This window comes from Condylostylus longicornis, unplaced genomic scaffold (genome assembly GCF_029603195.1).
Source record: "Condylostylus longicornis isolate FDR11 unplaced genomic scaffold, ASM2960319v2 ptg000043l, whole genome shotgun sequence".
NCBI classification, from domain to species: Eukaryota; Metazoa; Arthropoda; class Insecta; order Diptera; family Dolichopodidae; genus Condylostylus; species Condylostylus longicornis.
The window spans coordinates 1,537,680-1,609,768 of NW_026578012.1; the positions used below are offsets into that span (position 1 = coordinate 1,537,680).

The following is a 72,089-nucleotide window of genomic DNA, read 5'->3' on the forward strand; positions in this document are numbered from 1 at the left end:
CGTAATTAGGGCTATAAAAAGTTTCAAAGTGCACAACGCATTGTCAATAATAATTTCCAAAGTATGTTCTTAAACATTATTAAGGTTCTACGTATTGTCAATTAAAATAGTCTATATTGATGACCGCTGCCATTTTTAACGAATCTTAATTTCTGCCCGATAGCGTCATGTTTTCGAACATTAACCACATTTAGCAATGTTATCAAAGCCATGATTAGAACCAATTTATGGTTTGAAGTTTCACTAGATTGTCATATATTTAGTTAATATATGCGATAGCAGCACAGTATTTGCGTATATGCAAATTGCAAATTTTATTTCGAAAATACTTTCACAACACTTAAAAATTTCTCTTTCTCTTGTTTTTATTTTTTATGTCTCATAATAAATGGTAGCGTCTATTATTTATAAAACAATCATAATAATTGTAATCCGATTAATTTCACATTAATTTCCGAATCGTTAAAATCTGAAAAGATTTTTTTATCATTACAAAGTCAATCAAATAATAAATTTTATCTAAATTAAGTAATATCCTGCTTCTGCACAAAAACAAATAAATGAATTTTATTTTTTTTTCAGAGGGATAATTTTTTGACATAAAATTTTTATTTTTTTTATTGCATATTGCGAGCTTAGCTAAATTTAATTTTTTTTATTTTTATCTCTTGAATTTTATGCAACTTAGCAACTTACATGAGCACATATGAGCACAGTTGAGCACAGTTATATTTTAACTGTCACTCAAGCAATTATGTAGATTGAGATTTTTTTTAATCTCTTCCTTATTTTCTATAAAAAAGAAAAAAAGAACAAAAATAAATATTTGTTTGCTCAAGTTAAAAATGATAAAAAATGAACTTAAAAAATATAAAAAAATTAATTTATTAAATTTTGTTTATCAACATGAAATTCTGTAAGGTTTTTGCAAAATTTACTCTAAAAAATATTCTCCATATAGTCTTATATTAGAAAATTTATATAAATTGCCATTATTTATAAATTATAACATTATATAAAGTAAATAAAATAAAATATTATTGTAAATTTCATTTTTATTTAATGATAGTTATTGCACCATAAAATGTAAATTTGTATAAATAGTCATTAAATTCCAATTTTTTCAAAGAATATTTTTAAAATATTTTGAGAAAAAAAATATGCTGTTGTTCTCTATCTATTTGTCCGTCTGCTCTTTGGTGTGTTGAGAATAATGATTGGAAACTCAATAATTTCCTTAAAAAAATTTTAACCCGGTAAGGTTTAATAAACATAAATTATCATAACTTGTTGCACTCAATCTGAACCAGTAACTTGTATTTATATTTTCTTTGCTGGAAATTCATCTTGCTATAAGTTCCAAACTTTGAACAAAAAATTTAGTTAATGTGATTAAAAACGCAATAATATAAAAAAATTAATAATGGCCGAGAATTTCCATTTTTATGTTAATAAAAATTAATTTTTTTGCTTGCTGACATTTCAAAAAATCAAATACCATGCGTACATAAATGGAATCGGTTCAAATTACCTAATTATATTTTTGAAACAAGTTTCTTTTGAATTTTTGCACCGTTTTCCTCTCATATTATCGAACAATTCTTTTTATTCTGACAGTAGAGAACTTTTGGTTATTACAAGAGTTTCAAAAAGGCACTATTGTCTGAAATAAGTAGTTCACGCAATAAAAGGTATTGACATTGATATTGGTAATATTATGATAAAAAAATTTAAATTATTGTAGACACAAACTAATTTCTTCACATAAATGATTTGTGTCCATAATAAAACTTTTACGATAAATATTACTATCACTTAGTGATTCGATGCTCAGCATAAACCCCAATATTTTAAAATAAGACCTCTGTCACTTTCACATAAAATAAAATGTACTTTTCTTACCTCGTACTATTTGTAACCGATTTTTTTTTATATTAATTATACAATGTACCCGTACCTAAACTAGTAGTTTCCATTCATTTTACTTACATATAAATAAACAAGGATTAGAAATACAAAAAAAAAAATTATACCGACATAAGAAATAATTTCAAGTATTTCTTATATAAGAAAATTATTTTAAAACTACAATAATTCTTAAATTTTTTACTAGGTATACAAGTACATATGTATATGTGTATAAGTATATGTCTGTATGTAATATGTTGTTATAAAAATTTAGTTAGAAAAATGTGGAAAAATGTTAATAATTTTAAATTTGTCTTTTAACTTTTATTTTTTTCTTTTTTACTTCGTGAATAACATACAAAAAAAAAAAAAACAAATTAAATGGTTATCATAAATAAAATAAAATTGAATATTTGAGCACAAATTAAATAACATGATATCTTTGCTCTACTTTTTGTCATTTTAGTTTTCTTACAATACATACATATACATTTGTAGGTACATGCAATGTGTGTGTTTAAAAGTTTTGTTACAAGTAATTGAAGAAATTTAAAAAATTACAATGATTCATAATAATTGTATGTAATAAACATGTACATATGTATACATGGATTCATGTATGTAAAAAAATTTGGCGTAAATTTTCAGAAAATACTTTAACCAAGTTTCAGTGACTAAATTGAAATAATCTAAAATTTTAATGATAATTTCATATAATTGAAAATACTAAATCCTAGTGTAGTTTTTGGTAAAAATAAAGTTATTGAATGCAATGATTTTGCATTTTCCAAGATAGTAGAACAATAGTTTCCACTTAAGAGATTATTATTTTTATAAAAAATTTATGGCAATTTGCTGCTAATTAATTGTGAAAAATTTGATTTTTGTTCAGGTTTATATAATTCCAAATCAACTATCTTTTAGAAACTTTTTCAATAAAAACCTGTTAGAGTAGCCCCTAGAAGTACGCAAATTTATAAAAAAAAATAGTACCTACACTTATTGTATTAAGATACCAGTGCGTTCCCTTTAGAGCAATACAAAATAATGCTCTCAATTATTCTGAACTTGGAAGTAGTTTATAAATGTAAAGCAACCTATAAATCTAAATATTGCATATTTGCAAATTATATAGACAGAAGACGGACTACCTATGCAGTTTGAAAAGAAAATTAATATAAATAAGAAAATTGTGTCTGATCGAGCGTGCAAATTAAAATAACATTATTTATAAATTTTAGACAAAAAATCTTTACAATTTCAAAGTGTGAAATTAAACACACCTACATACCAAATTCCGATTTCTTTCCAGTGTAATGAAAAATTGAAATTTGATTAATTTTGATTTTTTTTTTTTTCTAAATTTTATATTATTATTTATAATTGAAAGGTGATATTTTTTAACAATTTTACATTAAATTATGTCAATAATTTGAAAATTTGATAATTATTATCTCGAAAATTATATCTTTTGTATAAAAAATGGTGTTGAAAATTATTAAAACTCAATTTCGTTTTTTTCTTTTTTTTTAAATTTAACATTGGTCTTAAGTACTTTGTATGTTTTTTTATTCATTGATTTTTATTTTTCTGTCACACAAATATCCCAGATAATTGTTAACCAATATCTTTTTTATAGCGATACAAAATATTTTCAAATGATTATCGATTAATTGTTATAAATGGTGACAACTTTTTTTTTGAAGGCATTTTATTATTTTCTTACCTTATGCCTTATTTTTGTGCCCAAGGTTGTATATGGTTTAAAAAAACAGTAGATTTGTTATTAAAGAAAAAAATTTTTTCTTACAAAATTTCAATAAATGACTGGGTTAGGCAAAGGTATACATCTCAAAGTAAAAATGTTGAAAATGGCCCTTTTTAAAAATATCGTATGATGATTATATGTTTTATGCAAATGACCATCATTTGCAAAGTTGACACTGACATTTCATGACTCTAATCACTTTTAATTGACTTTTAAATTTAAACACACTTGCAAAAAATCATTTGATATTTTTAAATTAAAATGTGATTTTAATTTAGACTCGTTGTGCGATCCAAAAATTACCTTTACTAAATCACGTAAATTAATATTTTTATATAAGTATCTATATAAAGAAAGAATCAACACTTACTCAGTTTAATCTGCATCAGATTCGCTATTTTCGCTTAAATTTCGATCTTTTTCCACTCCGCTTGTTTTCACAATTACATACTTTTTTAAAAATGCATAAATATAACACTTATATTTGAAATTTGGACATATTTGGCATTTTTAAAATAGCTGCCAATATCAATTGTAAACTAAAGCTATAGCGTTTGTCTAACTTGCAGGGTAAGGCCTTAAAATGATCACAAATATCACTTTATCATTATGTGACATTTTTAAAAAGCGCCAATGTCGATTTTCTTCTGAAATTCCACTCGGACCCGTAATCTTTCAAATTCTACAAAAAACACATTTAAGTTATAAGTGCCCCCTATAAGTTATACAAATTATAATGTACGAAATTTATACTATGCTTACCATTTTGAACAGGATCAATTATTTCAAAATAAAGGTACTTTTAAGGCAAGTTATTAAACTATCTTGATTCGATTATAAAAAAATAATTTTATTTCACACAATGTCACAACTATTACTTAAAAATTAAATTTTACAATTACTTAAATTCGAATTGATAGTTTAATTATAATATTCTATTCTTATTAACACCAATTTTAGACTAAATCATATCTTAAAATCTAACAGTATTTATAGTAATTAAAATTAAGTTCATTTCCGGCCTCGTGCAAAATTATAGACGTTTCGTCAGCATTTTTGATGGGAACGATAATTTCGTAATTTCTTCATGTTTAAACATGTTCGATTGCAGACGCTGTGTCAGCAATTTTCATGTGAACAGAAATTAGTATCGTACTGAAGATGTAATTTGATACCACTTGAATATGTAACTAAAGACGGTGATAACTCCTCCCCCTTCAAAGATCTGCGTCCCGTAGATCAAGCTGGAATTTTGGTGCTTCTATGACTGAAATTTGCGGAATCTCTATAGTAGGAACCACTGTTGGAGTGCGTTTTCTCACAACCTTGCTGATGTTTTTCTTGATGACCCAAATGATGATGACTGCAATGATGACGAGTCCTATAGTAATATCGGATGCTATAGAGAGTTGGCTCCTTGGTATTAGCTTCTGAAGTTGTTTTGTGTTGCTGATATGAAGATCGTGAATGTAGTCGAGGCTTAGCTTGATATCTCCTTCTTTTAAATTTTCTTGAAGAACAGGTGGTAAAACTTGCGACGTGGTGGCAGATTCGCTTGTAAATTTCTGACCTTTTATGTGAACGGTTTCGTTGGTATGCTGTATCATAAAGCTTCCAGTTAAGTGTTTGCTCGTGTTGCCACTTGTTAGCTCCCCATTGAAATTATTGAGAAAGATGATATTTTCACTTATGGTTTCTATGATTTCTTCCTTATTGTATTGAAGGCTGCAACTGGCGTTTATTCCCTTTAGCAGTTGATACATACAGTGTCCTTCGTCCAGTTTTCGAATTTTACTTCTTTCGCATATGGTGATGTTTCTTAAATTCTCGCATTTTGTCGATATGCCATATACGTCATCTTTCACGAGAAGTTCCTGATATTCGAGGTAGACTTGTTGGGAGTTTCGGATTGTTGATCTCGCTATAATGTGGTCATAGTACTGGTTGCCTGTCTTCGGTATTGATAATATGTAGAGAATTTCTCGTCCATTGGTTACTACCTAGATCGGTGAGTTGTAAGGGCTTTTCGAAGGGCGGATAATTCCATCCTCTAGCAGCTTTTTGATTTGTTCCTCTACTTCCTTCCTCATATTGGCTGGGTATGGATATGACTTGGTGTATATGGGATCATCAGTAGTAGTTTTAATTTCTGCTTTCACTTGTGTGTCTATTATTTCCCTGTCGTTTATTGGGCCAAATATTTTCTCGTATTTCCTTATTATTCCCATAATTTTTTCTTGGATTGCCTTCGGTAAATGGTCTGCCCCGATTTCGATGGTGTTGACTTGAGCTGATGCCTTTGCCTTTAACGGAATTTTTATATCTGGCTTGATCCTTAAGGTGTTGTTCTTTCTGTCTATAATGGCTTCGAGCTTCTTAAGCGTGTCGTCTCCAATTATACCATCAAAGGTCTTCAATCCTGGCAAAACAAAAAATTCAATGAAGGTGTTGTTTCCCAGACTCTGAAAAAATCTTCCTCCGATCTTCTTGGTGATTGTTATATCTCCTCCAGCTGAACGTATCTTGAATGGTTTTGTTGTTGGTTTGGCATTTGTCGCGATCTCTTCTCTTACAAAATTTTTATTAGCTCCTGTGTCGACTAGAAATTTTAGGAGCTGGTTGTTTTTTGTCTTGAATTCTAAGTAAGGAACGCTTGAAAGGCGTCCGTCATAAAATTTACTTCTTGAACCTCATCATCTGCATATGCTGGTTCTTCGTCATATTCGCTGCATTCTTCTGGGTGGTCATCTACGTCGTCTTCAAGTGTTTCCATATTGAATAGCCTTTGGTGCTTATTGCTAGGCATGTTGCCTACTGATGGTGGCCTCTTGTATATTCCCCTGTAGTTGTCTGGCCGGTTCATATAATTAACCTGACGTGTTTGTATGGATCGGTCAACGTCCATCTTCTCTAACGGTTTTGGCGGTCTAGGTGGAGGTTGCGATTCTCTCTGATGTTGAATGTTGTAAGCCAAGTTCCGTTGTTCCACTGTTAATGGCTGTTCTGGTTGATACGACCTTGGGTTCCCAGCACTTGGTTGTTGTCGTTTCATGGACATTTTGTTGAATGGTACAGTGATTCTGTTGTTATCATTCCTGTTGTGTATAGCGAAGTTTCGGCAACTATAGTTCTGGAGCTCTAGACACGTTGAATATGCTTCTGGCAGAGTTGACGGTTTCTGAAGCATCAAGTACCTGGACAATTCCCCATTGAGCCCTCGGATAAATACGTCCAGTGCTCTGTTTCTTTGTGATTCTATCAATACGTCTATAGTTTCTTTTGTATAATTCTCGGTCTTGATCTTATTGATTATGAGGGAGAATTGATGGTTGACTCTGGCGTAGAATTCATCTATGGTTGATCTTCCCTGCGTCAGCGTGCTCATTTGGTGCTCCAATGTGCGTATGTCCCGTTTGTCGGCATAATGCAGGGACAAACACTGCTTGATTGCGGCCCATTCTTCGTCGAACAGGTTGTACGATATTAGAGCTGCATCTGCTCTACCTCTAATTTTTCCTCTAATAGCTTGTAATATTGCTCTGTATATGGGTTTGTTTCTGACAACTTCGTAATCTCGTAGAATTGATTCTACGCTGTGCACCCATGATACATACTGCACTGCATCGCCATCAAAGGTTTGTAAATCTTTGACACAGTCCGGAAGTCTCGATATTTGTTTCAGGTCGTCTTCACTTTTCGGTGCTGCCAAATTTGTTACCTGCGGTTGTGGTGTATTGAACTGAGCCTCTAGTTTTGCTAGGCGAATTTCAAACCGTTTGCTTTGTTCAATTTGAGCATTGATAGCTCCATTTAATTTTTTGAGCTCTTCCATTATTTGTTCCATTTTTAACTTTTTATTAAGGTAATTTCACTAATTAAATTATTCTATTACGCGGTTTTAAACTTTTAAATTATATTTTTCTTTCAAATTTTGTCGATTAATTTCAAATTTTTTGTTAAATTTAAGTTTTTAGTTGGTTAATCTTATTAATTTTTCACTGGTTTTATTTAAATTTCTGATTACTTTTGTTTTATTTTTTAATTAAATATTTCTTGGTAATATAAAATTTAATTGGTTAATCTTATTAATTTTTTACTGGTTTCATTTAAATTTTCAATTACTTTTGTTTTATTTTTTGTATTAAATATTTATTGGTTAAATTTTAATTTTTCAATTTATTATCGGTTAATTGATTAATTTTTCAAATTTTCAATTTAATTTTCATTTATCACTTCAATTTTTTTTAAATCTTAATTTTTTTAAAATTAACGAAGCTTCTATATTTTTAAAGCTTATTCAGTGAGATGCAGTTAGTTTCCCTCAGTTAAGTTTTTAAGATTAAGTGTAATGAAAAACTACTTACAGGAAAAAAACGTAATTCATCTGTTTGAGTCTTGGTGAGTAATGCGAATAGCGGTTGAGTTGTGTTTGTCCTTTTTAGACGTGAACTTTTATTCTCGTAAACGTCCTACTGCGGCACAATCTTCAACACTTTTTTGTAAGTACGGTTTGCTTCAGTTCCTTTTTCTTTTTATTTCACTTCGGATTTCCACAATACGCGCACTATAGTTGGGTACACTTTTATCGCGATATGCTTATTTTTCTTCTTTTCTTTTAAAATTTAACGAAGAGTTTTGCGATTTCACGATTCAAGTCACGTTGGGCGCCAGTTATTAAACTATCTTGATTCGATTATAAAAAAATAATTTTATTTCACACAATGTCACAACTATTACTTAAAAATTAAATTTTACAATTACTTAAATTCGAATTGATAGTTTAATTATAATATTCTATTCTTATTAACACCAATTTTAGGCTAAATCATATCTTAAAATCTAACAGTATTTATAGTAATTAAAATTAAGTTCATTTCCGGCCTCGTGCAAAATTATAGACGTTTCGTCAGCATTTTTGATGGGAACGATAATTTCGTAATTTCTTCATGTTTAAACATGTTCGATTGCAGACGCTGTGTCAGCAATTTTCATGTGAACAGAAATTAGTATCGTACTGAAGATGTAATTTGATACCACTTGAATATGTAACTAAAGACGGTGATAACTGGCATATTTGAAGAGCAGCGAAGAAAGTGAAATACTAAAATTAATATGTATAAAAACAAATAGTAGAATACGTGACAGTTTCTTTTGTCAGTGAGTATTTCTGGAAAATTCTCAATTTTATATTTGCAATTGTAAACCCAGCTTAGTTCATTTCAATTCATTGTAAAAATGAACGCCTCCTAAAAAATAAATTTCGTGATTATAACATTAGAAATTCTAAAACTGATATTCAAAGTTTAAATTACTATAAGTATATTAAATTATTGTCACACCATTATATTATTGCATATATACCATTATATTACTTCAAATTATTAAAAGATTAGGGATCCAATTTGCATCCATCAAATTAAAAACTCAAATAAGTATAGTTGAATGTTACGAGTAGTCGAATTTAACAACATTATCATATGAATGAAATGTTGATAAATATTTTATTTTTTTTTAATTATTTATACAAAAAATTCCAAAAATCTCTTGTCGAAATGCCAATATTTTGAATATTCAATTTTAATTTTACTTAATTTTTTTAAATTTTCATTACTTTTTCTTTACCCTTTCGGTTTCCTGCAACTTTATATTTGATACCAGAGAACCAGTTAATATTATAACATTATAAAATGTAATAATATTTTATTATTTAATACGTACAAGAATAACCAAAACTCATCCTTCCACATAACAATGTGTATAACAAATGTTTATAAAACAAAGCAACACACAAGAAAGAAAGGCATAACTTCTTGAGCAAAATTTAAAGAAAATTTTCATATACAAAAGAAGAAAACAAAAAATTTTTAACTTTGAAAAGTAACATTATTTCGTAATGGCAGTCGTCCAAATTCAATAAACTACTTATAAGCTCGTGTAAAAGTTGAGGTTAAAAATGATGTTTTTTTTTTCAGTTGAAAGCTATGTGTACTTGCATTCCTTTTAGAGATATAGATAACTATATGCAGGTATAGTTATCTAAGTCCATAAAGCGTTTATTTGCTTACAACAATAAAAATTATGTAAATTATACAACTATACATTTTAACTAACATCAACATCATTGTTACCACGTACTTATAAACATTAACAACTAAAAAAAAAACAATCGTTGATAAAACAAAAAATAAATAGTGATCTTTACTACTCGCACTACCCACTTGCAAAAAAAATTTTATTTTTACAATATGTTTTTTTTTATGAATTAACCATAATTAGAAAATTTCATATTATATGTATAATATAATTATGCAAACTTGTGGCGACTATTAAAACTACTTTGAAAACTACTAGTGGCGACTTTAAAAAACATCTTTTTGACATTTTCTCTTTCATTCAACTTAATGAAAAATAATTGACTTGTATGCAGTGAAAATTATTGTTATGCAAAAATTCATATATAAAAAAAAACTTACCGAAATATTGTTGAATAGTTGTGAAAGCAAACTTAAAGGGTAATGATTTTCATGAATTAGTTTAAACTGTTGAAAATTAAAAAGTATAAAAAAGCAGAAATTTGAATGTAAATAAAGTAAAATTGTCGAAAATCCTATTCACTTGAAATTAAAGCCAGAAACAACTCAAATGGAACGTCTAAAATAATAAACCTCAAATGTTACTGCAATTTTATATTGGCCCGTCATATTAGGTAGTCTTCGAAGAATTTAAGCATGTTACCCACGAGCCGTCTCCAAAAGCTCCTCTAACCTATGCTATTATAGTATTCCCTTAAAAACGTGTTTTTCTTAGAATCAGATTGGCCTGCGATAACACGCAAGGCCTGCGTTGTACGTCCACCGCCATCCCGATATGAATATTCGGTAACATCGATCGAACATCGACCATTCATTTCATTTTTCATTAGTGAGATCCTTTCTGCTTAATATAATACCAGTAAACCTTTCGTGTCTCGTATATCATTCTATAAGTTTGACGTATTAAAAACTGATATACTCTCATATAATACATTCAAATAATACAAAAATAGCGAAAAACCAGAAAACATAAACGAAAATATAGGAAAAAAAATTAAATTGGCACTTTTAATTTTTATTCAAAAAAAAAAAAAAAATTATGCATTTGAAAGAAATTTTTTATTTCTATTGAGGAACTCTTGATTTTTTTTTTTAATTCAAAACGTGGTGATGATCAAGACAATTTTTTTTTTTGCGCCTTTTTCAAAATTAATTCATTTCTATTTTTACACTATACATGCACATATACAATATTATTACAAAATTCACCTTGTAAACTACAACACAAGTTCAACGTCATTTTTTTTTATCTACCATTTTTACCACATTTTTATACCATATTATCAGAAGTCTACGCATAAAAAAATTGAATTTATTTTGTAATTTAAAATTGATTTTATGATTTGAATTCACAACATGCAATTTTCAAATGAATATTTTACATTATAAAATAAAATTCCGTACCTAATACAATAATTATTAAGAAAGGAAAATTTTCCGATCTGTCATCATTAAAATATTGTGAATTTTGTATGCTAAACGTGTGCATCATTTCCATTTTGTGTCATTGCTTTTCTTTCTTTTTCTTCTGAATCGATTAATTTTATGCATTTTTGATTTTGTTTTTACTATATAAGTATATAATAATGAACGGTGCACACCCTACTGTTTGAATATGTTAATTTCTTTCAATTTATAATAATGTAATAATGCCAATCTTTGGCATAATATACGGTATTCCGTATAGGCAGCTGTAATTATATCTTGGATACTTAATTTCAACTTATTAATATTAAACAATATTATTTAGGAGTTCAAAGAAGGAAATCTCATTTAATACCGAAATTTAATTTTGAATTGATTTTGAAATGAATAATTTAAGCAATACTTATAGCGATCATAGACCATGTTTAGAGTTTACCCTATGATCAATTTACTAAAGGCGATCCATTAATGCAATGCAATTAATTTATTATTCAAGGATTTTTTTCGACTATCAATTCGACAACATCGAAATTTCTTTATATAATTGTTAATTTCAATTTAATTTGTCAATTAAGTTGTGCATCTATATATTTGACATTAGAATAACATAATCAAAACATCTAAATTCCGAATTCTAAACACATTAAGTTAAAATTAATAAAAAATTTATTTGTTATTTTCTTTAAGCATATTATTTGTATATAGATACGATAAAATCTTGACGTTTTGCATTACACGTTTTGTACATGTTCTAAAATGGCGATACACCAATTAAAAACATTATTTTAAATAAACACGCAACTCTTTAATTTCATAACAAACACATTATAAGTAAATGTCATAATAGAATTGCCAACTGCTATTTATAACAATCGAGTAGTAGTGTGTAGATTAATTTTAATTTTTGAATTGAAAATTTTAATTTAAATGCTAGCAACTTCGGCTAACAAAAAGTATATTAATTTTCTTATTTAATACATGCTACAAAAATAAAATATGTGGCAATATGTACGTCATTCTAGAGGTCATCGGTGTCATCAAAATCTATATATTCTATTCTAGTTTAAATAAAATGATCTATATACGAGTAGCAATTTTTTCTTCAAATTAATAAATAATTTGAAATGTAACTCTTAGTTTAAATACTTTTAAATTATAAAATATCCAATTAATTTATTAATAAATTTACTCTATGTTATATAGCAACATATATGTATGTATGTATATATAATTGCAAATATTGAATTGAATTCAAATAAAAATAATTAACAAGACACTTAAAGTGACTAGAACAAAAAATGAAAACGAAAATAAATAAAAACTCTAATTTTATATCAATAAATTACAATCAGAATTTGTATTTTGTCACATTAATCATGATAAATGGCGATTGTTTTACCATACGTATTTTATGAATAATATTTTTAATTATTGTCACCATATGTTGTTAAACAAAAAAACGCAAAAAAAAAAAGATACAAATATCCTTAATTAAAAACTGTAAAAAAATAAGAACATAAAATATCTAGCTGAGTTGAAAAACACGATAAATAACTTCATGATTTTATGATCGTTAGTTTCTTTTTTGTTATTTATAGAATATCGTAAATAAAATTTGTCATTTAATCAATTTTGATATTACAAAATTCAATTTAAGTTTAAATTTTGTTTCATATTTTGTAAGATTTTCAAAACAGGCTACATTTTAAAAATTGAACCTAATTACTAAATATAAAGGGGCTACCGAAATTGCCATACGATAAGAAAATCGGAATTTGTATTCTACCCAAATATTTTTATAATAGCAATAAATGTGAATTGTCTTACGGCTTGTTATAATTTCGGTATGTCAAACATCAATACGGTTACTCATCAATACCGAATATCGCATATTACTTCCATTTAGATTTAGTACTCTGCTTTTTAGTAATTTTATTTTCCAATAGATGGCTTAACATTTTTATATGTAAAATAAATGTCAAATATTCAATATTTGAGGTTATTTTTATAGTTAAATATAACAGGATTTTCATGAAAAACAACGTTTATCTTTTGTATTAACAATTTACTCGCAAATATTTTGAATGAGTTCGAAGTGTGATATTCGTTTAAATAGGACGCAAGAATAGAAAAAGTAAAATCAAAACGTAACCTTTTGAAGTCAAGTTTTACATGGTATGTATTGAAAAAATTGCTAATATGATATAAGCCTACTTCAACCCTGCAAGGAGCACAGGGCTGGTGCGTAATATCGTAGATAACCATGCTCTTGTTGCTCAGGTTAAAACTAAATTAAATTCAAGTGTTTTTTTAAATATAAATAAGAATTCAATCTGCCCTATATTTGCCAATTGAAATTCATATTTATAACAGTTCCCTTTAAGGTAAATTGTATGTTTTCTGGTTGAACTAGCCATTTCTCTAATTTACAAATCATTTAAAGCTATTGAAAAACTGCAATTATCATATTAAATTATGTGTGCAAATTTCAGTTCATAATTCAACCGTCTCTTGAATTTCTAGCCCCTACAAATTAAAAATAACAATGAAAATTTAAAACAAATTATTTTATATCTTACAAGATCAACGAATAACTAAAATTACCTTGAAATCATTATTTATTTAACGCGCTCTTAAGTTAAAAAACTCTAACATAATAATTTTAAGATCATTTCCACGGAACACAGTCATTATTTTAGTACTCATATATACATACATATAAGTAAATATTCATTATATAATATAAATTAAAATAAAATTATTATTTGCATTTTCTACTACCGTTCACCTGCTCTGGTACACTATCATGGAATCATTGAATTTTAAAAAACCCAGTATAAAATCCATACACACTACAAAGGGGTGACAATACAAATCTATAAGTGCCCATAGTATTGCATAATTTATTTCTTCATACTTGCCATTCGGATTGCATAACAAAAAACTGAAACATAATTTTTCTATTTTAAAATCTAATAAACTTGTTAGAACAAATCAAACGTGTAACAATAAACATTTAGAGGTTCACAATATAGAGGTTTTTTTTTTATGGTAACCAAAGCTCGAACAATAACTTTTCTTATTAAAAATTTAATAACGACTCTTTTTTAGCTCAGTTTTATTTTTTTTATGTCCGTTTAATTGTTCTAAATCAACAAAACGTGATGTTTAATAGCCCGACAAAATCAGTAGGTTTTTTGTTACTTTTTTTTTGTTATTAATTTAAGGAATTAAAAAAAAAAATTAAAAAAATATAAAAATATTTTTTGTTACTGGTTTTTTTGCTTTAGCATGGCTATAAAATATTTAATTTGTTGATTATAAGTTTTAGATAATTAATTTTTTTTTTATTTTTAATTGTACTTTAAACATTTCAATTGAATATTTCCTATTCTTACTATTTAATAGTAGTGATAATAGTAGTTAGTAGTTAAGTAGTTGCATTCAATTTAAATAGAACAAAATGAAAATTTAAAAATAGAAAAAAAAATTTTTTTTGCTATCTGGGAAAAAATAAAATTTTAAAGGACAAACATAATTTTCGTGAAAATTAACTCTTTAAAAATAAAGGTTGTGATGAAATTGAAATAAAATAAATAATTTAATTTTTTACATTGTATGCAGACTCAGCCTCTAAAAATTTTGCTAGTCTTTCTCAATATTTTCTTCTCAAATTGACAAAATTTTAGGCAGGTTTATTAAAAATGTAGTTTTTAAGTTTAAAATTTGAAGTCACTCAGTCGAAAAGGTGACTTTGTTTAATAATACATATTTTATTAAGCGTTCCCTGAAAGTATGCAATATGCATTTTTGTTATTGTTAATTTCCTGACAATAGAAAATACAATTTATTAATCGATCAAGTCAACAGCTTGTACAAGTAAAACATTTTCTTCTAATAATTTGAGCGTAAACGGTACGTACAAAATTTTGTTGCATACATTTGGGGGTCACATTAGAAAAAATGTTTTACTTCTAAAAAAAAGTTTTACTGGAATAAATTTATTAAATTCAATGTACAAGTCAATTAAAAAGTGTTGTTTCATAATTTTATGAGAAGGACTTCAAGTTTTTTGACTCTCTTTAAACTCTTCGGAATTTGAGGATAACCGGGAGAGATAGGTTATAGATTTTGCTGTTCTAGCAAATAAAAATATTTGAAGTAACATCTTAGTTTATAAAATTTCGGTCTTTTATCTTTAACAAATTTGTTAAACAAACGTACCGTGAAACAGTTGTACGGCCGGTAAGAATTAAGATAATAAAACAATTAAATTTGAAATATTTGAAACTTTATTCATCCTGTAAATATGCAATTTTGAAATTCTCATATTTAATTATAAAATACTATTTTTCTGACCATCGAAAATAGAACGAACGTATTCTATTTTCTTTATTCCATTTTCTAACTATAGAAAATAGAATAAAGAAGCTCTTTTAAGTACTAGTATAGGCATATGGTTGGGAAGAACAAATTATTTAAATAATTTTCGAAGGCATAAGAATTACTATAAATTCACATTACATTACTTAACAAAATCTGTAATACTCGTATTATTGAGTTAACAACTATATTAAATAATATATGAATGTGAATTTATAAATATGTATATATATACAAATATCCATTACATAATTATAAATCAATACAAAAAATTAACTCTCACGAAATCCTTGAAATTATTTTTGTTTTAGTAATTTTTTTTTTCTGTTATACACGTTTTAGCATATTATAATATTTTTGTTTAAAACGATTAAAATGCTTATTCATATATAATGATAAAATATCTTTTGTGTTGGTCGACAATATTTTTGTATATAATGTTCCTTGATTTATTTCTAAATTCATCATGCAATATTACAGATACCATTTTATATATGTATGTACTAAAAAAGTAGTTGGCATTACAAAGAAAATTAATAGCAAATTTTCTAACTGCAAACAATAACTGCTTAAAATCCGTTTCTAAAAATTGTTCCCTTTCAATTAATTCTATTCGTTCGTATATATGCAAACCTACCTAAAATTTTCCATTTATTCAATTTATATAACAAATTCTTTTCAAATTAATATCTTAATACCCTTGGTTTATCTATACTTGCATATCTAAATAACTATTAGAATAAAATACCAAAATTGATTTAAATTACAATTTATTAAAACTAAATTCATAATTTTTTTTGTGTCAGATTTATTTTTTCAATTCTTTTAAGATTATTATTATACAAATTTTATTTTTAACATTGAAATTTTAATATTATGGAAAGGGTTTTATTTTTATTATTATTTTTGGAACAATAATTATTGCTTTATAATTTTTATCAATTCTATTTTATAAAGAGAGAGAAAAAAAAAACAAATTTAAAAAGTAAAAGTAAAAATGATTTATATTTGAATAGAATTAGATTAAAAATTTTATATACAAGGGATTATTTCTTTAAAAGAAAAAAAAAAATATAACAGAAATATAAAAATAATGGCATATTTTTCAAATCTAAAATTAAAATTTTAAATTATTTGGTCATTGTTTCTTTTATAAAGCCTACATTCATTTGATATTGGCAGAATATATTTGAATAATAATGTTTTTTTTTTTTGTACCCTACTTATTGTGAATTGTTGAATTTATCTAATCATTCATTCTATACACATTGTTATTATTACGATAAATTTAAAGATAAATAAAATATGCGAATATTGCCAATATTTTGGTAATGGTATATATACATGATTAATACTCGTATCGACTCGTATTTACAGTTAATATTCATATAGATAGGTAGAAGACAATAACTGTATTAAAGGAATTTTAATTCAAATTCAAATGAAATAAAAAGCAATCTTAAATTTTTGAAATTTGCAATGCTATGCATTCCAAAATTAAATATATGACACACAAAATTAAAAAATGCCTAAGTTTTAAGCACTAACTTAATGACCTCTTTCAAATATATTCCATTTCAAGATCCTACTTTCTCTTAAAACTATAGGTTATAATGGCTATAGAAAAAAATTTGAATAAGCAGAAATATCGCAATTTTTTCTTAAAATCCTAATTGTATAACAGAAAACGTTGAGCTTTGCACTTTTGTTTATATACCTAGTAATATAATATTGCACTGTATATTACCAGGTATACTAGTAGGTAATATATTAAGTATATTAGTAAGTATATAATATTGCACTGTATAACACATATATATAATATTGCACGATCGATCTGTATATGTTACTATAAAGCTTTAACTCTTCTTTTGACCTTTTGAAATCTAATAGCATACGTAGTGTAAGAGATATAAATATTTTGATGGCAATAAATTTGTTCTTAATTCTGAAAAATGCGAAATTCAAAACTAAAAGCAGCAATTCGCAAAAAAAACGTACAATTCATACGCGATTGCTTACAAAAATTATTTACGACGTACTCTGTGCTCATCATGACACAATATAACACTTACTAATTTCTGTAATATTTTGAAAATTTTAATTTCTTTATAACAATTTCAAACTATTACTAATATTTTTAATTAATTTAAAAATTATTTGTAATTTAAATAAACATTTTTCTGGATTATTATCCTCAAATCGAAAAATGTTATACATATAATAATTAAATCTTACTATATAATAACAATAAAGTAATTGCAATAAACGAAAAATTAAAATATCCCAATACACAATTTGAACTAAAATATGCATGAAATTTATATCTTAAGGCAAATGATAAGCATTCTAAAATGCGCAGGATTAAAGACAAATTACTAAAAACACATTTTAATTTTTTTTTTAATTCAAAATTTATGTAGTAGAGTACCTACACAAAAATTTGTACATATAAATCTAAATTATAATATATCTGTACATTATATACAGTTTATATACATATATATATATATATATATGTACCATTTCGATTCTTAGTACATAATAATGCCAAACAATTCTTTACAATATGGTAATATTTTGTATTTTTTCATGTCTTATGACTTTTCTTGCGGCTAATCAAATCAAAAAACAAAAAATTTTACAATTTTTTTTTTTTTATGGTTATTATATAATTATATAAGTATAACTAATATTAGTATTAATATATATATGTATAATAGATTAAATAATACCTAGATTATTATTGTTATTATATTTGAAATTTTAACAACATTTAATATTTAAGAAGTCACGTTTAAACCATTATTAAAAATTCCACCAAAAATAAAATTAATGTATAATATGAAAATTTAATAAGACTCAGTGGTTGGTCGCTGGTCGATAATTCTTTTAATGGGCCACGATTAAATATATAAAAATATTTTGTTTTTTTATAATTTTTTTTTTTTTTTTTTGTTGTGGTAAAAATTTTTTGGCTAAAAAATATGATGAGGTCAAAAATTATTCGCTCTATTTACCATTACAAATATCACGCATATTTTATTGAAATTGTTACCATATTATGCTTCTAAATGCATATAAAATTTATTTATATAATTATGTATGTTGTGCATGTTATATACAAATTTTATTTTCATGTTAATTTTAGGATTTAGGATTTATTTTTCAATTTTATTTTTGTGGTAAAATAAGAAAATTCTTTACAAAATAGTTAAAGATAAATTTCAAAAAAGTAAAATTTATTTATGTTATGTAATAACAAATTAAAGTTTAATTTGAATTTAATTTAGAAATTTTTTTGTAGATATTAAAAAAAAAATTGCAACATGTTTTGTATACAATTTAAATTCATACACTAATTAACTCAAGTTATGTTAAACAATTTATAGAAATATAGATATAAAATAGTATTACTTAAGCCAGCCGAATTTGATGATTCCTGCGGTCAATCGTCCAGTATGCTTCTCCTAATCGCCATTAAAACCAGACATTCGCAGAAAACGTCACCCAAATCCTACAGTACTGCGGTATTCTGAAAGGTCCGAACATATCTGAAGACCTTATGCCTAATCTCCTAGACATCTACCTATTGAGACAGTATTGCGTTAGAATACGGACTAGTAGATCTAAATCACCGGTAGTATTTACCAGTAACGACCTTATGCCTAATCTCCTAGACATCTACCCATTGAGGCAGTATTGCGTTAGAACACGGACTAGTCGATCTAAACCACCACTAGTATTTACCAGTAACGACTTAGTCTTTATTAGCCAGAAGAGCCTAGTATAATCTGAACACAACCCTCTAGCGAGTATCTGTAAAATTCACAATTCAGATCGCTTAAAATTGTTAAAAATTTTAAAAAGAAAATAGTGTCAAAAGTATAAAGTTGTCCGGATTTATTTACTTACAGATCTTACCCATTTACGTTATTCTAAATAGACTTAATATTTTTTTCGAATTCATAAGTATTATGAAGCACAATTTTTTTTTTATTTTGAAATTAAAACATTAAGTTTGAAGAAATTAAATTTCCCATAGATTCAAGTACATATTAATTTTCCTTTATCGCAATACAAATTTCAATAAATAAAGAAATTGTAATTAAGATTTTAATTAAAAAACATAAAATTTAAAATAAATGAGGTTTATCTATTAATTACGATAAAAGATTAATCGAAGAAATCTACTAATTAAGTAGTATTTCTATTCAATAAAACAATTTAACATTAAAGTTATTTAAGGCGTTCATACTTGTTAAAAAAAAAAGTGTTAATTACATAAATTTTATCCAAATGTATAATAAAATTCCTAATTAATAATTTTAAATTATTAATTGATATCAGTTTTTTTTTTTTCATTTATGTACAAAAGTAAATAGAGTTGTCGGCTTCCTTATTTGTCAGATCTTATTACATTTTTAATCACATTTATATCAATTATTTTTTATAATAAATAATAGCAAATAATTATTTCTTTAAAATCTCAATAAAAATATAATTTAATTATACAAACATATAAAGTAGATAATCAAAATGGTGGCTTATCTCAATTAAAATTTATATCGTAATTAAGAATTTGAACTAAACTTTTGAAATGTATAGTAGCAGTATTAAAGTGCATATGTTCCAAATTGCAGCACAAAATATATTTCAATGGTGAGTTAAGAGATTTATAGTGAGTTAATTTTATAGTGAAAGAGTTCTACTCTTATACATGTACTTCTTCTACTGATACCACTTATTGTCAAATTATTTTATTCATCTGTCAAATTAGTGGCCTCTACCATTCATTTGCCACTCTTCGGCTTATCATTAATGAAAACTTATATTCTGGCGCGGCATCCGACATATGTAAGAGTAATAATAATAATAATACTCTGTGTTTCAGCTACAACATAGGAAAATGACCTGTGTGTCAAATACCATTTGTTTGCATGAATTATATGTCTACAAATCGTCAAAAATAGTGAATATGATTTTTTAATTACACCGGACATTTGGAATTGAAAATTCGATTCCGATGCAGTTGCTAAATTTTAGGACTGTATACATTTAAAATAGACCAAGTTTACTTAAGGAATCATACATACATGTCAGTTATACATTATATATGTAACATTGTGTAGGCAATAAATTAATGATGTAAAATCACTTGTTACAGTCACACTGTTACTTCTTTAATTCTGTCACTTCATGTTGACATTGCAGCCTATTACACGAGTAAACTCAAATTTGGCACTAATTATAACAAAAATTTCATATAAGACTTAATATTTACACCTACATGGACTTATTGTAAGATATTGTTCGGTGATGAAGAATTGTTTGCTCTACATTTTGGATATATGTACGTATATCTTACTACAATTAATTATTGTAGATTGTAGAATAAATTTGATGTGTTCCAAATAAATCTATTTAATACCTTATTATTTTTTTTTAATTTTATTCAATTAAATATAATTAATGAAGTTCTAAATTTTAAAAAATTCGAAGATTAAAAAGAAGGAAAACAAATCACTTATCAAATTGACAAATTGTGTTTTCCGAAAGAAAAATCCCGTATAATAGTTAAAAAATTTTTGAAAATTTTTATTGAATAATTTGGAATAAATTAAAATCGAATGTTTATAAAATATTTTCTAACAATTTGAGCCTGTATAGTTATAGAATAATTGCATACATTGTATGAGAAAAATTTGACGTATTTTAACTCAATTGTTGTGTTAGTCTCTTAATTAATAAAATTCTAGTCAGTATCTACATATGTACGTACCAATATTTTGTATAACCTTTAAGTAAAACATATATGCATAACATACTTTTCTATATATATTATTACATAACTGTCATACTTCTAATTAGACAACTATATAATTTGTAATTCAATTCAGAACACGCAATAAGGTAGCTATTAAATGTCAAAATGTTATTTTAATAATGTTTCAATTATTTTACAAAATACATACACACTAATATATGCAAACATTTTTTTTTTTATAAATAAATTTGTAAACACTTATTCACCAAAACGGTGCGGCACAATAAAAAGGTACAGTTGTTTTTTTTTTTTCACATTAATTTTGACATTTTTTAATTTTAATTTATGATTGAAATTTTTTTTTTAGGAAAATCAAATTCATTCCACTTGAATAGAAAAAACTTGAGTAATTACTGATCAACTGAGAATATTGAATATTTTAAAATCAATTAGTAAAAGTTTCACACATTTTATTGCATGGGAAATTATGCACTCTGAATAACATGAGACTAATATAAGCATACATTTAGTAGATGTGTCATTTGTATTTTGCGAAGAGGTTTACATCCAGATTCACAAGCTTGTATCAAGCAAATTATTTGTAGTTATGATTTTTGAGTTCGCTTACAGGCACTATTTTCGTTGATCATATTAGGCTATATGAGCATTGTTTATACGTGTGAATCCGAGAGTATGCGGGAATCCTTACAAACCTTAAAGAATTTTCATGCAATTCTGCACTGGAAAGTTATAGATGAATAGAAATGTTGATTAATAATGTTTAACCATTGTTTTTTCTAACTTAATTTAACAAGAACTTCCATTTAAGATCTGCAATAACAATGGAGTCTAAACGATCTCTAGTTAAATAGTATAATTTAAGCATAGGCACATGTGAATGTTGGAAAATAATTTTTGAAGAATTATACTTATGAACTACTTTTCTCAACAACATTCTCGAAAGAACTCACATAATTTAAACAAAACAAATTTAAATCATTTTGTCTTCTCAGATTTTAATAAAATTTTAATAAAATTTTATATTTTTAAAAACATATTGCATAAACATCAAAAAATAATTTTCAAAAAGTACTTAAAAAACAGAATTCACGCATAAAACTCATAAATATTTCGAAATCCTCAATTATTTACAATATTTATTTTTACATGAAATTTTAACCAAATAATAAAAATCAATTTCATCAGATATTTTTCATTATTATTTTCAAGGTACCTTCAATGAAATTGCATCACAACAAGTTGTTTTATTTATTAAAAATTATAAATTTTGGGGATTTATTTAAATATTAATTCACCCATATTACAAGTATACTTACAACATTAATCCAAAAATTATTAATCATTAAAAGAAAATAAGTATGAATAAATTTTTATGATTTACAAAATATCTGATTTGAAATGCTCTAAAAATTTAAAAGTTTACACTTTTTCTTTAATAAAATCTTTTTTTTCCAAAAATAACAAAAAAAATAATCCAATATTTACCTATAGAAAGCACCTTTTATTTATTTACCTGTAATGTATAGGTGTAATATGGCATAGGAAATTTTAAAAAACAACTTAAAAATACACAAAATAATTATTATAATATTAAAGTATAAGATTTTCGAATATAAAAGCTAAAAATATTAAAGTGATGTAAAAAAAAAACACAAAATTTTCATTTCGAATCATTAAAACGTATCATTAAATTAGTTTCAACGTTTAATGAACCGAGAATTACAATATGCCTGACAAAACTCAGATTTAAATTATTATTAAAATTTTAATGCCTTATAGTTAATATTCATGTAGCTTTAAGGCTACTTCAACTATTCAATAATGGACAAATGTTGATGTTATACGGTGCTCGACTTTTGATTTTTAGTAGTTTGTACTGAAATTAAGAAACCCGTATTCTTTTCGTATAGCTTATAAAACCACTTTTCACACATGTAAGATAAATAGAAAAATACACTCTTTCAAATTTAACCAACTTCACAAAAAAAATTAGCATATTTGAATAATTCCAAAATATTATCCGTGACTTAATTAATAATTTGTACAATTCAGCTTATGAGTAATAAATTTGAAGTTAGAACTAAGCTGAATTGTGTGCTAAATATATTGTATTAAATATCGCAACTTAAGGTCAGCCATTTTCAATCATAAATCTGTAAAAAAATATCAAAAATTCGGTAAATATCAAGTTTTAATTATGTCAAAATCCGGTAGTTTCAAAAAATTTTTATTGAATTTCAGAATTTTCAAATTTCCATACAGAAAAATTGCAATTTTGATTATAGGTCGGGTTTTTCTCTCTCCACAAAAAACTTCACTATTTCGCGAATTCTAGATTTAATTTTGAAAAACCTTTCAAAACTTGAATGAATTCTGACTTCATGCTTTAAAGAATTAAACGAAAATAGAGTTCCGTAGTACCGACAATAATTTTTCAACTTTTCCAAAATTATTTTTATAATTGTCATTTTTTCCCCCCTTTGTGTTTGAGGTAATTGGAAAATTCATACACCGCGGCAATTATAACAAATATAAAATTATTTTCTTATGTATCAAAAATTTTCTTTTCTTTTTTTTTTAGTAAATAAATTTTATATAAAAAATAATCGGGAAAATTTTAAAAACAAATTTCAATTTTTATTACAAATTATATTAAATTAATTAGGAAATTTTATTGTACATTAAATTTAAAATTAGGCATTAATAAAGGTTATTAAACTATAATATTGTTGGAGATGTTATTAATAATTACATAGGAATATTAATTGGCTTCATTATACATTGTAGTCGAAATGTGTCGGCGATCATGTAACATAGTATATTACATTACAAAATAACAATCACAATTATAAAAAAAATCAATTGTAAAACTTCAACTACGTAATATTAAGTCATGTTATGTGACATATTAAAGTTTACCGTAACAGTTTGTTAATGAGCTTTATAACGTTATCAATATATTTACGAAATAATAATACCGCCATCACTTTTAATTTATAGTAAAATGACACAATTGCTCTCTTGTTATTTGCATGCTATTACAAACAACCGCATTGATGTTTTGTACAATATTGATATGAAAAAATATGTCTACCTATATCTATTTTATAAATTATCTGCAATCATATGCAATCACTGCTCTCTCTTGTTACTCTCATTTATGTATGCAAAATCTAAAGAAGTAATTATGTAAAAATGTTTTACATGTATTCTGACACATCCATTAACAGGTTGTCAAACACGTTAATGTTGTATTTCACCTGCTTATAATTTGACATATGATCAAAAATTGTAGGAGGCATAATAAATTAAATCGGCACAAATTTTATTATCAACAATGTTGTTAAATTTTAGAAATTATCTTAAACTTTTTGATTGATTTCTTGCAATGTAATGTCAATCTGATATGACATATGAGATATGTCATGTAAATATTGTAGCCGATTGCCACCAGTCGTTAATATTAAAGTTTACTTGTGTAAAAATTGTATACACATGTAAATTTTAATAATTATTTCAAATCAATTTTCTTTAATACCGTTAACATTGTTTCTTTGAAATTTCGAAAAAATTTTTATTTTTTAAATCAAAATAACTGTAGTATAATAAAAAATTTTTTTTTTAAATTTCCATAAATTTTCTTTAAATTTTTATTTTTTAATTTTACACTTTCAAAACTCTTTTGAAAATATTTTAATCACCGAGATTTTAAAAAATATATTTTCGTATTAATCAAAGGAGAAAAAAAAAATTTAATTTACACATACTTACAGTCATCTATTCGTTGTATTACATAATCCTTTACTACTTTATAAGTACTAAGATATTGTGTTACTGTTGCTCTAGTTTTACCATTTTTAAATTCTTTACAGTTGTACTCTATACAATTTGCATGAAGTTTTTTTTTTTTTTTTATTTCTATTATACTGTGCATTTTATAACATCAATGAAAATTGAATTTATTAACAATTTTTCATTTCATCTGTAATGTTATACAAATTTGAAATAATTGGTAGCAATTATTTGCTAATGACTTAAATTAGAAAGAGATAAAGGACTATTTTTATTGTTAGTTCGTTCCTTTTATACAACAATAAGATATTGAAAATTATTTCGGAGTAGTTGTTAAAGAGTATATGTTGCAAATTAAATGCAGTTTTATATGAATTCTGTTATACAGGAAAGGAAAAATAACCTTAAAAATTTGAAGATTTGACGTTGTCGAATAAATGTCTGTAAATACTCCTCAAAATTTCTCGTGTGCATAGACTGATGTAGTTGAAAGTAGTGTTCACCTAGAGTGTTATACGTTTAGAATGCTATGGTAAACTATAATTACCAAGTATTTTCGATATCAAAAAAGTAAAAAAATTTTTGCTTCTACAATAATTAATTCGTTTTTTCCGAATACGCCCGACGTTTTTTCCGAATAAAAATTAATTTCAGTATTTTGAATTTTAATTTACAGTAATAATAAAATTTTTTTGGAGTTTTTAATAATTAAGTCTCTTAATCTTGCAAATTATTCGTCTTCATTACAAAAACTTAAAATTCACATATGCACTTAAAGGGTTAATTCACTCAATACTCACAAAATTTAATTCTCATTTTTGAATACAAATTTACAAAAACCTGCCGTTTTTACAGCCAATATCCTCAAATAGACAAAATAAACACTTTTATTTTTATATAACAAATATCTTAAGATTTTTTACTGAAAAGTAATTATTATTATATTTTAAGATACAAAACTATGAACACAAAAAAAAAACATGTTAAACGATCTTAGGTTTATTTGACTATACGAGTACAGGTTTAATTTTGGAAATACAAAAAAAAAAAACAAAAAATAGTATAGAAATTGTTTTAAAAGAAAAATTTTTACTGCACAGTAAAAAAAAAAAAATAGACCACGCAAAATTCAACGAAAATTGTGAAATTCTTTAACTTATACATGCAATTTACAAGACATTTAAATATATTATTGAAAATATGTATATACATACATGGATGTCTGTGTATCTGTAATATTTGAAATACAAATGGATTTTATGACTTATAAACTATTTAATTTATTTACTTTAGCATTCACGGTGGTCTTATATTGAGAATCGTTAGTTTTCACTGAACATTTTAAATCTATAAAATATTAGCAATAAATATACATTCAACACGTATTCGGCTATAACTGTAAAATGAGAACAATAATATATATACCTCAATGTGAAAACGCTTACATAGTAAGGTATTCAACAGGAATAAAAAAATAGTATATATAAATCGGTTTCTATAAAAACGATAACACCAAAATCAATTTCAAAATGCTATTATGGCATTTAATTGTACGTTATTTGTAACAAATCTACATACATACACCTATAAAATATTTCAATATAGTTGAAATTTCAATTTTCCACTACCAGAAACTTTTATTTTTTTATTTTCCTTTTTTGTGCTACATTTACCTTTACCTGCTGATTTTTACAATATTCTATTTATTTTTCTTTTTTAATTAACACGAATTGAATAAAGAAAAGTGTTTTAGCAATAACAACAACAACAAGGAGAAAAAATTAACAATTAAAGAAGCCTTTTGATATTCGAGGCAACAAAATTTTACTAATTTGGAAATATAGATTTCATCAACCATTTTAATTTCATTTATACAATCCATTTCAACAAAATATAGTTTGGCACAATATCGTAAAATTTTAAGATTATTATTAAAAAAGAATTTCAATGTAATTAATACAGTGGAATAGTTGTTTACTTTTGGATTTGTTAGACTCTAAGTTTTTATTTTAATATTTCGTAATATATGAGATATTAGATTGGGGTAGAGGTGTTATAATAATAATAACAATTTGAAAAAAAAAAAAAAACAATTGAAAACCAAACGGAGAACGATATTTAAATTTATAGGTTAGCTTTCGTATAACAAGATTTCCTGTAAATTGTGACAACATAATCACAGCGTTGAACGGCAGCGGCAGAAAATTTTCGTTGCTAACTCAGAACAAGAGCGTAACGATAAAATTAACAGTTCAGTATTTTGCAAATAATGTCACACAAATATCGAAACAGATGTCAAAATAAACTAGTTTGCGACGGCAATTTCACTTGATTATTCTAGGCAGTTTCTAGTTATAAATTCTGACCTTTCGTTTCCGAAAATCGCTCTTATTATGTTTTCAACTTAACAGGAATGCAAAATAAGACTCGAATTATAAACTACTCCTAATTAGTCTAGAGTAATTTAGAATGTCACATTTCAATGGGTTGTCAAAATTAATTTAGTTGACAATTTTCATTAAATGGTATAGTAAAACCACTGTAAAAAACTTTTACTGCAAAATAATAATTTTTATTTTTTTAATTTTTTTTTAATGACTAAACTACTCCTATTAATCCGAATAGCAAAAAAAATTAAATAAAATATTTATAGCTATGCATTTTATTTTCTCAAATTAATAATATTTTTGATTAATTGCTACAATTTAAATTTTAAATCAAAATAAATTACAAAGGCAAATGGTTAAATTTTTATTTCGAAAATTTAAATATTTATTAATTAATTTCTTAAAATATACTTTAAGGCAACAATTTAAAAATTTTTAAAATAAATGAATGAATTTGGTTAATGCTTATAGTTTTTAATGACCTGAACGTAAAATTTTTATTTATGAACGTAACGACGGAATGTGAAATAAGTGTTTCTACACAATTTTTAATTTCCATCAACAAATCAAATGCAGAGTCTATCATTAGACTCTTATCAATTTACATAAGCAAGATGTAATGGAGATGCAATTTTTCAAAAATCATTCGTAATAGAAATTTTGTTTTCTATATTAGTTATGCAAGATGAAGGACCAAGAAATTGAAGTATTCATATATTTTTTATAAAATATGCATCTCAATGGCTTTTCATGAACTATTTTAAATTTCTTAAGGTGATAATGCTAGAAGCGAAACGTTTAGAAATATTATAACGTAAAGCTTCAAGGCGAGAACAGTCTTAAACTTGAAACATGCCATTTTTAAAATACATCTCTTAAATCATAAAAATTGAAATTTTATTAATATTTTTTTATTAATTAAAAAAAAATTTATTATGAATGGGGTGGACGACTAAAATCTAATTTGTTATTTACTTTTAATTTTTTGACATAAAAAATTCCGAGTCAAAAAATCAAATTAGAGAACATGTTTTAACTTTTGCCACCTGCAGCAAGCAATTAGCATAATATATTGTTGTAAATTACTTTACCCTATTGATCTAATTAAAATTTAGTTGTATTTGAAAATGTTCTGAAATAATTTGTTAAAATTTATGCATATTTTTTGTTATACTCGTATACACATTGACGACTTCTTAGTTTTAAGTTGAAAATTCTCAAAAAAAAGTTAGGTTATGATTTGACAAGGGTGTGAAAATTATTATTTTTTTAATAATTAAATTAAATAACTTGGTTGTCACTTTATAATTTATTCATTGTTCTAACATAAAATATTATTTATTTATTTTTTCTTTATGAAAAATATTCATTAAAAATTTGTTTTATAAACAAAAATTTTTCATTAATTTGAACTAAGTTGTCTATTAAATTCACAATTTTTAAGTAATTCTTCTAGTATTTATTCTAATTAATCTTTGAGGCAAAATATAAGTGCATGTACAGAGTTCATTAAATTAGCAAACAGATAATTTTCATATAAATATTCAAAAAAAATTAAACCACTTTTTAGCAGAATTATTAAAAACTTGTTAAACGTTGAAGCATACCGTATAAAAATGATTGTCAGTTTAATGAATTAAAATTCTAAATCATTGAAACGTTTAGAAATAAACAGTTAAAGAAAAATAGAAAAATTAAAGGGTCATTTACTTCGTGTACGTTCGGATATGAAGATAATTTGAGTTTTATTAAAAACGAAACTCAAAAGAAAAAGAAATAAGCAAAAGCTGCTGCTCTTTTTGTAAACAAAATGTTTGTTTACTATAAGACATGTGTCAAAATTCAAATTTTATGTGTCAAAATTCAAAATAATTCATGCACCTGCTTTTCTTGTATAATTGAAAGAATTATATAACAATTTTGAAATCACTGCTTGTTTTTATGTCTTACTCTTTCGGATTTCAAGCCTAGTTTGTGAAAAAGATGTAACAACACATATTTTCTCATTAAATTTTTCATTAATTTCATTTAGATTCACATACATTTAAATTGTTTGCGCCATTCTATTAAAATAGTAACAATAAATGATCCCAAATTCAAATAATATACAAAATTTACTAGTTAAATTAAATATTAAAATCAGACTTATTTTTTAATAACTCATTAAGTAGCTGTACAAGTATAGTGTACTTGAAAATCAATGTCATCGTATATAAGCCAGTTAGAGCAAGTCCAAAAAGAAAATAAATTAAGAAACGTACATTCAATACCTGCATCACATGTACCATAGCTAACAAAATTTTAATTCTACAATTTTTTACATAATTTATTTATGTATATAAAAATATTATGTACTATTTGCATTGACAATCTAATGACAACAAAATATTATGAAAAGAAGAAATAGTTATATAGAAAAATCAATAATTTTCTCAATTATTTCATTTTATTAAAACCATAAATATTTAATTAAATTCAAATTCAATAGCCTTAATTAAAACCAATTAAATAGAATTATGAAATCTAAAATCAATTTAATATTTCATGTTAAACATAAAATCAATCTACACAATATTCTTATAGAGTTAATTTAACTATATAATATCTTTATAAACTTAAAATAAGTAATTTGAGTGCTTATAGTTTCATTCCGACTTAGTATAAAAATAATGTACAAACTTTAGATTTGTTCAAAAAAGTTCCAATTTTCAATAAAAGTTCAAAAATGCATGCAGAAAAAAAAAGTAATTTACATTGGTCAAAATTTTATATTCATTTTATGCCTCGCACTTCTTAACATTATAAATCTTAACTATTATATTTACTGTAGTTAAATTTGATAACACCAGTTTTGTTCTAATGAATATAAAATCTTTATATTACACGCTGAATTTTTAATTACAAATATTTTTTTAAATGTGTTATAAAATACAGTTTCGTCTTATTTATTTAATAATGACAGCCATATTCCCCTTCAAAAATTGCAAATAAATCAAACACGTGAGTTTACACTGTTTAAAATTACTTTAATTCTGTAAGATATTCTTAATAAGAAGGTAATGCGTTTTGAACAATAGCTAAAACAAGCTAAACAATTTATGAATAGACGAAGAATGTATGAAATTTTATAAATTAAGCCGTGTTGACAGTGACATGAAACCGTAACACGAAAGCGTAACGGAATGCTATAGTGACATTTTTTACAAATCCATATAAGCATTCTCCTTAATGGCAATCCAACCAAGGCAAACAAAACTAAGCGGATCCTAAAAGCTTCAATGAGTTCATAAATTTGACAGCGAAAAAAAATTATTTGACAGGTTTTCTTTTTTTCAAATTTTCTTTTGTTTTATATGTCAATTTAATGTCAAAATGTTACTTGAAGGGTTTTTGTTATTAATTTGCCAACAAAATTCTTAATTTTTTTTAAATCTATTTAATTGATTGAAAATAATTATTGTATATATCCTATAATAGTTTTAACAAATTTCTTTCAATTTTTACGTTGTCTTCGTTTTTTTCTACTTTTGTTTTTTACCGAAAATTGAGGCCAATGTCCAAAAGAATTTACTGAAAAATTTGTTATAATTTTTTTTCTCTCTATTTTATCTTTATGTTTATGTTTACATTTTAATTTTGTTTGATGTGACCTTCATCATAAAGACCGAAAATTATTGATTATATATATATATATATATATATATATACAAATACATATAACTGAAAATATTGAACTACATAATATACTATATAATATTTTAATTATTATTATTATTCTAAACTATTAACAGTAAGTGAAAAATAAAATTAAAAAAAAAAATAATAAAAATAATTACAAACATTTTAAAATAATTAATCTTGTTCTCGTTTATAGTTATACTAACACTACTTGTACATAATATACACAATTAATATTAGTAGCAAATCGGCAACACTTGAACTTCTCAAATTATAGAACAACAAATTAAATAACAAAATGTAGGTAGTTTATTTAATAGTTATTTTTTAAAATATATAATATAAACAAAATGTATGTACTTACATAATGAATGTTGAAAAAATTCATGTTAGAAAAATAAAAATTACATGCATAAATAATGAAAATATGCTGTCGAAAAGTTTTGACATTCTTAGCAACAAGTTTATTTTAAGTGTTTTCTTTAATTCTTATGTATATAAACATTTAAATTTTTAACATTTTAATTATATAATAAATTTTAAAGGTCAATGAACATAAAATATTATTACAATAAGAAAATTATACTGTTATATTCAATTATTTATATTGAAATTTAATTTATTGGAAGTTTAAAATATTGCAACAAGTGCTTATACATGTTTATACAGATAAAGCCAAGTGGCAACTAGCTTTACTTAGTACAACTAGCTAAAATGCTTATACATATCAATCCAGGTACAAATTATACATATTTACCTAAACATATTTTTTTTTGTCATACAGCGCCCTAAACTATTATTCGACATTTAATTTGATTTATTATTTATTATGAATTAATTAAGTATAAAAATTTTTAATTCCTTTATGATTGTCAATGTTAAATAACTTTGACAATGGCAATGAATCAATTTATCAAAATAAAAAAAAATGCATATTCACAATTATCTCAAAGGTAAAAGGCTTAAAGAAATGTCAAAAAATAAATTTGAATTATAAGATTAAATAAATGATTTAGAAGTTTTTTTTTTTATTGTTCCAATATTAATGAAAAAATTACAAAATTTCAGGTTTAAGGGCATTGAAAGTTAATAGAACAAAAATTATTGTTATACAAATTAATTTATTTATGACATTATCAATGTCCGTCCTTGCGGATCTTTATTGTGGAAAAAATAGTAGTTAAGTACATATACATTAAAATTTATTTAAAATAATGTTCAAAAGTATTGCAACAATCGCATATATGTTTGAAAAAGAAATTGAACTGACATTGATCAACATTGTTTTGATGGTTCTTAAATTTAACTGTGAAAATAAAGTTGTAGGCGAAGACCAATGACAAATACGTTTTTTGCTTTAAATTCATTTGCAATTCTATATATACTTATACTTTATTCTTTCGATTTTAAATTAATTCATATAATTAATGTTAGAATTTAACAAAGTTTTGACTTTAACCATAACGTATGCAAAACTTAAAATACGGTCTTACGGTATATAATATTAAAACTCGATTCCTGAAAATAATTCTGTTATATATATATTAAAGGTGAAAATTAAATTACAAATTTGAATATATGTATGTCAAGTGTTTGACACTTTTACTCTACTTTAAAAATATAAAGCCATCTACCAGAATAATTCAGAATCACTTGAAAAACACAACATTATTATTATTTTCACCATTCAATTGAATAAATTTTATGATTTAATGAATTAATTACGATTGTAATTAGCTACGATTGTAACGTTTTGAATAAATGCAGGTGATAATTACGTTTATAATACGTTCCAAAATTTAAAGATTAAAACAAATTTTTTCATAATTTTTTTTTAATTTTCATGGTCTCTTGTATATTTTTATGATTTTCTACGTACATGAAGACTAGAACGAACATGTTTAGCTGCATAATTACGAATATTTAATTGAATGTAAACAAAAAAATATGTTTATAATTACATATGTATATAATTAAAATAATTTTAACAAATCTATTATATACGGTTCAACATTTACATTGACGTTAATTGGTTTCATTTTAACATACTTTTAATTTAGTGGTGGCTTTTATAGATCAAAATTACTATAATCATTATAGTTAATTTTTGCTAGTAAAAAATATTTTTATGAACGATACTTTTTAATTTAATTAAGTATTGAATTAAAAACATTTCTAATAAAAAGTCATACACATATGTACGTACATACATATACCTAATGTATTATAATTACATATTGACTTTTAAATAAACCGTTGTAAACACCATTTTGAGAGTCAGAATATTAATAAATTTATACATGTATTTGCATGCAACTACATTTATACCTACATTTTTGCTATTATAATGTAGGTATAAATGTAGTTGCATGCAAATACTTTTCACCTAAATAATTTTAAATGTATGGTAATTTTTTTCTTAGTTTTTGTTCAAAACAAAAAAAAGAGTAATAAATCATAGTATTTTTTAATGTTAACGCATGTGTAATTTATGTAAACGTCATATTCTATCAAATTATCAATTTATTATTATTGTCAAACTCAGTAATTTTACTTCTTACAATCCTAATGTACCAATAATTTTATTCAGGATACCGGCGTACCAAAATATTAGAATATATATATGTACGTATATATTATTATATAGACATAATTCTTATGTAAAAATTTAAGAGAGAAGAGAGAATTTTATTATAGAATTTTGACATTTTCGGGTGCATTCTCTTTTTCTGATTTTATAAAATGTCACTTTTGATATTAAATTTTTCTTGTGCGTTAAATAAATTATTTGTTTTGAGCTGATAATGTTGTGTGAGGAAAATTATTTCCTATTAACTATAGGAAACTGTTATAATTATTAAATTATGAGAGGTTTTAACATTTTCATTTTCGTTTTAATTTCATAAAACTTTATATAGGTTAGGTTAGGTTGAGGCGGCTATCGTAGGAACGAAGATAGGCTCGTTGTAATAACTCTAGATTTCCAATATCTCAACCCTGATTTGAAGCAGTAAATGATATAACTAACATGCAATATTCTTGAATGTAATAGAGAATTACAAGCAAATCTTTAATTCTTATACCTTTAAAAAATTTCATTTTATTTTCTTAATATTGATTTCATATTAAATAATTATTGCTACTGGGAGGTTTATTGGTATATTAAAATTTTATTTAATATATACAATTATAATATTGTTGAAAAATAAATTTTGATTTTACTATAAAAATTGAGTTTTTAAGATTAACCAATACGCTATTACAGCAAGAAATAAATCTATAATCGCGTATAATCCATCAAAAAGAAAAAATTATATTTGGAACTCATAAAACTCATAAATTATTTATGAACTTTTTCACGCTAATAAAAATTAAGAACTAATAATAAGATTATGCCCACAAGTATAAGTACATTTGAATAATGAATTGGTCTATTTAAATTGCTTCAGAATAAGTTTATTGTTCTTTTGTTATTCTATTGAGTACAATCAACATTGCATATTGTTAATTTTTAATATTAACCTATACCAGCTATCTATGTTTTTTTTTTTTGTATATTTCAGAAACAAATAAAAATCGTGAACTACTTTATGGTCACGCTACATAAAATTGACAAAATTTAAAAAAAAAAATAAGAGTAAAACAGTGTACCAATTCTTATTTAAATTTGAAAATCTACAAAAAATACTTAAATTTTAAAATTGTACTTGTAATTTTTAACCTAAAGGTGATTCCAATATTTAATTTATTATGTTCAGAACAATATTATTAGTGATATTATAAAAGTTTCGATCTTATAGTAGAAATGAAAAAATAGGAACAAAAATTTTCAGTAATATTATAAAAAAATTTGTATAAATTTGTATAACCAACTCCAACTAATTACAGTACGAGTACATATATATGGGAGTAAAATTTGAAAAAAATGTTACAAGAAACCGTCCAAAGCAAAAGTATATTACTCGCATGTTGACATAAATGAGTCAGTACAAGAGATATTAGAGAAAGACTCAACGCTCTCACCAGCAACTGAGTATCATCAAGGTATCACTTTAGTTTCACTTTTTTGTTCTGCAACAATTTGGTTACGATAGCCATTATCGATAACTACTTATCACTTTCATTTTACAAGTGACTTTACCCTAATTTGAATTGAAATTACTGTCAAATGAATTAAATGCAATTTTATGTTATATTCATTATCTTATGTTCTGAACGTGAATTTCCCATTTCGTCCCATTAAGTGAGTACAATTACGCCACCTTCCGCTATTGTTCTATGCTTAAATTATAATTTTATAGTTTACTTTTAGAACATTATTACACAATTAGCAATATGACATTGACAACAGTAAATTCTACCAGAAAAATAAAATTTATTGTCACATGTATATAAAATAGTAAGAATTAAGGTGAAGTGATAGAATTACATTCTTTAAATGTTTAATTCAGAAAAGTTTTTGGCAGGATGAGTGGTAACTGTTTCCGTTTATGAATTTCTCATATATTCACAAATCTATCGCAATAAATAAAAAATATCGCAATTGACTGCTAGCGGAACCATGTTTTGCATTCATGAAGAGTGATATATGCATGTACACAATGTAGAGGCACAAAAGTCCTGTTATATTATGAAGTTATATTTATGAAGTTATAACAATCAAAGAGAACATTGTTACTGGATATAACGTATATTACTGCTGGAGCATTTTAATCTCAATTTCTAAGTTAAATTTTATTTTTTAATTATAAATTGGAAACCATATATGTTTAAATTTAATTTATTTAAAACTTTTTGGTAAAATAAAGTTCACTACCTCTAACTTTAGATTCAAGTACACGATAAAACAATAATAATGATTAAATAAGGATAGTCAATTTTATGATAATCTCATTTTAGGATTGTCAAAATAATTTTACATACATGCAAAACCACTTTTTTTTTGGACTTTTATATTAGAATTATGAAGGTTTGTTTTTGATCTTCTAGATTATAACTTTCATTTTTTATTATATAATGCGATATATGCGACATAGTTCGATTAATAAAAACAAAATGAAATTAAAAAATTATGTAAGTATTCAAAAAACAACCATTATTGTTAGCTACATTTAAACTAAAAATATATTTTTTTTGCTAATATTCAGAACATTTTCTAAATTTTGAACGTAAATTTCGTGCAACTACAAGTTATAGGGTCTCCGCCACCACAGAATATACAAATGTACCTATAACTTCATTTTTTATCTATATGTATAACTATATTAATACGGCGCACACGAATAAAATGTTGTTGTTTTTGTAACAAGCTACAAAAAAAAAATTTTTTTCATATTAGGTTGAATAGGTTAATGGTTAATGGCACACTTTTGGCCGACGGCTGAACACGAATCATAAAAAAAATTGAAAAACAAAAAAATATTGAAAAACTTTTTTTTTTCGCTTGTAACTTCATTTTTCTTCAATTTTTTAATTTTTGTAAATAACTAAAGCATAATTTGAAAATTTACAAAAACAAATTTGGCATAGTATGGAAATTTTGTAGTTCATGCAATGATATCGAATAATAACAGAAAAGATAGTACAAAAATAAAAATAATAAGAAGTAGAAAAATAAGACACAAAAAATATGAAAATTTAAATTAGGCCTTCTCCTACATAAAAAATAAGTTTAGTGTGTGGTCAAGGCATATCCGACCGCGTTATGTATGTAATTTCTTCAATTAAAGGAGTTGGGAGTACTAATTTTGGGTTACCCATTGAGATTTCACTCCATCAGATGGTGCACTGATATACAGGTGGTATCACGAAAATGGTGCCGACAGTGTTTATACCAAGAACCAAATTGTTCAAACCAATGAGGATGTTTCCGAGCGTGTATCAGGCCGAGATGCACGTCCTTAGGTTGTGCGTGCGATTATTCTTTGAAAGGAAATATTGGGGACAGGAAATAATGATTGTCGAATGCCCTCGGCCTGAATAGTCGGCCTATAATCGGAGCGCTGAATTCATTTTTAGTATCTTCCGCGGCAGTATGGAGTTGTCTTGAGAAACTCATTGAATCAATTGCAGCTGACGCGTTTGCAATTGGAAAGCTGACAGATATCTCCTTGGGCCGGATCCCTTCTGCGGAATCATGTCAAATACTTTTCGCTGATATACTTAAAGCTATTTAAGTAGATTGTAGGGATGAGCAAGAATCACTTGAGAATTCTCAGCTTGTATACATTTGTCTAGCACGCGAAATAAATCTCTCTATTGGGAACTCAACATGTGAAATTTAATGCAATAACAATACTTTCCTTAATGTGGCCAATGCGGTCGGTAAAAAATAATAAAACAAAAAACTATGAAAATTTTCAATGATGATAGAAATGAAATCGAAATTTTTGTTTTTTTTTTTTTTTTTTGTTATAATGATTTTTGATTTTTATATTTTTCACGATCCTTATTATTACCATTATTATCGAAAATTTGTAACAAAACAAAGATATAAAAATTCGATTTAACAATCATGTTTCTATTGCTACAGTTATTGTAATGGTAATTGTAACATGTTATTCTTAACTATTTTTCCTTATAAATATATTTTTGTTAAGTGTATTAACTGTGTATGACGCAAATATCCAAATTTGAATATTTCTTTTTGAAGAGCACATGAAAAGTTTATTTGAATTATGCAATATCATTTATAATGGTGAATTAAATGATAGATTTGAAAGCTTACTACGCGCAGACTGGATAGTCTTTAATTAAACTTTATTTACAATTACATTTGATACCATCACAGCCTTGCGAGAAACAAGACTGCGGTAACAAATTAGGGAATATTAGAATAAAATTTTTCCTACAGATGACTGATAGACTTATGAATAAAAAATTTGCAATAGGGAGATGATTTCATGTTCATGTTTTGAGTTAAGTGTCGGAATTATATATTATTTTTTACAAAATGAAATTTTGTATACCTACAGGAAAAGAAAGTGGTGCTCGGTCTTTAAAAATCTCAGAAACAAAGAAATCCTAACAATTATCACTACTTATCACCTATTTTCTTATAATGTTTTAATTCTTAAAAATTTTACCACAAACAGAGTCTTAAATAGACCTATATACATTAACATTAAATAACATTATCATTTATTGATTAATCATAATTGTCTTCATAATATTATTATGAAATATCTTAAAGTTGATTAAATTAACCCTATTTTTCCTCATTATAATCCAATAATCCTATCTTATTAGTTACGATTTTATTTATAATAATTGATGAATATAAAATGTAATATAATGTTGTATACAAAAATCATTACGTTAATAATAAGATACAAAAATTTTCTTTCAATTTCCAATTTATTCGATAATAAAAAGGGTGATATAATAATAGTGTATAATAATTAGGTAAAATAACTGTAATAATGAAGTACACGGAACACAAAAAAACAAAGTGATTTTCAAAAAATTGTAATAATATAACGGGTTATTACATAAAAAAATTTATGATTATGTAGGGCACTTAATAACGGTGACCAAAATTAAGTAAATTTTTCATTTTAAATAGGCTGACTTGGATTTTGTTATTGGGGCTATTGTATAGGTAGGTGGATGAATAGGATGTGCAAGCGCACTATTATATTTTTTTTTTCTTATTTTTTGTTTTTTGGTTTATCAAATTTTTTTTATCTTTTCTCTTTTTTCTTTTGCTTCTTTTGACAAATTATCAAGGTCTTTGAAAATTGACGTTTTCCAGACAAATTGTTGCCTAAATTATGAAATTGATGTATATATGTATGTATGTATGCACATAAGCGTGTATGTATGTAATTTTAAATGGCGATTTGTAATAAAATCATAATTTAAAATATGAAAATTATAATTTGAATATCGTGATAAATTTTTATAAATAATTGCAATTTTTTGATCATGACTTTACAAAATACAAGTAAATTAAACTTTATCGAAAATTTTCAAAAAAAAATAAAATTTATGTCAAGCATTAACGAAATTTTGATGAAGTTGTCAATAATATGGCAATTCTTTAGTGTAAGTCGTGTTTAATCATTGCGGTTATTAATGATTGTGTACAAGCTATAAATTGTTAATAGCGTTTGAATATAACAATTTGTCAAAATAATTTCTATAAAAATTTCTGAAAAAAATTCTAAAATATTTAAACAACTTGTGTATTAGATTCATATAGAATCTAGAATTAGTCAAAAATTTTTCATTACTTAAGTAATTACCAACAAAAACAAACTGAAATGTGCTCGTTTCTTCGATGGTTTATAAATTATAGTAATTTTAAATGTGCAGAATAAGAAAATTTAGTATTTTAAAACCCTTAATAATAAATTAATTCCATTCTCTACACTAAATTTTGCAAGAAAAATTAGTAAGTGTTTGAAATCGATTAAAAATTTGAAACTCAATTTTTTTGTTTTTTTTTTCCATATGTATAAAAAATTTGAAAGCAAATAAGTCGACCTATGTATAAAAAAATGCAAAAAAATTAATATCATTGTCAGGTGCTGCTTCATTTAAAAATACCCACTGAACGTAAATTGCTGTGAAAATACATTCAATACAAATGGTTCAATGATGAGAAGAGTTGCTGCTTTTCTCGATTGTTCTAAAAATAAAAATTTAAAAAAAAAATTATTTTAATTTTTAATCTTATTAAATTTGGTACTAAAAATTTTTAAAAATAATTTATACTTTGTATAAATTGTTGCTTTTCTTGTATAAAATTCTGACAGTTCAAATTAAATGGCGCACATTCTAAAGATGTCAAATAGCTCACGGTTTACTTATATGGTGCTTTTTTAGTTTCGAAATCAAAATTTCAATTCTCTTAAGTAGAATTTAGACATCAACCAAAATTGGACAATTAAATTTGACAATCATGAAATTTGAGAAATTCTAGTTGCACATCAAACTCTATTTGATCAAATATGCTGTCAAATTAATTTTTTTTGTTCATATCGCAGTATATCTATTTATGTGTATGAGTTCTACACACTATTCCTATTAATTACATGTGTCTTTCTTCGTGCAGTTTCCCGTATAATTTACCTGTTACACAAATTTATGTATGGCGAGTTGAAAATTTCCAAGGGAAATTGACGAGTTGAGAATTTTCCAATTTGAATCCTTATTATTTTGATAAATTCAGATGCAAAACTGTGGCAATCTTGTCAAAGCAATTGTTGTAATAATTATGCCTGCCTACATTTAATATTCACAGTTTAGCAAAAGTAATACACAATTAAAAACAACAAGAAATAAAAATTCAAAATAAAAAAACAAAAAAAAAAAACAAATTTTATTTTATTTTTTTTTCTTTTCTTTTAATTTTTCTGTTTTGTTCACATATTTTATAAATATTGTTGTTAAATTAATTCACATATTTTTGTTGGTATTATAAAATATATTGTCACATAGTATATAAAGTTGTTATATAATAGCTACATTATCATAAAAATTTTAATCGCCTGTCATAACTTGCATAAATTCTGCATACATAAAAAATATACAAAAAAAAGAAAAATTTAATTCTCATTAATTAAAAAACTTCAAAATGCAAATCAAATATATTTACCATCAAAATCTACTGTACCAGAACCATCAGCATCAATTTCATCGATCATCATATCCAAATCTTGATTTGATAATTTATCATCCAATTCATGTAGAATGTCACGAAGGGTAGCAACTGTTAAATAGCCTTTACCTTCACGATCATATAATCGAAAAGCTTCTTTCAATTCTCTAGCAACAGCATCAGCATCCTCTTCAACTTCAATAAAACGGGCAAATATTTTACAAAATATATTAAAATCTAATTTTTTTGCCCCAGATGGATTAGCTTCACTTAATAATTTCTTTTGAGCTTTATCATCCAATTTTTGTCCAAACATTTCCAATATAGTTGGTACATCAGCTACATCTACAGAATTTTCGCTATTATGATCAAATGCTGCAAAAGCGTTTCTAAGAACTAAAAATATGAAAGTGAAAGTAAAAAGCAAAAAAAATTAGTGATTATTCAATAAAAATATAATGTATTATTTTTTTTTTTTCAGTAAGGCAAGCCTAGACTGGCAATTTGAAATCTACATGTTCCATTCCGTAAGCCCTTATCTTAATGTTATAAATTATTTTTATCTTTATTTTTGTATTCAAAAGAGAAATATTAGTGAAATTCTTTGCGGAATGTTTGTACTGAATATACAAGGAAATTACACAGCCCTCGCATGCGCTATGGCATACACTGCTGTTTTTTTTAAGTTCAGCAAACAACGTTCTCTTTTCCTGTAATTAAAGCTGTTGTTGTTCTCAATTGAGTTGAGTTTTTGTTATTGTGATTTCAAATTTTAAATTTCATATTCCTTATACTTAATATTGTTAATAGAATACACAATTCTTATTAAGAATTGTATTTAGTAACTTTAATTTAATTATAGTATCAATTGAAGTGTTACTTTATTAAAATTGTTCTTATTAATTTAAATCAGACGCATCTCATTTCATTCTGTCTGTCAACTTTCTCAAAAATTAATAATTCTCTTTCATATCTTAAACGTCAGATTAAAAGGAAACACTTAATCGTAGCTTAAATTTCTAAAAGTATTTGTTGCAAAATCCAATAAAAATCGTATATCTATTTAATAATTGCATTTTTTTAGGATTTCTCTACCTCACAAGTCACTTAATTATTCTAACACTATCGATGTCTTAACATTAACTTTTAACTTACCTCTAACTTGCTCTTTGTCATATTCATCCTAAAATGAAAAATAGAAAAAAGTGGAAATTAGAATAACATTAATCATAAATTTTTTGTTTTAATTTTAACTATCAAAAAATTATGTTAGTAAATTAGAATTTATTATCATTAGATCAGTTAGTTTTCCTTAAATTTAATAAATTAATTTTAAAATTAAACAAAATCATGATAACCAGAACAATTTTCAATTCATAAAATATTGATTTTTATTCTTAGATTTCAAATTAAATTTAAAAAACCTGCAACTTTTGCAGTATTTTTTTTTTCTACACGAGAATATTCTCACCAATAATTCATCATCAAAATCTGAATCTTCTTCACTACTGGTATCGCTTCTATTTGAAGCATTTTTACCACCTTTACCATTTAAAATATTTTCAATTTCTGAATCACTACTACTAGTTTCATTTTGATAATTTCTAAGTCTTTCAACGCGTTGCCGTTGTCTTTGTTTTAAAACTTTTTTATTAACCATATTTTGAAATTTTAAAATTAGAAAAATATAAAAAAAAGTATAAAAACTGAATTATAATTATTATTAATAAATAATTTAAATTATGAAATATTAAGAATATAAAAGCAAAAAACAAAAGCAAGAAAAAATATTCTTTTTTTTTTAAAAAAAAAAACTTGAAAAATTTCAATTGTTTTTTTTTTTGTTGTACGACTAAATGAATGTTCAACAACTTAATCACGTAATGCGTGATTTAATATTAAAATTGAACACTTAATTGTACATTTTATAGTTAATTATAAATAAAAAGAAAATAAAAATATTTTGTCCACATAGAAACGCAACAAAAAAAATCGCAATACCTATAAAATTTAAAAAAATAGAAATTGAATTTGAAAATTCCACTTTTCTATATCGAATTTATTATCGTATAGACCCAGCCTATCATTATAAATTTCTTATTACAACAATTGAAATTTTCCCTATAATCCTATATAATTCAATTATATGTATATATATATATATATATATATATAGAAATATATATATAACCTATTGGATTCGTACAATGTGCCAATTATTTTCTTTTACACTGTATACAAAGCGATCGATTAATTTTAATTTAAATTGCTTAATTGTTTTTATTTTTAGAATGAAACAAAAAAAAAATTCCGATAAAAAATTTTTTTAAAAATGCACCACCAATTTCTATTGAAAAAATATTTTTTTTTTCTTTTCTATTCTAACACGGCTGCTAATAATAGTATTGAGTTTTTTTTTCTTTTTCAAAAATTTTGTTTGAATTTAAATAAAAATCCCTTTATTGACAACAACGCGTTTATAAAGAAATTTTTTAACAAATTATCAAATTAATTTTAAATTAAAATAATTAATTATTTTAATATTTAAATATTTGAAATATTCAAAATTATTTATAATTCGTACAAAATATTCAAAATTATACAAATTTTTAATTCAAAAATTATAGAGGAAATAATTATGCGGGAATATAAGGGGAAAAGTTGCCATTGTATAAAAAAGAATAAGAGAAGTATTGCCATTTTGTTATTGTTGTAATTACATGTGCCATCTCTAAAATATTGCCACACATAAAAATTTAAATACAACTCATCAATTCAATGAGTGTTTAAAGAAGATGCTATTAAAGTTTTCTTTGCTAAAATACGTAATTGGATCACTTAGTTTGACGATGACGTATGTAAACTATTAAGGACGATGTTTGTTTACAAAAATCTATTTAACATAACGTAACAAATATTGTCGATTTCATGTAACTAATTATTCCCGTACGAACGTATGTTCGAAGGGTATACTAAATTTGCCTTACCGTTTGTAACGCTAAGAAATAACGGTGGTAGATATAGACTCAAGTGTATGTTTTTGATCAGCGTCAAATTCTGAGTTGATTTAGCTTTGTCTGTCCGTCCGTCCGTCCGTCCGTCCGTCCCAACGATAACTCAAAAACTAATTGAGCTAAGTTCACCAAATTTTCACAAATGATTTATTGTAGTAAGTGCCAGAACCCTATTTAAATTGGACATGATTGGGGTACCGGTTCGGGTAGCTGCCATACAACTTCAAAATTTATTTGGCTATATCTCAGAAACTATAAAAGTTATGGTATTGAAATTTCACACAAACGAATATATTAGTAGGGCCAATATGCCATATAAAAGTCGTTGAAATTACTTGGCTCCTTCTGGTACCTGCCATACAACTTCAACAATTATTTGGCTATATTTCAGAAACTATTAAAGCTATGGTATTGAAATTTCATACAAACGAATATATTAATAGGGCCAATGTGTCACATAAAAGTAGTTGAAATTAGTTGGCTCCTTCTGGTACCTGCCATACAACTTCAAAAGTTATTTGACTATATCTCAAAAACTATAAAAGCTGTGATATTGAGATTTCACACAAGTGAATATATTAGTAGGGCCGATGTGCTTGATAAAATTCGCTAAAATTTCTTGGCTCTTTCTGGTAGCTGCCATACAACATCAATAGTAGTTTGGCACAACCAGTATTTTGAATAACACATAGTACTGAAATTTTGCATAAATTAATATGGTAATACGGCAACTTAAAGGCATAGTCTGCCCCATAGTTAGTTATGGCACATTAGTTATTCGCACATAGGATAACAAATTCGTACGGGTATCACAGAGTTGACAAGGTCAACTCTATTTTTTTTCTCGTTTTCTCTTAAAATTTAGTAATACTTGTTTTGTTCGAGAGAGTAGAATGCAACATCAGACAATCACAATCAAACGTTAATTAAGAAACCTATAGTAATAGATACTTGAAAATGTAATTTTTAAGGGAGGACGAGCGTATTTAGGCCATTTTTGTTGCATTTTTAATAATTTTTTTTAAGAATCAATAATGCAAATTAATTTTTTTAGTTATGTATGTCTCCGTTTGAATGACTTGTTTGAATGACATGTTGGAAATGATGTTAAGTAAATAATTTTCTCTAAATTTATTCAGGGTCTTTTTCATACAGGGTTTTAGATTCAATATTCTACTGTCACCACCTCCGTCCCGACATTAAAATCACCCGACCGTCATTGAATGTACAATTACTCCCTTAACAACCAGTGACCTGTTCAGATTGCCTGCAGAGTGGTAATGTTTTCCTGAGAATCTTTAAAATACTTTTATAATAATTTCTTTGAACATTGTTTTTAATGGCGCCAATGTGCTAAAATTTATTATAAATTTTAAAATATGTTAGTTGACATAATATTACGTCTCTTATTAAATGTTTGAAATATATTTTCAAAAAAAAAACGAAAATAAAAATGACAATTATAAATAAAAAAAATTAATATTTAATAAAATATTTTTATTTTTTTGACACTATTCATAATTAACATACCAAAAATGTCGCAAGAGTTCATTAATAAAATTTTTTCGCAAATAAAATATAAAAACACTTGCATACATAAATACTATGTACGTATTCATTGGTGCATTTATGAAAATTTCTATCGACATTATATTGTTATATGTATAATAATAAATTCTTATATTATTATACGATTTTTATGTATAGAAGCAATAATTTTAATCAAATACTTTTGTGTTAGCCGCCAAGGAAAAAAATAACTCTTAGAATAATATTTTCTGTACCGTTAATTGAAGTTAATTGAAATTAATTCGATTGAGTTCCATTATGAATTGTTTATAGGAAATGCAATCATATATATAATTGAAAATTAATAAAAATAAATTCGATTTATTGAATTATTTGCCAGAATTTAACCAAACATATTGTCAGGGTTACATTAAAAATTTTTCATGAATTTTAGTTTGATTTGATTGAAATTTATTGTAGGTTTGAGTTATAAAATATTCTCTCAATTTGGTTTGATGGAAAAAACCGAAAAATTATTAGTATCAACAAAATTCTTAACAACATTGTTCTTATGGATTCAATTGCAAGTAGTTCATTACATATAAATGCAAGTAGTTGTCATGCCATAATGTTGAATAATGGCATGACAACTACTATGTTAACTCATGTTAACATTTAGAAACGATTTTCCAACAGATCGGACAGAATAGTATGATGTTCAATAAGAAAATTAGAGAATATTTCTTTTTTTTTTTATAACAACGTGTCATAGTATTTATAACAATAGTATCGTAATAGTATTATAACAACAGCTTTGAATGTTCGTTTTCATTAACATTAAGTCAAATATTTCAATTCTCGTGTATACACGAAAATTTACTATATTCGGATTAATTTTTCAATACGAAATTTTTTTTTTATAAAATTCAAAATATTCAATTATATTCTTAAAATAATCAATAAACTTTAACATTAAATACTATTTAAGTAATTTACAAAACAAAATATTTTCAACTACAATTACAGTTTATTAAAGACAAAGAAGGTAATTCTTGCCAAAAACATAAATTACTAAATTGTTAAATTTTTACAATAAATTTTAAATAAAATCAGTATTTTAATTGATTTTCCATTAAAGGGTTCATTTAAATTCGATTTGTACAAAAATATTTTATTAAATTTTAATAATAATGTTAAAAACTGTTATAATTGGTAAATATGAAATGGTTGCATTAGTTGATACCGGATGCGATCGAAATTTAATACGTAAAGATGCTTTTGAAAAATTAAATATTGGTGTTAATCGATCCAGACGTATTGAATTATCTGGTATTGCTGATACTATAACAACAACAATTGGTGCAGTTGAAATTGATTTAATAATTGATGGTTGTAAAATATCAACATTATTTCAAGTTGTACATAATTATGTATTACCAATGGATATAATGCTTGGTAGAGATTTTTTAAAAAAAGTTATAATGATTGTTTCACATGATCAAATACGAATTTTTAAAGATAATACAATTAGAAAAAATATTTCATGGGAAATTTTAAAACAATTAGAAAAATTATGTCCTTGTAAGGAGATATGTTGTAAAGATGGATCTGGTTGTTGTAAAATGTCTAAAGATAAAAATGATTTATTTACACAACAAAATGAATTTAAATTCAGAGAATTAATTTGTATGTATTGTGAATTACTTGTTGAATATCAAACTGTATTAGAGGAATGTTATCTTCTTAAAAAGGAATTGAATAGATTAAAAGAGAATATTAAAAATGGTAATTTTGTAGTTTGTACAAAATAAATTGAATATTTACAAAAATATTTCAAAATTTTAATGTGTATACGCATATATTTAACGAATAAAGTTTAAGATTAAAAAATATTATTGTTTCACTGCATTAAAAAAGAATCTAAACCATATTTCTGGAACCGAAAAATCAAAAGTTTTTAAGTTGTAAAATTTAATTAAATTAAATTGAAAATTTTTAATTTTAAAGTTATAAGAACAGTGCTTATTACTCACAGAGAGGAATATTACTAAAATAGTACTAATATAGTACTATTAATGTACTAATTAGTATTAATATATAGTAATTTGTAAAAATGAGAAATTGAGATGAGATGTATGCTATGTTGTGTTTTAACGTTAGATTTAAAATTTATAGTTACGTCACGAATTATTATAAATAATATCGTGACAGCGTTAAGTCGATTCTGTTATGCTCTTAAGTAATTTTGTTTATTAAATAATTTCACATGTATACCGAATTGAATTTCAAAAATTTTGAAAATTTTAGAAAATTCTTAGATAAAAATAATTTGGTGTTATATTATAATCATAAAAATCCTTAAGCGTCCTTGTTTATTAGAATTGATTTCGAAATCCATAACAAATGTAATAATTAATATTTACAGTTATGTAGTATGCAACATTTCCTTGTATATATAATTTAGATGAGCTATGAGCTTTCCTCTATGTATTTTATCATGTATGGATGTGTCATACATACCAACATTACATACATATGTATATGTACTTGTATAGTACATTTCTATCTCAAATAACAAGATTCCATATATATTACTCATAATTACTCAAAATTTTATAATTAAAAAATTTTTTTGTTTACTACCTACACTAAAATTTTTTACAATTTCCTCTTGAATATTTCAATATAATTATGTTATTTAAATGAAATGAAATACTATGGCGCAAATTAATAATTATTTTGTATTTTATTATTTATTTTTTTTTTTTTGTTAATATTATTTTTATAGTTATTTTTTGTTCTAACAAACATTTAAGACAGGCGTCAATTATTATGTTTTTAATTATCAATCATTCAAGAATATTCTCACTCTATATAAAATTTAAGTAACAGAAATGCCATCGTACATAACAGAGAGTATATAATGATCTATATAGGAAAATTATAATTTTAAAAAAATATTTTTTTTTTAAATTATTTTTAAAAAAATTTTAAAAATTCAACAATATAACAAGTTGTCAATCATTTTACTTGAATTAAATTCTTAAGGTGTGTATTGTAGGTATTCAAAAAAAAAAAATAATTAAAAAATTATAAGCAATTATACATTATGATTAATTTATGTTAAAAATTGTAAATTTTACAAAATATATTTTAATAAAAAAAAATTTTATTTAAATTTTAATTAACCACATTTTTTTAATAATAATGGCAAATAAATATAGAAAGAAATGTTAAAAATTGTGTGTGGTTTCTGGCAAAATGCTTGTTGACATAAAAATGTTATGATAATGTTTAAAAAATTTTCTTCTTGTTCTTCTTCTTCTTCTTTTTAAATAAAATTGTTTAATTAAAATATTATTTCCAGAATTAAATTCAATATACAGAATAATTCAACAACATAGATTTCCTTTAATTTTTGGCAAAAATTTATTTAAAATGTACTTTTCTGATTTCCCTTAACTTTTATAAAAATATTTTATAATTGAGTAATGTAAGAATAACACTATGCAAAAGGGATAAAATTTACAATAAATTCAGATAGAACCAAATTTTTATAAAGCAGCACATATTCAATTGAACAAGTGAAAATACTATTTTTTTTTAAATTGCATACTTTTCAGATAAGAAGAAAAATTATTAGAAGCGCTAACCGGAAGATTGTGTTTTACAGTAAATTATCGACAAGTTTAAATAAATATTTAAAGCAAGAACAGACAGAAAAAAAGTATTTCGAGAAAATATACCTTTTATTAGTTTCTATAACAGCAACAGTAAACAGTATGAATTTCAAGTTTCTAAAACGTCTAAATCTAAAAGATAAACGACGTCAATAATATGGCTTAAAATTACGGCCAATACAACATTGCAATACTTGCTAATGCTTTTTCCCCCATTCACGGAACTTAAAAAGTGTTTGTGATTGCGATACAAAAAATTCTCAAAAATTGAAATTTTTTGGATTGCAATGGGTCATTATTTTAAGAGGCAGATAAAAATTACTTCTATAGAAATCAAGATACTGATTTATGCGTGTATATAAAAGATTCAACTTTCAATCTTAAACGTGTAAAAACTTTGTTAACAGACACTCGGATGAACCTACTGCTTTCTATTACATAAAATATGAAAACTTGTTTTCAATATTCATTTTCCAGATCTTTATAATATTCGATATTTGGTCATTATACGAAAAAATTATAAGTTTTATCAAATATTTGAAAAGCGTACTCCGGACATTATAAAAGATACAATAAATCTACGCTCTTAAAATATTGAAATAATACACATTAAAATATCAAAATAAATTTGAGAACCTCTGATATTATTAAATAAGTAAAATTAATAATTAAGTATTGCCAAAATGCAAGGAATTTTCTTTTTTCTCTTTTCACTTCATAGTTTGTTAATAAAATAAACAAACTATGAATTGAAAAGAAATTAATTTAAAAATATTTCATTATTATGTAAAAATTAATTATTACTTATAAAAATTATAATTAAATTTTATGCATTTGAAAAACAAAAAAATTTTTATTAATTTTTTTTTTTTTTATTATTTTTTAAATATTTCCTTTGGTACATAAACTGAATAGACTAAACGCTATTATAATTTGTCCTTGTTTGATGTTAGACTGCAGCCTTAATATACTTAAGTCTTTCTGCATTTTAAAAGTTCATTAATATTATTTCGTCATACAGTAGTTTCATATAAAATTCTTGTAACAATTTGTAATTAAAATAATTCATAAATTTACATTTTTTAATTTTTTTTTTATATCAAAAATTAAATTATTAAATTTTAAAAGAAATTAATTAATTAATTTTATACTCAGCCAAATATTATTATACTTGCAATAAAATCACAAATTTAATCTTGATTTATTTTCTATTTATAGAAATAAGTTGCTATAAAATAACCATAAAATTATGGTATTATCTAATTTTTATATATCAGTTAGGACTAATATTCAAATATTATAAATTTATAATTAAATTAAAATAAAAATAAATTTAAATATAAATATTTTCATTGAAATTAAAAATCGTGCCATTTAAACGAAAAGGGGCTCAGCACTTTTATTAAACTATTTAATTAATCAAAGTATTGAGTAATCCATAAATAATAATTTCACATTTTTGATTATGAATTCAGGAATATCTCAGGAATGTTCCAAAAACAGAAATGTTTTTTATATAACAGAAATTAAGCAAATTACAAAATTTTTTCAAATACCCACTTAATAAAATATTTTCTATTATAAATTTAATCTATAACCGTAAATTATGTGTTGCAGGTTTAAAAAAATAATTGAATTGCAGATTTTTTGAAATTAATATCAAAAAATTACAACTATTACGAATATTAATTGAATATTATTGTTAAGTGTTAATAATTTTTTCAATTTGGGCATAGTTTTGGGCACAGTTTAAATAAATTAATAAATTTAATTTAATTCAATATTTTATCATGCTCTTTTTCAATTAGATGATTTCATTAAAATTTATCAATTTTTATTTTGATTATTTAATTATTTTCTTAACAAATAGCCATTATAATTATAATATTATTTTATTTAATTCTATTTTTAATAATTATTTTGAAAATATTTTTATATTACTTCTTAAATTATTATAGTTTAGAGTTAAGTATATAGAAAATTTCCAAAATGAAATGCATATATGCACATAGTAACACCTGCATATTATATATATATATATATAAATTAATAAATAAAAAGACCAAATATAATAAACAAAAACAAAGAAAAGAAAAATAAATAATTTTAATAAAATAATAATTTTACTTTTGCCATTTTTCTTTTTTAAATTATGATTTATTTTTTTTATGAATATTTAAATCAAATATCAATAATTATTGATTCTTTTAAATTAAAATTAAAAATTTTAATTTAAAAGTTGCTACTATGATAACAACTTATATACTAAACGCGTCTGATTACAAAAAAAATTCAGCCGTCGAATCGAAACGAGAACGAAAACGAACTAAATGATCCCGAAATTTTTGATCAATTTTTTTTTTTTATTTTTTAATAAAATAATATTATAATAATAGAACAGTGTTTTCACAAATTTAATTCCAGAACATGGTAGGGTTGATTTAAAATATTCTTTACAGTTATTTTTTTTTTTTTTTTAATATTTATTGATTTGTTTGCGTTCCTTATTCTAATTTTAATATTTAATAAAAAATAGAAAAAATAAGAATTATATAAAAAATATTTATTTTTTGACCAATAGCACTTGTGTTCGAATTATTAAATTGTTCAACGTGTTGAAAATCTTGAACTTTATTTCGTACAAAACTTTTTTATTCCTAAAGTCTTTCCTTCTTTCTCGCTCTCTCTCTAGCATTCTTTGAATTATAAAAAGAAATGATTTAAAATGTAGTGCAAATTTTTCAATGTGTAGACTGTAGACCAATTCAAAATAGTGGAATGAGAATTTGTTGTCAAATATATATATATATATATATATATTTATATATATATATCTTAATATGTAAAGGTCTTATCAAAATAAGAAAAATCCGCTGCTTTGTTTTGACTATGTTGATCAACAACATTTCTATTTAATCTCTTCAATATAAATACAAGTCTTCTATTTTAATTTAGAATCTCAGAAGGGTAACAGGCTAACTATAATTTTGATTTCGAATAATTTAATTTTATATATACAAGATTGTAGATTATAAATTTGAATTCTCAAGTGTACGAGTATAACAATATTATTTTAAAGTACATTTATGTATATGTATAACAATAGTGAATTCATAAAAAATACAATTATAATAATAATGTACTTAATTTTTTTTTTATAATTAATCCAAGACATAAATTTTGGAAATAGAATCAATAATGGAACATAATAATATTTTTATATTTTTAATACATAAAATTTACAAAAATCAATTCAAATATTTCGTAATAATCACAAGTGTATAATAAAACAAGATTTCTAATTGAAATCTTACAAAATAAAAATTTTCAATAATCATCAAACAGGAATTTTTTTTTGATCCTATAAAAAAAAAACAATATTTTTAGTTCAAAAAAAAAAAAATTATTTTTTCCTCTTCGATTATTTTCCATGGACATAAAATTTTTTTTATTAATTTCGAAATATTGAATAAAAATATAAAATTCTTAAAAAGTTGAATTTTTTTCTTTTTTTCAAAGTGGAATGAGGTGATAATCATTAATAAATTCAAATTAAATCTATAGTACCTATACATATGTACAGTGAAATCCTTATATAACGAACTTTCATTTGGATTATTACAAAGAGGTATTGAACTGCTATTGACTACTGGGTTGTTCGAACGAGTTACTAATAATAATAGCTAAAAGACCAGCTATTTTAATAATATTAAATGCTGGAAACATTCTGTAGTCTCTAAGTATTAAAAGAATTATACAATTTTGAGTGTTCCTTACATACAGATTCTACTGAAAATATAGGAAATTTTCACATATATTTGAAAGTTGTCTATAAAAATAAAATATTAAAATATTTGATTGGAAACAAAAAATTAAATTAAGAAAAATTTTTACATTTTTAAAAAATAAATCGAAAGTAAAAGAAAATAAAAAAAAAATTTTTTATTCCAGTAAAAAAATACGATCATAAATTATTTATACGATAAAACATAAATGTCAAAAAAAATTTTTATTGACACATGTACTTTTTTTCATAAAAAAAATAAAAGCATTTTTTCCATTTAAAAATTAACTTAAAAAAATTTAATAATATTTTTTTATTGATTTTTTTTTTTAATTAAAGAGAAAAATCAATAAAATTAAAAATTTTTGTTATTTTTAAATTGTAAAATTTTGAAATTGAATTTTTAGTACATTTGTAAACTAAATGACAGATTTGTACAGTTACTTCAAAATTTATTGAGGGAGAAGTTGTTGAGAAACACTTTTTAAAATTAAATACAGAACAATAATTGCAGAATTTGTAACAATATACAATAAAACCTATAATAAACCCATTGTTTGTCAAAAAATGTCTTTAAATTTTTGGTGGTCTGTCAATCAATTAATGTTTACTAAAAATCAATTAAAATTTTTTAAAATGTATATATATTTCTATATACATTCCTATATACATAGAACTAGATTACTTATGTACCTATACAAGTACTTAAATTTATTTTGACAAAAGCTAAAAACAATAAGAAATTGACATACATGTATATATATTATATATTTATCCAATTAGACTCCTATATTATTGAAAATTAAAATATTTTTATTTTGATCTATTGACAAAAATCGATACCCTCTTGCATTAATTCAAATAAACTATAAAGTTAAAAAGGTTATTACCTAAATTACTTACACGTTCTTGGATTAAATCCAATATTAAATATTATATACAGATCTTATTTATTGATGATATTTTTAGTTTATATGATAGTATATGATAATAGTATCTGACATTTGTTCCCGTTAAATCAACTATAAAATTAATTATATCATGAAAATATTTGAATTTTTTGTATTTTGTTTCAATAAAAAGAATGTTCACTCATAAATGATGTTGAACTTGAAGAATATACTGCAGTGGTTGTTTTGCCACTTGTTTTTCTATTTTTAACACTTCTGACATTTGTCAACGTCAAATTGAGTGAAAATGTATGTCAAATTTAATGTGGCATGTTCCCACTTAAAATTTTAAACTATTTATTTAATTAAACAAATAATTGAGTTTTCCATGAATAATAAAGAAGCTTGGAATGGAGCACTTAAAACAATCTTGTGGGTAATGTTATACAAAATTAAGTATCGTCCAAGATCTCACATATTTCTTCTCTGAGTTTCAACCATTGAAAATTAAAATATGCGGAATGGTCATACTAGTTTATCAGTTTCTGACATATTCCCCAAATAAAAGAGATTTTATCACTTTATAAAAACTATCCAACGATAAACTGCACGACTATACGTTCGGCGATATTTCTTAAAATTCTATTCGAAATCCTTGCTGCTTATTCAAGAACTATATTTAAAAATCATCTCGACCGAACAAAAATATAGAGCTTCTTCGACCGTCGATTGTCGTCTAACGGTGAACCTCTATAGAAGCTAAACTGGGGTTTGAACGCTGTGTTGTACTTTGTATTAGAGATAAAAGAACTTGAAATTATCCAAAATATTAAAAAAACGAAAACTAAACGTTTAAAATAAATTTAATTCAATAGTTAAGGTGTGCGTTTACAAATTTTAATACTTAGAAAAGCGTAAACATATTTTATGTATTTGAAGGCCTGGGATGTAAAAGATATATGTAAGTTAAAAGAAAAATATTAAAAGAAATAAATAACCACTGTACATATCATAAATCAAAGTGATTTATAAATTATAATACACTATAAACGCATATATTCCTAGATAACTTATGTGTGTGTATTAAAATAAAATAGTCCTTGAAATTATAAAATATATATTTATCTAAATATAGGCTGCTCCTCTTTAGTAGATTTGATTAGATTTGTACAACGGGGCCAACAGTGCACCGCGACCACGCATAAGGATCTATTGTGTGCCCCCATCCGAGGGCGCTCCTTGAGTTCATCAGGAGACTCACCCTCCTGATAAACTCAAGCAACTTGTGAGGACCAGAAAACCGTAACTCCGCCAGGAGGTGCACCGAGGTCTCTCCATACTCGCCACAGAATCTGCAAGTATCCTCATTTTCCAGGCCCAGCCGACTGAGGTGTCCGCTAAGCCTGCAGTGACCCGTCAAAATGCCGGTGAGGACTCTCACCTGGTTCTTACCCATCCCTATAATTTTCTTAAATCGCTTCTGGTCATAATCTCCCAGGAACTCCTTGGCTTGCTGCAGCCCCGGAAGACTTCTCCAGCGCTCCGACTGCCTTCTTTCTGATTCCTTCCTTAATTCCCAACGAATAGTATGTGGTTCGATTCCGCTGAAGGGCTCCGGCCTAAGAAGAGGTGTGTTTGCCCCCTTCCTTGCAAGCGCATCAGCGGCCTCATTTCCTTCCACATCTACATGGCCCGGCACCCAACACAGTGTTACCCGGTTGCACCTGCCTAACTCATTGAGCTTCTTAAGACAACCCCATTCTACCGCGGAGGACACTGAAAACGAGTTCAGAGCTCCGATCACAGCCCGGCTATCCGACATAATCATTATTAGTAAAACTGGTAAAAAAATGTCTAATGCTGTAATGATTAATTTCTAATGCAACCGTTCTACAACAAAATTAATTATATCAAACATTAAAATAGGGGTACCAGATATAAATAATTATTTGCCTAAAATAACTGCATTCTCGATGTGCAAAGCGGCACATCTGCGCTAATTTGGGTGCGGTGGATCTTCTGCACCTGCACACATCAACAAACTAACTAACAAACAATATTGTTAATAACATAACTATATATTATTAAACATAATTGTTATAATGACCTGACCAGAGCTTGAATTCGAGACTCTTCGGGGAAACGACCGATGCCATAAGCACTGTTCAAGATTTTATACAGGACAGAATTTCATCGATTCTTTCTTTGTGACACAAATTTATTTGAATCAGCTATCACCTACGAATTTCGTTTTTACACCTTTGAATAATAAAATTTTCCAAATTTCGCGCATATGATTAATACGAATCTTAATTAATAAAAAAATATTGTCAGTACATAACCATGCACAATGTATACATTTTCTCAATAATATTTTGAAATTCCAATACATCTATATTATTTAAAGCGATTTAACATAAAATAAAGTTAGTCACACATATTTTTATTATAATTGATTTCACTGAAGCTGAAATGTGGGAGTAAACAGACAGATCAATACAGATGGCGTGTCAAACATGAAGGAATATATGTTTCCGCCGAAATCTCGTGAGATCACAATCCTTCCTATTGTATTACGAGTATATGCATTATGGTCGTTAAAGAAGAAATAAGATTTGATTATAGCGTACATCTTCCAAATTTTATTCGCATACAAATAAATAATATTCGATCGTTTGTTTTTTGAAACATATGCGTGTGTAGCCTACAAAAAACTAAAAACTATTTATTGAACTTCGAATTTAAAAACAAAAATTGGATAACTAAAATGGTCCCACTATAATATTAAAATAATATAAGAATAAATTATATTTTTTTTAATGTATACCCTACATCCCTATTTATTTTAACTTGACATCCTATTTATGAAAAGCTTGCTTGAATGCGTACATAAATTTATATTAAGAAATTAGAATCAATATACGAATCATAAATTCCTTTGAACAACCTTTATATGTAGACCAACATGCGTATAACATGATTTTCCTATAATACGATTATAACGGTTTATTAATGATAACATGTTATCAAAGCAAGGACCTATAGGTCTATATGATTTGCATATAGACCTATAGGTCTATATGCAAATCATAACCACAGCTGAGTTAATGGATGTTAAAGTTGCTCGAGGAGGTTGTGTTTTGCATAGAATTACACATAATCTTATCGATTGTCTTCATATAGTATGCGTAGTATATTAAGTCAACAGGTTACTCTAAAAGTTTGAATTCCATGATAATTACATCATTGCCGAAATCAGCATAAATTACGTCAGTCTGATAAATATCTTCCATATTTTTTTATAAAATTATTACTATCACATACTAATAATTCAAATAAAATACGAAATTTTAGCAAAATATATAATATTAAATTATGAATCATTCCAAAAAATCTCTTAAATCATTAAGGTGCCAATCAATAAATGATAAATCACGTGGGTTTTTTTCAAATTTTCAAAGTATATGAATTAAGAAATTTTATCTATACATTCTACATACATAATATATAAAAATGATCGTATATATTGTATATCTGTCTGTGTGTCCTTTATGCACTACTACATTATTAATACGATAACCATGAATTTTTGAGAAATTGTTTAGAAAAATCTGGCGATTGTTTCTAAAAACCAAAATTCTTTGAAATGAAGAAGAAATTCCTTTAATTCTTAAGAGTTGACTTTATTTGTGGTGGTTATATTTCGTGTCCAACATACAAGAGTCTTCTTTATTCATTTTTAAATTTTTAGGAAAATTGCAGATTCGGAAAATTATCAGTACTTCAAGAGCGAAAGAAAATTAAATTTTAATGTTCGAAAATTGAAACGATTTTTCGAGCCATTTCAAAGCCATATATACGAAAATTTAAACTCGACAAATGTGGTCAAATACGGGGTATTGTTAGAAAGATCTCGAATAGACTAAAAGCTTTTGTTCAGGGAGATTTTTGGAAATCGGCTCTGTGAGGTCTTATATATAACGGTTCTATGCACTGTACAGATTCCAGGATAATTGATATAGATTTTAATAAATTTAAGACGAAATTTTTCTCATTGAATCTGAAATAATGAATAAAGCTATTGTACTCGTATACAATCACGTGTAGTATCAAGAGAAAAATCTTAATGTGTTCGAGAAATTTATTAAAGCAATAGAATAAATAAAATATAATAAATAATGCAACTTCTGAGACCGTAGCATTTTCTAACGGTTAGCTGTCTATTTATATTTTTCAAAGAAAAATATAGTTATACAATGTCAAGTAAGCGTGTTTTTGAAAATTCAGTACTAATTTAGTATTTCATTGGCAGTTTATTAGAAAAGAAAGTATTTTTCAAGCTATCAAAAAAATGTGTTTGAAAAAATAGTACTATTGTCTCAGCATTTTAGTTAAGTAAGAATTTACATGGCAGTACTATCAAAAATGTATTCGAAAAGGCAGTATTATTTTCTTTTCTTGGAGGAAGATATTGAATCAATTTTAGAAAAATAGGTTTTCATTATTTATAAAATTTTTCAATTCTAAATTAAAAAATTTTAATTGTTACTAATTTAGAGAACAATAATTTTTGCGATAAAAAAATAACAAAAACACTAATATAAACTAGATTGGCAGATGATTGGTTAACTAGATTGGTTAGCTTGTAATTCCACTTTAATTTAAAATGAATTAAGAAATATATTCTCAAGAGAAACAAATTCTTGTTTCATATTAAATATTTTCATCCTAAATATTTTTCTGAGAAAAATCGACTTAAATTAATATTTTCAATTTCAATTTAGTTTATATCGAGTCTCGAAGTCTATTTTTTATTATTAGCATATAAAAGGCTTAAAAATTTAATTAATAATTTTGTTTAATTAAAGTGTAAGTAATATTTTACGCAAAATTTTTCAAAATAACTTATTAAATTTATAAAATTTAGAAAAAAATTAAATTAAATAAATTTATTATTAATTTATTTTTTATAAAATTATAATTTCAATAATTATATAACAAAATTAATATTTATATAATATTATTTATGTTTTTATTACTATTTATTTTATTTTATTACTAAAAAATATTTTAATCAAATCGCAAAAATTATTGCAATCGCGCATCTATATTACTTATAATTTTATACAAATTTATAATATTATTACCTTGACTAATACAATTTTAATTAGTTCTATTTATACTTAAGTATTTATGTAAATTTATATATTTTTGCATATATGTATATATATATATATATATTGCTAGGACATACTAATCAAATATAGATATGCACGTATACGTATATATAATGTGAATTAAAATATTGCCAATATTACATAATTATTTAATTATAAATTTTTTTTTTATTTTATGCATAGATGGCGTATAAGTTTGTAATTTATATATATAGGTTAGATTTGATTTTAAAATTATATAGGTTAGCATAAAAATTTTTTTTTCTCTGTCACATTCCAATTGATTTATTTGAAACGGGGTAAAATAGAAAAATAAAAATCAATAATTTATTAAATACTAATATGGCGAGTATAACAATATTATATTCGCCATTTTGATAATTTCACATATAAATATATTTATAATATTAATAAAAATAAATTTAATTAATTAAATAATAATATTTAAAAGCAAAAAAAAAAACAGAAACTTACCATTTTTTATTGGAAAAAAAAAAATATTCCTTTATTGTTTAATTTTTTTTTTTTTATTTTATAAATCTGTGGGGTAGGTGGTACAATTAATAATTTTAATAATGAACAAAAAATTTAACACTATATATATATAAATATAAAATGTCAAATATATACCAAATATTGAATTCTGCTTTTTATTTTTAATTATTTTTTTTTTTTTGCAAAAAAAAAAAATATATTTTTAATTTAATATGCCGTGCAATTAAAACGACAGCACGAAAAAAAGTGATGTTTGATTGGTCTTCAATATAAAATAGTTTGTAATTTAATTTTGTTTTTTTTTTTATGTATTTTACATATAAATTATATTTTATATATTATATTTATTTTATATATATACAATATAAAATATATATAAGAGGTTATATTCACCTTATTTTTATTTTACAGAAATTTAATTTTTTTTTTGTATTTGAAATTTTTATTTTATTAAAAATTTGTTGTTAAAAATCAATTAATTTGTATTGGTTTGGTATTATTATTGATTTGTTGTGTATAGCTAATTTCATTTTATAAACTTGAATTAATTATATATTTATTTATTTTTTTTCGGATTTTTTCAATTGCATATGTAAATATGTACATGCAAATAAATATAATAAATATATATATAATATTATGTTATACATGCGTTATTTTATATACAAATTTTTTATTTCAGTTTTAATATCGCGGAACTTTAAGCTGTTAGAATATTTTAATTTTATACTAATTATTGTTTTTATTTCTCTCTCTTTTTTTTTAAATTGAATTAAATTTTTTTTTTTTTTTGTTACTCTGGTACAATTTTATAAACAATAACAATGTTAAGTTATTTATAAATTAATTTATAATCAATTATATTAAAATATTTTTTTTTTTAATTTTAAATTTTATATACAATTTATGTACTTAAGTATTTATGTACGATGTATATATTTAGAGAAAAGAATAAATGTGATTAACAATTAATTAACACAATTTTTTTCTTTTATTTTTTATTTATTTAATTTTTTTTGTTTTATTTTGATTTTTTTTTTTTTAATTTATTGAGGTGGTTGAAGACGAAATCAATTGAGATAATTGACAAAAACAAAATCAAATTTACAATATTACTATACATACACGATTAAAAGAGTAAAGAAAAAAAAAACAACGAACAATCGTAAAAAAACGCGTATAACAAAAAAAAAAAATTGACAATAGAAGAAAATAATGATAATATAGAAAAAAAAAAATTTTTTTTTTTAAATTAATTAATTTTCTATGTTAGAAAATAATTGTAGAAATACACAAGAAACAGAATTGGAACACAAAAATACAGAAATACTTCGAAAAGTTCTAATAACTGATGTCGCGCCACCACTCTTTTCTATAATATTATCGAGAAAAGGAAAAAAAAAAAAATAATATATATAAAAATCAATTATTGTGATCGACGACAGCGCTGCTCGAGGAGAATTGATCTAAGTTAAATACATTTAACGATTCACCCTTAATAGATTTTTATTTTTTTTTATTATTATTTTTTTTTTATTTTTCTCCTAGTTATAATTGCAATATTTTTTTTATTGTATTCCTTTTTTTCTTTCTTGCTTTTATGCTTTTATATCTTACATATATATTTATGTTTGTATGTATATTATATATTATACATATACTTTTTAATTGATTTTATTGCGCTTATTTCTATTACAATTTTGTACTTACATATATATTACTTATACATATTATGTTATTAATACATAAAACAAAATAATTTCACGTATGCAAATACATATTGGGATTGCCAACTATTCATATACATATATTGAAAGTGTTGCCTTTTTACAAAATTTTAACATTTTATTTGGTCCTTTTTTATTTTTCTTATCGTTAGTGCCTTTCTGAATCTACATATACTTGTATTAAAGCTAAGCCTAAATAAACGGCATACGCGCAATATGAGCCTAAATAATAATATACTGATGCGATTGTCTAATTTTGAATTTTTCATTATTTAAACATGACATTAAGAAATTTTATATTTTAATATGACTTCTTGAGAAGATAAAAAAAAATTAAAACAAAAAAAGTTTTTATATGCGTTGTCGATTTTCATCGTCGCGTATTTCGCTCGCTTTAATTTAAAAACGTGCATTTAAAAATTTTTTTTATTTAAATATAAATGATACGCGTTTATTAAGGTAGAGGCATTAGAATTTGTGTTTTTGTATACCACAAAAGAAGTTAGTTATGATGTTGATACATTATTGCGTTATTTGGATTACATGCATAAACGCTAATATAAATTATGTTATTAAGAAGTTTCAAGTAACACCGAAGTATCGTGGTATTTTTGACAAATATTTTGATTTAGAAATTTTTAACAGATTGTTATTTGTTCTACAAAAAATTTATACTGATATTTATTCCTAAAATCCAGTGTATATTGACCCGTGTACATATGTTTATTTGCTAAATTTTTAACGAAATCCTTTACTTTTTATCTCTTATTTTATCATATTTTATCTAATTCGTTTGCATAAAAATTTGCCAGAGTATGGTAAGCTTAACGCATACTTGCATGCACATATGCCTACATAATGTAAATACATATGTACGTACTAGTTTATAAACGTACTATTGCTTTTAGTTGCATCGTTTTTCTTCATATCGAATTTTATTTTAGTTTCTTTTCATTATTTTTTTTTGGTTTTCTTATATTTTCATCTTGCTTTTTATATCGTTGAAATGTGTCAATTGGAATAAACTTTGGGGGGAAACTATACATGCGGTTACATAAATATCATATAAACTTAAAACATCAATCTATTAATAAACAATTTTTAACATGTACATATGTACATTTATGTAGATATATTATGCATGCAGGTACATGATAAAATTTGTGGCCCACAGGTTTAGTTTATAAATACATACATATATGTATATGTAAATACAAAACTAAAAGTAAAACAAAATTTTTATATACATATATTTTTAAATGTGAATATAATATACTTATGTACATAAATATATAAAAACAAAAACAAATCAAAATATAGTATTAATGAGAAAATTAAAATATTTTTATAATTATTTTTGGATTAAAAAGTGACTCTTAATTCATCATTGGAAAATTCTTACTCATGTGATCGTTGTCGTAGCAGAAAATTCGCATTCATTGTGGGTCCAATTCAACAAAAAAATTAATGAAAAAAAAAACCAAAACAAAAATGAGAAATAGAAAAATTGAAAAAAAAAAAATATGTGAAATAAAAAATATAAAATTAGCCCGAAATGGTTTATGCTCACATTTAATCATTTTAGTGCGTCCATCATTTGTTCACATTTCCATAATTTGTATAATTTTGACATTATAAATTCAATAATTGGGAAATTTCGTTAAGAACAGAGAAAGCACGAAAATTTTGTTAAGAACAGAAAAAACACAAAAATTTCGTTAAACACAAAAAAATTTTCGTGCAAATTAGAAAAAACCCGAAAAATCTGTTGAGAACCGAATAAACACAAAAATTCGTCAAAGATAAGAAAAGGAAAGCAAATTTCATTTAAAATCCGAAAAAGCGCGAACATGTTGAAAATCCAAAAAAAACACGAAAATTTCATTAAATATTATAAAAACAAAATATTTTGTTAAAAACTATAAAAAAAAGCAAAAATTTCGGTAAGAGTCACATGAACGAAAAAAATTCGTAAAAAAAAAGAAAGTACAATGAAATTTCGTTAAGAACTGAATAAGAGGCTTTTTTTTAGAGCTACAATTTTCGTCAAAAACAACAAAAACAAAGCAAGAGTATGGGAAAGAGCACGAAAATTTCGTTTAAAGTTCTCTTTTAGTCGAATAATTGTTATCATTTTCACATTTTCAAACATTACAAAAATTAAATTGCATATACCAAATATGGCTATCCCAAAGTTGAAACATATTGAAATTATTAATTCCCTCAATTTTTTTTTCTTTTTTTTGCAAAAGTGAAAAATTTTACTGAAGAATAACTCACACGTTTTTTATAAAACTATCACAGAAAATTTATTTTAAAAAGTGCCACATATACAAAATATAATTTCGATTAGATCAAAATTAGAAAAAATTTGATCATTTCTTTCGGAAAATTTCTTAGAATGTTTAAATATCTGAACCAACTTCTGTTATAGATATTACATGGATTCGTTCATATGCGGTTAATTTTTTCATATTATTTTGCGGCTAACTTTTATATATGACACAGACACTTAAACATAAGTGAGTATGATTAATTCATACCAAATATTCGATTTTCATCAAAAACCAATATGTTCAATAATTTTGTACATTGAATTTGAAAGCATTAATAAAAAAAAATTCTTTAATTTTAAAAATAATTTTTGATTTTCATAACATTCAATAAAATAGCAATTTCAAAAAAGAATTATGGGGAGTCTTTTTTAAAATCTTTCTTTCTACATATAGAATACCACGTATGTGTACGTACCACGTATATGTACGTATGTACATATACACGTAAACCTACATACATACACTTAGATATTTGAAGTTATGCGATAAAATGATCTTTTAATTTTTATTTTTTTCCAATTTTTTTTTTAATTCTTAACATTAACGTAACTCTCTGACAGTACTTGTCAATTTTTTTAATTAATTTATAGTATGCCAACATTTGTATTTTAGGTTCTGTAAATATTTTTATATTAAACATAATTTTTTTTTCTCTCGTCATATTTCTTGTTATAAAATATTCATTTCTGATAGTAGGTGTATTTTATTGGAATTTATTATTAATAATTTAAAAATAAGAATTTTTGTATTTATATAAAATATTCATTAAAATTTTATTTTATTAAATGTACAGTGTGAAATTTTATGATACATGCGTGTGTACATACATATATAAAAAAAAAGTATGAAATCATAAATTTGAACCCTTTCAAAATCGATAAGATTGGGAAAAATATCGCTATTAATATCGTAATAAAATAATAAAGAGAGTAATCCTTATAAAATGAGATTATATGAAATTCTGAATTTCTCTTTCTTCTAAACGTACCCAGCGTGTACTACCCATACACTTGTACTGGAATTGAATTTATTGTACTGGAAAAAAAGAGATGAATACAATTAGGTGAATATAAAAATTTTATGGAATTTTCCATTTGTCAAAGTGAGAATCTCATAATGCAAGTAGCATACATCAATAGATATTTGGCATATTTTATAATTCATGTGACAGGATAACGGTATACTATAGAAATATGGGATATCTGGTTTGGGCATATAAATAATTCAAATTGCAAGAAGAAAAGAATATCAACAGAAAAGTTTATTTAATGCCGTAAATTCAAGAAAAGAAATATGAGAAGAAATTAAATAAAACTAAACCCTGGACGGTTCTCTGCTAGACGATTCCGAAAAAAGTAATTCTAAACTACAGCATCGACTCTATTCAGCGAACCAACGGCATTTCTAAATCAAACTAGACTAGAGACCCCTGAAGAGCCTACGAACTAACATTTAGGAAGGCCGCAAGAGTATACAGCTTGTATTGAATGGAATGCGCCACCGTCCAAACGACCTCATGTAGTGCGGTATCGGTGGAACTATCCACTCGTTTAAAAGCCAGGAAACTGCAAATTACTTTGTGTTTTGATATCCATTGTAACTTCCACGTACGATGAGAAGCCCAGAAGCCAGCCCAGAAAACATAGCCCAGAAAACTCTCTCACCAGTAACAAGAGACTCTATCGCTTCCCACTACATTTTAATGTCGCCTGGAAACTTCGTGTCTACCTTTAAAATGTAATGATTAAGCTCAACTACAAATTTATGCGAGAGCAAAAATATTAAGGATCCCGCTATCAAAAACTTATTTTTCACCATACTTTTTGTTATTTATTAAATTGCTTTTTGTTATTATTATTAATATTAATATTTCACCAATTTTACAAATAATAAATAAACTCTTATGTATACATAATATTTTAATATATCACTCTCCCTTCTCCATAATTCGTAAATATTAGTTTTATATACCGTATTTATATTGATAAAATTGTATAACACAATGTCAATTGTATAACACATATTGACATTAGGTATATTTATATCTATATATGAATTTTTTTAATATATTCAAATATCATTAGAATAATATGCGATAGCAATCTTTCAAGGAAAAATAAATTAAGAAAATATTTTAAAAAGAATTCAATAATTCAAGTTTAAAACTAATTTTGTTCACCTTAACTTCAAAAAATATTTACTTAAAATTTATAATCATTTCATTAATACTAAATATACATATTTATTAATATAATATTATATTAGATAAATATAAATAACAGTCAAGTATAAAAAATTTGTATTTGAAGCAATATATTTTAATTTTAATTTAATATTATTTATATATTTATATTTATCTAAATTTTTAGTACATAATAAAATTAAATTATTATTAACTACTATATTGAAATTGAATGATTGACATATTGTATAATTCATTTGACACAATAGAGACATACTGTGGTAACATCTGATTTGGGCAACTTTTTTTTTTATATTTTCAATTATATCTGATGATTATCAAATAATTATATGAATTTATTAATATTGTCTAAGTCTAAATGATAACTTTTAAGTATATTTAAGAAAATTTTAATTACAAAAGATTTAAGCTTGAAACTTCATATTTAAAAAATGTAAAAGTTGTTAAAATTCCCATAAGTTAAATACAACAAAAAATTATGAATTATTGTTGTATGATGAATATCACAAGCCCCACAAGAAAATCATAGGGATAATCAAAAATCAGGTGAGATATAGAACAGAATACCGTAGATAGATAACTTCAGTACACTTTTTGTTCGGAAAACCTGATTTATGAGAAGGCCGAAAAACTACATTCACATGGTAATCTTGGTCTGCGAAACCTTGGCGCCATTATGTTCTTCTCACGTTGACCTATAGCATCTCCGCTTATATTGCCATTATATATCTATAGTCCAGACAGATTGTAACTATTTCAGAACTTCCGCCGGTTTATCACAAAACCCCTCTCGAAGCATGTCAGTCGTAAACGAGCTACTAACTTGTATTCATTTAATAAGTACTCTGACATTTCATCACAAAGACCCTACCGAATTATATCAAACGTAAACGAACTACCGCCCCACATTTACAGAATAAGTGGTTTACCGTTTCGTCTTTTGTCAGGCAGTAATGGCAGACCTCGCTCTTTGTTTTATCCATCCTCTTCAAAAGTTACCTTATAAAATTTCTTGAATTCCTTAATATATTTTTAGGAGGAGTAATAGACTCAATATATATATTATTTATCTTAAGTTGAAATGCAGTGTTGCCGCAGTTATATATAATTTAAAGTTAATAATTTAAATTAGACAATATTAATCAAAAAATTAAAAATGACTTTTTATAAAGAGATCCTACTGTATCAAAATAAAAAATTTAATTTATTAATATGAAAACCATATAATATGTATATATATATAAATTAATCTATAATGTGTTATAATTAATTATTTTCTATAATGTAGGTATGTGGATATTTGGTATACATATGTATATACGTTTGAAAGCCCCAATTTATATTATTATCATTTTAATTGAATGACCTTAAGTAGAGTATAAGTAAAATAATCCACAATTAAATTTTAACTATATTTAAAAAAAAAAAATATGCATAAGTTAATAAGCTTTCTGATAGTAATTAAATTAGAAGTAAATAAGATAATTTCAATTTACTTTATATAAATTAATATTTTTCTACTACTTACGAGTATATCAAAAATTACTGTAGTAATAACCATATTGGCATTAATTCATTCCATGGTCATTTTAAGTCTTCATTATAATTTTATTCCAAAATCTTAGTATTTTTGTACTCTTACAAAATTTAAAATTTAAGTTTAATAAAAAAATCTATTTTAATTATTAAAATAAATTTTTATTTTTATTTTTCGTATACATTCTTGTAAATAAAGTCTTTGAAGTTGGTTTTTTTTTTTTCCAAATATCAAAATCTAAAAATGTATAATATTTTGTTGTTAATTTAATTTTAATTTTGTTTAAGGAATTTTTCACTATGCCGAATGTTCCATTAAAAGATCATAAAAGAAATTTTTAAGAAAATTTATACAAAATTAAAAATTTTTGAACCTATCACACATAATATGTATAAATAATTTCTAAAGGAACATCATCATTTTTTATTAAAAATCACAAAAAAAAAATATATAGAGCACAAACTATTTCTATATGATATAGAAATAGAACAGAAAATTTGAATATATTATGGTGTATATGTAAGTATTCCGTATACATTTGAATGCATCAATAGCTTTTATAATGTGTTCCTAATGAAGTTGATGATATTTGGTAATGGACATATAAAGTGATATTGAAATTATTTAAAGTGTATGCACTTATTTTGTAAAATGTGCAATAAAAGCAGTGTAAGGTGCGGGGAGCGGGATAAATAAATGTACAAAGCGAAAAAAAAAAAAAACAAAAAATTAATGACGCTATCAATTATAGAAAAAATATTAAAATAATTTAGATTTCGCATATTATTTGAATTTAATGCTTTTATAATGCATATAAAATATGTACATATACATATATACATGTGTATAAATTGTACACATAATTTATATACATGTATTTGTTGAAATTTATGTGAATTGCATTATAATCAAAAATAAATCAAATTTATGATAATTATTTTGCTACTTTTTCCTTTGATTTACTTTTAAAGAATGTTTAATTAGTTTAAAATTGCATAAAACTCTCTACATTTGAGTACATACATTAGTGTTATATGTATGTATATGAAAATGAATCATGAAATTGTTTAGCTATAGTCGGTGGATTTGTTTTATATATGTATGTGCCTCTTATATACGTTTTTTAATGATTAGGCGTTGCACTTTATTATGAATTTTATATGGATATGCAAAGAAACTTTTAATAGTATATCTTATATGCTAACCGCTGCAAAAAAGAAATTTGAGATTATTACTAAAATATAAATTAATATACAATAAAATTTTTATGAAATAATATATAGAAGATTACCCTTAAGGAAAAAATTGTATAAAACCTCATTCAATCATTGGCAAGAATCGATTTACGACTGGTCATTGTAACATCTCATCCGCTTGTAAAATCAACACCACAAGATATTAAACAATTTTTACAAAAATATAGATATACCGAAGCATCAGCTTATACAATTTAGAATGCATCCTCTTCATAGCAAAATCTATACAATAAATATCCAGTATTAATTTAAATTTATGCATATAAAAGTCCAAAATGCATATATTTTTTTTTCTTCTCTATTCATTTCCTCTAAGCTTTTGATTTCTGACAAGCATTTTCCATTTGATTCAGCTTCTTTGAGTGTGCCTCGTCTCCAGTTAAAACCAATTAATCTTATATGTGACTATCGTATTCTCTAGTTTATAGGCTTCTGGTCTGTTATCGCCCATAGTTCATTGTTTTAGTATTGTTCTAATTAACATACAATGTGTTCGGCAGCTATATTTCACGGCCGTATGGTCTATAGCCGGCCAAAGATCATCCTTGTTTTTGACAATCTTGACAATCTTTGGTGTATGTTTTGTTTTGTTCTTCCATCGCCTGTCACTGTGCTGAAAAGGTAGTTAAAATTGGGCACATCCTCTATTTGGCTTGCGCCTTGAGTTGAAGGGGCATATTATACGTCGTATTCAGTTTCACACATTTTATATCTGTACAATATAATTGAAAATTTTTTTTATTAATTCGAAAATTCAAACAAACCGCCGTATACAAACGAATTTGATTGAAAAATGCATTCGTGGATATTTTTAAATATTTTTATATTATTATGGCTGAATATAATAAATTATAAGTTTAGAAGAATCTTTTCCAGCCTTATAGTTATTAGAATTGAAATGGGTTATGAAATGTAATAGGAAATAATTTTTTTGATTCTGTGATTTTTTCTCCATTTTTTAAGTCTTTTTTTAGATTAACTCATTAATAATAAATTTCTTCTAATTTAATTTTATTTTTTCTTTATGTTTTTTTGGTAAATTAATTTTAATATTGACTTTTTTTTTATGTATTTCATAAAATTTTTAAATGTAAACTTAAAAATAAAGAGACACCTTTACTGAACATGTTTTTTTTATTTGTTTTTTTTTGTTCTTTTACTTTATAGTTGAATAAATGTACAGTAAAAATTCTGTAAGGTGACCATTACCAAGTATTGAGAAAATGCTGATATTTTTCATACTAAAAATTTTACTCCTGAAAAATTTTGTTTTTTGCATTTATGATGTTATCACTTACCTATTAGTATAATTAAATAAAATTTGCACATGTTGTGTCATAACACATATCGCTGCCAAATAACTTATATCGATGACAGAAAATAGTTGATAGAATAGTTGAAGATGTGATATAGAGATGGTCTTATTAAAGAGTTACTTCGAAAAAAAGTAAATTAATTCAAGGATGCCACAAATCTTGCCAGATTATGAAAGTGATCTTACTGTGGATGCGAAATTATATGGAAGTTTTACTGTCTTAACCTCTTTACGGTATAAGTGTATAATTTTATTTACAAACATAGAATATGCTTCTTCTCATATCGCCGACATACGCGCGTATTATTTCCATACAAAAAATGTTTTTATTTACAAGTGATGCACATGAATAGGACATTTTCATTTAACTTTTTGAACATTTAGAAATTTTAATAAATCTTATAATTAAAACAAAAAAAAAATTACAAAAAAATTATCGAAAAAAAATTTGCTGTAAAGTAAACAAGGAATGTATCGAAAATATCGAACAGAAAATTTTTATGTACAATTTTTAAGCAAAACAAAAAATTTAAGAGATTCTTATGTGGGAGGAAATTCCAATTTAACCCATCGCAATGGAAGTATTTTGCAAATGAAAAACAAAAAAAGCCAAACCATTGGTATTTTACCATCAAATAAAAAAAAAAATTCATTTTTTTCTTATTTTTATATTTTCAATATTTTATGGTTGATTTAAATTTATAAATTTTGTAGTTACAGAACAAAAAAAAAATAAGAAAATTTTATTCGTATATAAAATATAAAAAGAAAATTTATTGGTCGCCATACAATTTATAGGCATGTATTATAATGTTCGATTATTGAAACAAATTTCTTAAAAAAATTGATGAATATTTTGTTAAAGTTGAATAAATTCACCCACTTTCAATTTAAAAAAAAAAAAATTCAAAGGTGTTCAATTTTTTTTTTCTTCGTTTACGAGTAATGAAATAAAATAAACATTAATTTGGAACTCTTGCAATTAAAATAATAAACCGAATGATTATTTTCAAAAAAAAAAAATTTTTTTTAAATTTTCTTTTTTATATTAAAAATTATTTTTGCATAAAACTAAAAAATTATGTAGAATAAAACAAATAATGCTCCGATGTCGACTTATGTGCTCATTAGTGGAATTTAACACTTTAGAGATACAAACTAAGCAAATAATTAAAGGTCTATTTTAAATAACTTCTTTATGGCAGTAAATTATATTTATTAATTGTATTAATTAATTATATTAATTAATTAATTAATTTGTAGAGATCACGTCCGATTCCCTTAATGATATTATAGAGTGTTCGCTTAGAAGCGAAATAGTATAAGCAAAATATGGGAGTGCTAACGTAAACCATGGCTTGCTGCGGTGGTCGGAGGGGAAGAATTCTTTAACCCATATCTCTCTTCAATAACCTACAATGTATACATTATACAATCTCAAGTTATTATTGTTTAACATTTATTATTCTCAACTGGAAATATTTTAGGCATTATTTGTTAATTAAAATATGTTACTGTAAACTTTCGTAACAACCAAATTGAAATTAATTCTCTTTTGATAATTCGAGACTTCCAATTTTCTTTTGATAAACACAAATTGGTTTTGACTAAAAATTTAAACACAAATTTTTGGATCCTTTTCATCCCACATATTATAAAATTCTTTGAATGGAAAGAATTTAGAAGTTTTTTTCCAAAAATTTAACTTGATCTTAAAGGACGACCTCATTTATTGATAGTTGACTGAATTAATAAAAAAATTTTATATTTATATTTAAATTAATGTGTAGTTAATTATTTTTATTAGGTCTGAAAATAAACCAAAAAAATAATTATACAGTTAAAATTATTTTATTTATAAATTTAAATTATTTGAAATTTTAGAATGTCTCACTGTTTCATTGAGGTATCTAGATGTCAAAATAATTTATTATTCAACCATATTAATTCTTAAATTAATTTTTATAAACGTAATAAGCATAAAATTATATTTCCAAATGGAAATCTAAAAGTTTATGGTAAGAAAAAATTATTCTGCAAACGCACATAATATTATAACGAAAATTAATGCGTAAAAGAAATGAATGAGGACAGTTAATAAAAATTATCTGTACTCAAAAATAAATTTATTCATCCTAAATGTATGCAAATTTCATTTAAGAATATCAGAGAAAGTGTACAGAAAATTTACGCGTTTGTTCATCTTTTTGAAAATATAAGGTTATTGTTATTGATATAATTTTTAAAATTTTGTATAGAAATTTGCTTTCATTTTCTGTAATGTTATAAAATTTATAAATTCTTAGATTTCGCAAAGTATTGATTTAAAGAGAGATTAAAG

At 24.4% G+C, this 72,089-nt stretch overlaps 1 protein-coding gene across 1 annotated transcript; it reads right to left on the bottom strand.

Annotated features, from left to right (window-relative positions):
* Positions 1-40,506: 40,506 nt before the first annotated feature.
* Positions 40,507-59,643, bottom strand: LOC129610025 (troponin C, isoallergen Bla g 6.0201). The gene is made up of 5 exons (XM_055522329.1): positions 59,510-59,643; positions 59,354-59,419; positions 41,981-42,008; positions 40,823-41,221; positions 40,507-40,736 (listed from the first exon to the last, which is right to left on the bottom strand). Exons 2-5 carry the CDS (start codon positions 59,354-59,356, stop codon positions 40,708-40,710), a joined length of 459 nt encoding a protein of 152 aa, XP_055378304.1. The 5' UTR covers positions 59,357-59,419; positions 59,510-59,643; the 3' UTR covers positions 40,507-40,707.
* Between the last annotated feature and the right edge of the window lie 12,446 nt (positions 59,644-72,089).

Bases quoted from the DNA above. Each gene is read 5' to 3' on its own strand.
- LOC129610025 (XM_055522329.1), bottom strand. The intron at 41,222-41,980 runs GTAAGTTAAAAG...TCATATTTTTAG, and splicing joins TGACAAAGAGCAAGTTAGAG to TTCTTAGAAACGCTTTTGCA. The intron at 40,737-40,822 runs GTAAATATATTT...TTATGTATGCAG, and splicing joins TGGTACAGTAGATTTTGATG to AATTTATGCAAGTTATGACA.